This window comes from Chanodichthys erythropterus, chromosome 11 (genome assembly GCF_024489055.1).
Source record: "Chanodichthys erythropterus isolate Z2021 chromosome 11, ASM2448905v1, whole genome shotgun sequence".
Taxonomy (NCBI): domain Eukaryota; kingdom Metazoa; phylum Chordata; class Actinopteri; order Cypriniformes; family Xenocyprididae; genus Chanodichthys; species Chanodichthys erythropterus.
The window spans coordinates 26368738-26427865 of NC_090231.1; the positions used below are offsets into that span (position 1 = coordinate 26368738).

The 59128-nt window shown below is 36.0% G+C and overlaps 3 protein-coding genes across 3 annotated transcripts; 2 read left to right on the plus strand and 1 right to left on the minus strand.

The window, feature by feature from the left end:
* Positions 1–2069: 2069 nt before the first annotated feature.
* nom1 (nucleolar protein with MIF4G domain 1) lies at positions 2070–13250 on the plus strand. Its single transcript, XM_067400638.1, has 12 exons — positions 2070–3279; positions 3529–3641; positions 3786–3923; positions 4805–4862; positions 6236–6562; positions 6753–6863; positions 7250–7420; positions 7851–7972; positions 8479–8611; positions 9024–9155; positions 10707–10816; positions 11191–13250. The coding sequence occupies exons 1-12, from the start codon at positions 2317–2319 to the stop codon at positions 11366–11368; spliced, it is 2556 nt and encodes an 851-aa protein (XP_067256739.1). The 5' UTR covers positions 2070–2316; the 3' UTR covers positions 11369–13250.
* A 1354-nt stretch (positions 13251–14604) lies between these two features.
* On the minus strand, positions 14605–16968 carry mnx1 (motor neuron and pancreas homeobox 1). Its single transcript, XM_067401772.1, has 3 exons — positions 16473–16968; positions 15088–15248; positions 14605–14886 (listed from the first exon to the last, which is right to left on the minus strand). The coding sequence occupies exons 1-3, from the start codon at positions 16966–16968 to the stop codon at positions 14605–14607; spliced, it is 939 nt and encodes a 312-aa protein (XP_067257873.1).
* A 5589-nt stretch (positions 16969–22557) lies between these two features.
* Positions 22558–56689, plus strand: ube3c (ubiquitin protein ligase E3C). The gene is made up of 24 exons (XM_067402158.1): positions 22558–22687; positions 23680–23812; positions 24005–24058; positions 24359–24433; positions 24543–24689; positions 26358–26473; positions 26599–26756; positions 26866–27019; positions 28268–28488; positions 28666–28817; positions 28930–29117; positions 33582–33668; positions 33769–33926; positions 34141–34367; positions 37569–37673; positions 39143–39230; positions 43609–43706; positions 43966–44098; positions 44808–45055; positions 49055–49267; positions 50143–50331; positions 50529–50595; positions 51056–51186; positions 54661–56689. Exons 2-24 carry the CDS (start codon positions 23747–23749, stop codon positions 54829–54831), a joined length of 3246 nt encoding a protein of 1081 aa, XP_067258259.1. The 5' UTR covers positions 22558–22687; positions 23680–23746; the 3' UTR covers positions 54832–56689.
* The last annotated feature ends 2439 nt before the right edge of the window (positions 56690–59128 follow it).

The following is a 59128-nucleotide window of genomic DNA, read 5'->3' on the forward strand; positions in this document are numbered from 1 at the left end:
CTTGTAAACAATGTCACGCAATGTCATATTTACCTCAAAAAACATATTAACACATATATACAGTGCACATCATAAATGAGTACACCCCCTCTGAACAAATAAAAGATGTATTTTCTTTATGATCACTAATACAATTCATGGAAAGATGGCAAAACTAAAATGTATTAAACAGATACATAATAAAATTTTTAAATATATGTCATTAATAGCCATAAAATAAGTAAAGTAGCCAAGGATTGCAGAAATGAGTACACCCTAGATTTAATTCAACAAATGTATAATATTCTAGTACTTACTACTTAGCATTCCCTCCATAACTCTTCTTGGCACGGAGTTTAACTCCTGGATGATGAGCTCCTTAAATGCCTTGATCTTTAATGGGGAGTGTTGCTCAACTTGTTTCTACAGAATCCCCCACAGGCGCTCAAGAGTGTTAAGATTGAGTGCAATACAGAAGGGTTTTCACCTTGGGAGAATGCATATCCTCATTGTCATGTTGAAAAAATTCCCAACAATGCAGGGAATGAGGAAAGGGTAACATCTTCTGTTTCAAGTTTGTGTATTAAATTACACAGTGATGTGGGAATTCATGACAGCATTGATAAAGCACAACTCCCTCACACCTCCAGCACTCATACATCCCTACATAAGAGCTTTACTACCACTGAACTTTACTGTGGGAACCAGGCACTTTTCACTGTACTCCTCCTCTAGCAACACGATAACATTTTGGATCCTGTTAGATCCAAAATGATTGATTTGGTCTCATGAGATCAGAGTATTGATTCCCAGAATCTATATTTTGTAAAAATGGGCTTTGGAAATGGCTAACTGACTTTATTGTGCTTTGGCTACATTGGGTAGTTCCAGTGAGAACAACAACCATGCATGTCATTTCTGCAGGCTGCATCTTGCTCTGTGAGATAAACAGTCAATCTTTCATAGCTTTTGCTGGCTCTGAGACACTTGCTTGGTATTTCTCCTGCTCTTTGTCTAGCAAAAAAAAATCCCTCATCACTAAATGAAAGCTTAAAATGAAGGCCTGATTATTTCAGGGGCCTTGTCACAAGTCTGTTGTTTTTGAATTTTACTTTTGCTATATTTTCACACTTAAAACAATGATTTGGTAATCCTCTTGTACCACGGTCCTCTTTTGCACTAAGAAATAAGTCAGTTCTCTCCCAAGTGCTTCCATTGTTGTCAGCATTAAGTCTGAGAATGATTCAGTGGGCTATATAACACTTTTAATTGTCAAGAAACTACTTCACTTTAAATGTTTTGGTTCAACATACCTGTTGATCAAACTCTGCCTTAAACTTACACCAGAAAATGTTGATTTCATTTTATTTAGTAACTTTTAGGAGGGTGTGCTAATTTTTGCTATACAACATTTTATCACCTTGATAAGAAAATCTTATTTTCCTGAATAATTTTGACATGCTTCTTTGGTAATTGATTAAGCAGACTTGCTGGAACATGTCTAAAGAACCCTAACATGTCTTTTAAGTAACTGAGTAATGCTGACATTCAGAAGTTTCAGAGGTGGTGTAGCTACTCATTTTGTGCACTGTACATAAACAAAGTTACACAAATTAGCACTAAGTCTTGTTTCCTTTACAGTACTATTACTTCCACTACCAATAACTATCCATCAATGCATCCTTCTATCATTCATCTATTCTCTATTATACCTTTTCTCCAATGTAGGATCACAAGAGTGCAGCAGCATATCCCAGCATCTTAGACCGAAGGCAGAGAAACCATATGGGGAGACATCCTGGACAGGCTCCCAGTCTATCAAAGGGTCAATAATAGTAATAATAATAATAGGTAACACCAAATTTTACACTGTCCTTGATACATGTTACACATACTTACTATAGTAATAACAGTAAATTATGAATAATTACATGCAACTAACTAACCCTAAACTAAACACTAATCACAACCCTAATCCTATGTAACTCAGTACTATGACATCAATAATAATTCTTAATAATAATTTGTTTTTCAAAATTAGAGTAATGTAATCAAATATTAGTATGTCAGGCTCTGAATAAATGTCTTAAGATTAGGCAGCTCGTGCGCTCCAACTCAGTAGATGGCGATAAAGCCACTCAATTTTGTTTTCTCTACTGGCAAATCGTGGTTGTCTAACGAAGAAACAACATCAATGGCTGCCTCCAGCTTCTTCTGCATGTGTTATCATTCCGATAACTCTTTTATGTGATATTTAGCGATTTTCCGTTTGTAAACACGTAACTTTTGACAATAAATAAAGATTATATGCACCGTCAGATATAGTTCACTTAAAAAATGAAGCCAAAGGCGCAGAGGAAGCGCAAAGGGAAAGGTGGAAGGCAACTCCACAAGGAGAATATTAAGAAATTTATGGATTCAGTTAATAATTTTGTAAAGAGCAAAGGCGGCTTCGATGAAGATGAAAACAATCAAAGAGCAACCTTCGTTAAGAGGAAAAGTAGAAAAGAGCTGCGCAAAGAGAAACGTAAGTTAAAGAAAGCCAAGATGAAAAGTCACAACATGAGTAAGTCACATCCGAAGCCCAGCGAGGAACCTGCGCAAAATACTCCTACTGTGAATGAGGAATACACACACAAAGAACCAGATGTGAATCCGACAGGAAATCTTAAAAATGCCGCTCAGAGACAGCAGAAGACAAATAAAGACAACATTAATATTAAAGATGGTGTAGAAGAGACGACTGAAAAGAAAGTCCACTTCTCCGAACATCTGCCAAAGCCGAGACAGAAAACTAGTTTGAACGAGAGCAGAAAGCTGTCTCTATTAGAGGCGAATATCGAGGAGGACAAAGAAATAAAGAGATTGGAAAAACGCCTTGGACTGAACAAAAGGAAGAACAAAAAGAGTCTGCCCCAGTCATTCGCCAACGACGGACTCGATTATATTTTAGGAATTCTTGAGCCTGGAGCATCTGCGACAGGACTGTATGAGAGCGATGAAGAAATGGACACTGATAAAGCGAAGGATAACTTTGATGAGTTGGAAGAGGACAGCGACGAGCAAATGACAGATGATGGGAACAAAGATGACAGTGGGGATGAAGATGACGCTGATGAAGAAGATGGAGAGGATGACGCACACATGGAGGAAGAAGAGGAGGACGTAGAAGACGACACACAGATAGAAGATTATGTGGAAGAACATGAAGAAGAGGAAGATCACACAGATGCATCAGACGAAAATGATCAAGAGGAGGAAGTTGAATCGGAACAAAAAAGACCTGAAAGCCAGGAACCAGTATGTCATTGTAAATTTTTTATTATTGTTCTTTAGGTCTAAATTCAGTCTTATTCCCCCTATTGGTCAAGCCACATTGATTTATAATGGGGTAATACAATACAGATTATTTTAAAGCAGCTTCACAATAATTCACAAGCTCAACAGCAACTATAGCGGCTCTAGTGTACTGGTCGTTACTCTTTACTCCCAGTCTATTGCATGCTCATCAGAAGTATGTTTTGAGGCTTTTGTTTTTTCTTCTTATAGAATCCTGCCACACTGGGCAAGTATGTTCCACCTCACCTACGAGAAGCCGTGGACAGCAAACGTAAAGCCGAGCTGGAAAAACTGACACGCCATGTGAAAGGTCTGATAAACAGGTAAGGTGCCGTGGAAGGAAGATTATATAAAAGCACGATTTGAAGAGGCTTGGTTTTTAAGAATTTATACTGTCTTTGGTGAACCACTTGAAATTCAGCCAACGTGTTGTTGATCAGTGTAATAATCTGCCCTCTGCTTGGCAGATTGAGTCAGCCCAACATGGCGTCTATCAGCAGTCAGTTGGAGGAGCTGTACATGAGCAGCAGCAGGAAGGACATGAACGACACGCTCACCGACATTCTGCTGGCTGCCTGTGTCACACCTGCTCTCATGCCTGAAAGGTTACCATATACTTTTTTTTTTTTTTTTTTACCCAGTCTTTGATCATTTGTGTTGTTTAATTTAATTATGTTGACTTGAGAAAGCCTACATACTGATGTTCTATTTAAATATAATAATCTTCTTCTGAAACTAAAAACCCTAATGCTTTTAAGCTACATCCACCTGGGTCAGGGGTCAGATCTTCATACTGTTCTGATTTAAAGCTGGAATCTACTAAATGACTTTTTCCTTGATTTTTGCTCCAATTTGCAGTCTAGACACATCAGTGCTAGTTGCTAAAAGTCAGAGCCAGTCTGCAGATTTTGAGCAGTCCAAAATCATGGATTTGTAGACAAATGCGTAGTGGAAGATGGGCACAGACTTTTTTCTTTTAGCTTCATACTATGATTAAAATCCGTTCAGAGGATGTTTCTGTTTGAGGTTATTGTGTTCTGAATAATGTGAAAGTATCATAGTGTGTGATTCTCAGTTGATTAATGTATGATGCCTAGTCTTTCTCTATAATCATTTACAAAGTCGGCAAGTATATGATGCCTGTATGATTTTAAAAGTTGTGAAGTGTATTCCAGCATTTACTATACTATATCTTTTCTAACTGATGATTTTCCTAAAAAAAATCTGTCCCAGCAAACATACAGAATACCCTGGAAACCATCCAGCAACATCCTAGCAATCACTCAGAACACCCTACCAACCACATAGCAACTACCTGGCAATCACCCAAAACACCCTGGCAACACCCTTGCGATCACCCAAACACACTAACATCTCCCTTGCAACCACCCCCCAAAAAAATAAATTTAAACACTCAAATTAAATATGACCTTAAAACAACACACCTGTACATTATGATTATTAACACTAACACTCTCTCTTCCAGGCTTCTTATGGAGCACATCCTACTTGTCAGCGTCCTCCACCATAGTGTTGGCCTGGAGGTATTTTATACTCTTATACTCTATACTATATATTCAATACTTCATCTTACAGATTCATACACTTGTCATCATGGCAATTTAGTCCACACTTTAGTGATTTGGGGGCCCTAAGCAATTCTAGGAATGGGGCACTAACACACCAACAATGCGTCCTGTTTATTTTGTAGCCCCAATTTCTCTCTCTCTCTCTCTCTCTCTCTCTCTCTCTCTCTCTCTCTCTCTCTCTCTCTCTCTCTCTCTCTCTCTCTCTCTATCCAAGCACTGAACACTTTTTTTTTTTAAGAGTTTACCCCAAGTTTAAGTGAGTTGGAACTAACTAATACACACAGATACTCACTAAAAAAGCAAATAATAATATATGGATGGAACACATTTATGAAAAAACTGTAAATCTTAATGTAATGTAATTAGCATAGCTATCATATTAATGTATAAGAAATTTATTGATGCATAAAATAATCAACAATCATACAAAGCTTACATGGATAGACTACCCTAGAATATCATGCACCCAACTAAACAACTTTTCTTCACTGAATGGTAAAACATTATTCTCTTTCTCTGGTGTATTCACTGGTGATTGAAATCTCAGTGCATTATTCTTAAAAGCATTATTTATTTACTGCAATAACAGGCATTTTATAACATGCCTGTGAAATACAGTTATTGTACTCTCTACTGTTGCTATAGTAAAGAACACGCACAGCTGATTGACGGATAAACCGTGCGCTCTTATAGTGTTGTTATTCTTGTGGTTATTTCAGCAAACACTTTACTTCATACATTCACTTTAACAGCTTTAAGTTAGAGGACAAATTTTATGGTTCAATTGAATTGTGCACTTTTTGCTCCCCCATGCAAAAAATGCATGCCCTTGAATGAGCGGGTTTTTCTACTATATTTAATTCAACTACTCAGGTAATGTCAGTATGACACATTTCAGAAATGTGTCAGAATGACAATTTAAAATTAGTCAGAGCTACAGAAATGTATCTTAATATTTTCAAAAGCAAAGCTTGTGTTCACTGTAGCTCTAAACCTGTGCCGCATTAAGGGATTGGTCCACTCTTATCCATAATAGTGGGCCCTGCATTCGTGCAGATGTAATAATTTTAAAACTTTAATCGTGATATCCTGATCAAACAAAATATGATAGAACATTAATAGGTTATATATTATTTATAGGCTTCTGTTTTTTTTTTTTATGGGGCCCTCTGATTCCCTGGGGTTCTAAGCGTCCACTTAGTTATTGGTTAAGTCCGCCTCTGCTCACTGCCGTTTTCAGTGGAATACTGTTATAAGAATTTCTGTCATAGTTTGTAGATTTGCTTGACACCGGCTAATTTCTCACTTTCTCTTTCATTTTCTCTGAGGTCGGAGCTCATTTTCTGGAGACTGTAGTCCGTCAGTTTGATAAAACCTACAGTCAACTTGATGCTACAGACAAAGAATGTGACAACTTGGTGTCCATAATTGGCCACCTATACAACTTCCACGTGGTTCATGCTGTCCTAGTGTTTGACATTCTGAAGAAGCTGGTGACACGATTCAGCTCAAAGGATATAGAACTAGTTCTGCTGGTGCTGAAGAATGTTGGGTTTGCTCTGAGAAAGGATGATCCGCTAGCTCTTAAAGAGCTGATCTCTGAGGCTCAGCGGAAAGCCAACGCTGAAGGAGAGCGTTTTCAGGACCAAACAAGGGTAAGACTCAGTTGTCCTGTGAAGAAGCTGTCTTCTGATGCTTAGAAATTATCATGTTATATTTACATGTAATCATTAAATAAAATGACTTTTATTCAGAGCGACTGGATGAGGACAGTTGAGAGGTCTTGTGCTACAGTCGGTCTCAAGTTCTACAAATAGACATTTGTTATGTTGGTTTGCTTGTCAGATTCGGTTTATGCTGGAGACTATGCTGGCGCTGAAGAACAATGACATGAGGAAGATTCCGGGTTATGACCCTGAACCTCTGGAGAAATTAAGAAAACTGCAGAGGACTTTGGTGAGAAAATGACTGATGTTACTTTAATATCACATTATTTTTCTACTTTACTTTAATGTTACTTTACATTAATGTTGATAGTACTTACATTGGTACATGTATAAGGTGGACTTGCGAAGAAAAAATTGCTTAGAGTGGATTACTAGTTAATGTTCACATTATTATCAGCCCTAAATTTATTTGACCCTTAATAGTAAAATAAATGTTTGCAATTTTTTGGTACCAAATGAACTTCTCAGTATGTCCACTAGGGGTCAGACTAACTCCATATTTTGTTGTGGTCACACATTGATCTGAGTTTTGTACAGTATTTTCACGGAAATGTGGAATTGTAGCCAGTTACTTGGTTTCAGAGCGCTCTTGCACTAACACGACCCTCTTAATAGATTCACAGCAGTGCCAGTGGCAGTGATATGAAGTTGAGAGTCTCACTAGACAATCTTCTGGAAGCTGAGCGTGTTGGCCGTTGGTGGATTGTGGGATCTTCATGGAGTGGAGCACCCATGATTGATGACCATGGAAACAAGACAACCACCACATCCACCAAAGGGGAACAAGTAAGCGAATGTTCTTTTGTTGTTGTTGTATTTGTTTGTTTGTTTTTTGCTTATTTAGAAATGTTCGAAATGTATAAAAAATATAGAGCAACACTTTACAAGAAGGTCTCATTTGTTAGCATCAGTTAATGCATTAAATAACAAAAACTAACAATGAGCAATATGTTTTTAAAACATTAAGTTAATAAAAATGTTCATGTTGGTTCACAGTGCATTAATTAATGATAACAGATACAACTTTTTTTATACATGTAGTAGTAAATGTTGAGATTAACATGAACAAAGATTAACAAATGCTGTATGTGTTTCCAAATATAGTCATTTCTGTTTCTAGAATCTGGCACTTTTGAGTATATTTGGCTTTATGAGAGTCAAGGTTCATGCAAGAATTGTCATCTGAAATGGATTATTTCTTTTTATGAATTTGCAGTTCAGCGCAAAGATTTTGGAACTTGCACGCAAACAAAGAATGAACACTGATGTCAGAAGGAACATTTTCTGTGTGCTTATGTCAAGTGAAGACTATTTGGATGCCTTTGAGAAACTTTTAAGGTTTGTCAACATTGTTTCTGTTTCTTCACGTTGATTTTCAGTGACATAGGCCATGTTGCCCTTTTGGGACACTTAGCAATTGACAAATTTAATTGCAGGTCTCGTTTTGTTTACAGTGTCATGTAGTCCCAGAATCGATATGAAACACACTTTTTATTTTACAGGCCTACTTATGAAAAAATGGTATAAAATTATTTTAAAAGTATCTTTAAAGATTAACAGATGTGCTTTATTAGCAAGACAATGTTTTTTATGTTAGGTTAAAAAAAAGAACAAGAAGAATGTTACAGATCTTCTGAAATGATATCCTTGATATCCAGGAGACCCACCTGAGAGAGATAAATCTCCCACCTAGGAGATAAAACTTGCTAGGAGACCCACCTGTTTTCTTCCTGTGTATTTCAAACGTGATGTACTATATTTGTAATGTTTTTACATATTATATATGTAATATTTCATAAACCATAAATTACCCAATTCAAAGAGTGGACTGATTTTTCTCTCAGGTTAGGCTTGAAAAACCAGCAAGAGCGGGAAATTGTTCATGTTCTGATGGACTGCTGCCTGCAAGAGAAAATGTTCAACAGATTCTATGCGGTTCTGGCAGAGAAACTTTGCTCACATGACCGGCGGTTCCAGGTAGAGTGGAGAAGCAGTGATTCTTACTGTATATCTCTGTGTGTTAGGAGTGCACTTTTTTCACTAGGTGTCACTGGTTTCGCTGCATGTGTGTGTTTTGTATGTCTAATTTGTGAACACAAAACTGATGCTTAAGCAAAGAACATTCAGATTCGATTTTCACTACTTTGATGTAAGAGTTAAATTAGCTAAGATTGCTATTGATATTATATTGCAATAATACAAGTAATATTCCTATAAGATATAAGATCAGTTATAAGTTAATACAATATACAAATCTATATAATGTTGATAATATGAGTCAATCTACACCCATATCTGCTGCATGTTACCTGCATGTTTTCTATAGGTCAATTACAATTAAACATAACATCCATTTGTGAACCCTCTTTGCTTCTCTTCTGTTTTTTAGATGACCTTTCAGTTTAGTCTGTGGGATAAGTTCAAAGAACTGTCAAACCTTTCCAGTAGGTCTTTCAGTAACCTGGTCCAGATGGTCACTCATCTTTTACACAGGAAGAGTCTCTCTCTTTCCATTCTAAAGGTAATATTTGGTAAAGTTCACCCCTCTTCAATATATATATATATATATATATATATATATATATATATATATATATATATATATATATATATATATATATATAAAATATATACAGTAGTCAACATTTGAAGTGGATCAAAACCTTTCATCAAAGTTGTCCTAAAACCTTCTTCTTAGGTGTATATATGTACCTTCTTAGGTATATTTTTATATATATATATATATATATATATATATATATATATATATATATATATATATATATATATATATATATATATATATATTTATATAGACGTGACGATATTCTGTAATATATCACGATAATGAATATGCACGATATTGTACTTAAAATACTGTGAATAATTAGGCCTATTTATTACAAATAATTCAAAATTTTATATTACATTAACAGTACTTTCCCCATGAACCATATAAAATGTACAACACCACTGTATGCTGTCAATGGGACATGTGCAATCAGATGTAAACAAACCCAGAGTGCATGAGAAGCACATGGCGGAAGAGTGAAGGAGACATGCTGAATGAAAGTGCACATTCACTCTCTGACAGCAGTGGGCACTGATGGAACAGCAAAAATGCAGCGGTTACCCTGGAAACCCCGTAAAACAAAGCAGCTGCTTTCTTTTTTTTTGTATTTGTAATGTTGTATACAGCACCAAATACTTGAATTTAATACTTAAATTTTTTTTATATTTTAATATGGACATTATGCCCTATAATGATTTTTCTGATTATTTGTTATTGTTCAGTAAAACTTCGAGACATACGGCTTCATTAATTAACATGTTAATTCATTATTACCAAACTGACAATGAAAAATACTTTTATTATAGCATTTATTAGATTTTTAAATAGCATTTATTAATCTTAGTTAATGTTAATTTTTTAGTTAATGTTACTAAATGTTACTAAAATCAAAAGCTGTAACTACTATTTAATGGACCTGAGCTAAAACTATCAATGATCAGTTGTATTTTTTAACTAACATTAACAAAAAAAAAACCCTTCTGTAACGAATGTAGCTTTTGCTCATTCTTAATCTTAGTTAATGCATTAAATAACGTTAAATAATGAGACCTTATTAAAGTGCTAAAGTTCTTTATATGTAATTCTTTTGCAGTTTAATCTGTTTGATTTTACTTTTTGTGTGTGTATTGTGTTGTATTTAAATGTTCAGAGTTCTTTTGTTAAAAGAAAGAGTTCTTAAATCTATTATACTGTTTTTTTGCAACTCATTTCAATATCGTGATAATATTGTATACCGTGATAAAAGCTTCAGCAATTATCGCAACATGAAAATGTGATACCGTCACATGCCTATACACACACACACACACACACACACACATATATATATATATATATATATATATATATATATATATATATATATATATATATATATATATATATATTATATAGTGTGTGTAATGTCCTTCATCCTCTTTATGAATCACTTACATTAGTTAAAGAATGGCTTTATTTTAAAAAATGTCTCTTTTTTTTTCTCTTTTTTCTTTAAAAAAGGCTATTGAGTTTGGTGAGCTAGATAAGACCAGAGTCAAATTCCTGAAGCAGATTCTCTCGAAACTCCTTAATGAAACCGAGCCAGAAGATCTTGTGAATATATTTGGAAGGTGAGTGTTGTTTGTACTACAAAAAAAAAAAAGAATATTAGTCTTGTTGATAATGCTCAGTGCTTAGCGAGCTTCTGATTTATTAAAGGCATGAATCTATATTTTTTAATCATCAAAGGCAAAAGTGTGACATCGCTAATTAGACATTAGTGTTGTTTCAGAGGCATTGTTCATAATGGCATTGTAAATGGACTTTAAAAGAGAAATGAACTTAGATTGTTTATTTGTGAGTGCAAATTTTTAAACACTTTTTAATTTCAGTAAAATAAATAAAAAATAAAAACAAACAACAGATGTGCAGGACAGCCTGAGTTGATCTAAAATGGCTTTTGTGTGGCCTAGTGTGTCAATATCTTCCTACCATTGTGTCCCAGGATCTCTGGAATTCCAAAGCTAGGAATGCTGAGGGAAGGCTTGAAGCTTTTCATCAGTCACTTTCTGCTCCGGAACGTTCAGACACAAGAACCATCTGAGCAAGCCAAGGTACTCATGGACAGAGCTGAGGTTGCCACCAAAGCCATGGAGGCCCGGGACGCCAAAATCAAGCTATAGAGCACACAAATGTGTGCATAATGCATCAGACTCAAAAAGAGAACATTTCTACGCAGGGCAATATGCAAGCCTTTATGTACATGCATATCACTGACATGCTATTGCATTTTCTATTAATGACATTCTGTAGAAAAATAAATATATGTGAAATATATAAATACAAAATTTGTATTGTGTTTTAAAGACCTTAGTGGCCAGCTGATATAAGATGTTTATCACTAGGTTTTTTATTACATGCATGATTCTAATTTGAAAAAAACAGATCTCAAATTTGGCATATGCATATACATAATCAGCATATACATAAATGCATAGATGTTTGGTCTTATTAAAATGTCTCTTTTAATAGTAAATCAGGCTTTCTGTAATGTTTATTTAATTGAAAGGGAAAAGTGATCTTTGATTTGAAAAATATATCAGCAGAAAATTTAAATAATTAAAAAATAAAATAAAAAAAATACCAATTTTATGTAACAGAAATTTGAATGTGTTAAAGAATTAGTTGTTAAATCACAATGGCCTGTTTTATAATAATTTGCTGTTTTTAAGCCAGAGTCATGTCCCAAGCAGAAAAAGAGAATAACTTTTATTCCTCTAATGCTTATTAATTCCCTGTACGCAAAAACATTCAATATTAAATTATTGTTATATTAACAAATTCAGCCTGTGACTCTTAAGAGTTGAATAGCCTACCCCATGTAAACAATACTGTATTAACTTCCTTTAGAAAAGAGCACAAACATGCATTGTTTCCCTCATTTGAAATATGGGAGCAACTGCACATGCAGCAGTGCTCTGAACATGACCGACTAGCTTAACATAGCAGAGGGCTGCCGTTACATTTGATGCCCATGGTTAATTCATTAGCAACATTGGCATTACTGACATCAATCCACAGCATTGAGCGATCAGGGATGAGAAACTATCATCTGGGGTCAGGCAGAGGAAACATCACATTTGCATCTACAAATTATACAATTATACAATTATATTTGAATAATTAAACCTTATCAAATACCCTGGTGTCAGATCAAACAGACTGTCACATTAGTACCTGTAATGATGACACATCAGTCTGTCTCACAGATATAGAGCTGGAAAAGGGAGGGTTACCTACAGATGGCCCCCTTTGACAAAGACAACATTGTCACCATATGTGAGAAGAAGCGTATAATGGGGGTCCAGCCCACTAAGATACACACAGGTGACTGTAAATAGTGTGTGCTATTGTCTGTCTGTGTGAGACCATAGGAAGGTTGATACTGACCCTAGTTTGAACTGGTTATAGGAAGCGAAGTTGTCTTTGAACTGATAACACCACTTAGAATACTGTTTGCGAGAATGTTACATGTTCCTGTGCGAAAGACCATGGGAGATTCAAGCGTGTGCATCAGCCACGTGCATTGACAACTACTAACAAATTACACTGCGCATAATTTAACAATTTATATTATGTGGCTTATTTAATTTAATGCGTATTTATCCTGCATGTTTTGTCTCACCTTTAACTGTCTCATCCAGGTCTTCATGTAGGCCTAAGTGTCCCACCCTGCTCACTTGTATGTGGTTTTCTTTCCCAATGGTTAGAGGGTGGTAATGGCACTGATAAGGTTGAGTTCTTTGTTCTTATGCAGCTGGGTAAACGTACAAGTAGGGTAAATTAGGCATTGGTTAAATCACTAACTAATGTTTCAAATTGACTGCTACCTGTTCAGAGTTATTTGGTTAAATCATAGCTTATCATAACCATCATAATGTGTTATATCTCCATCTGTATCCCATGTCAACATTTGAACATTCTTTTTTTACTTTCCTGTTTCTGGTTTAAAATGTTGGCCTCTTGCTTCACTACTCTACTAGCCTTTTAGGACCCAAGGGTAAAGCAAAGTTATAAAGATTAGGCAGATTTTCGTTTCTGCTATGCACTGCAGTCACATTATAGAGCAGAATTTTTTGAGTAACAAGAGTCTGTTGCAGGGAAATTATTCATTAAAATACACAGCTTATTTTTCACTGAGAATGTGGCTTATTAAATGAAAAACAAGAAGCATTTCAGATCACATTCAGTGCCTGAGTATAGTTCTCATGGCCCTGGACTGATAGGAGTGGGTAGTGATTATATTTAAATGTCCTCTAATTGATTCGAAGAAGCTCCTTGGCAAAGACCAGATGGATCTCTGGGTTTATTACCCAATAAAGCATGTCGTTATTAATAAAGGAGGAAATGCACTTATGCGAAATAGACCTCAATTAGATTGCTAAAAAGACCATTAAAATAGTCTTGCTGTGGAGTAGGCTAATCCAGCATACTCTCTTTCTTTATCATTTTCTTTTCATGTCCTTCCTAAGTACAAGCGCTCTGTCTTTAGCTAATACTACAGGCTAATTTTCAACATTACTTTGTGAACATGACAGAAAAAGACTTCCGGATATATATAACATGAAGTGTCTAAAATCAGCGGAAAGGTCAGTCTAATTTCACTTCACTTAAAGTCTAACATAAATATAAAAGACACCTAAAATAGCCCCAGTGATGTGCTCTGATGATGGATGGACTTTGTCTCAAAGGTTCATTATTGGGTGCCCATTGCTACAGTGGTGAGAAATGTTTCGCCATATTCGAGTATGCTTACTCGCACATTTGCACGGATATGAGAGCTCTATAAACAGCGATTCCCATGACCCGACCGTGCCACTGACAACAGAGACCGCTTCACATCCAGCCTCGTCCAGGGTAATGGAATATACGAGTTCAACAGTTACAAATGAAAAAGGTCCTCCAAAATTACAAATTAATAATAATAATAATTTTATTCACAGAGCGTAACTGATAAGCAAACAATAATTTACATGCATTTTAAAAGCGATTTCGTTATAAATACATTGTAGAAAAATAAACAGATCACATATGGTTCTGGTTGTAGATGATATTCTTTATCCCACTTGAGTTCAGAAATTAATATGCAGTGGTTATCGATTAGGATCATATTAATGATACTAATTATTTCTGATAGTGATAGGCCTAGTCATCTATTTTGCTTGATGAAATGCGATTTTACCACATGCTCTGCAACCGTATCACCAGTCTACCTTCAGGAGTAGCTATCCAGTCAATGTTTGAAAGTAATACAAACAGCTCATGTGGACGTCCGCCTCAGCATTTCCATAATGACTGCAAGATGATAACATGCATATCACATACTTCGGTTTTATGGGTGTTTTTTGTAAAAGAAGTCTCATGGTTGTGGACTTATATCACTGGCGTTGGCTCGTTCATCGTCGGAGGAACAATCAGATGAATTCAGCATGTAATTATCTCCTTCTTCGTCGTCACTGTCTCTGAAGTCCCGTATTCTGTTACTTTTCACTGAATCTACCTTCTGGTAGTCCTTCTCTAGTCCGTCCATTTTGTCCTGGTTTCCTTTACCTTTCTGCTTCTCGGCCTCCTGGGCGGCTTGTTCTTTTGCCTTTTTACTGCGCTTCCATTTCATACGCCTGTTCTGAAACCAGATTTTCACCTGGAAATAAAAACATGACACATCTCATTCGTAAACGAATTTGGCATTATTCGACGTTAATGATGTTAAATTCTATTTTTTATTAGCTATTATTGATCAAAAAATGTATTACATTTCCACAAATTAATTTAGACTTTTTTCATTAGGCTGCAGAAGTAGCCTATTTATCCAGGCGATGGATTCAACAATCCGATGGTTTACCTGTGTCTCTGTAAGCATTAGTGATGTGGCCACTTCAAAGCGTTTTGGTCTAGATAGATATTTATTCAGCTTAAATTGATGCTCAAGTTCAAGGAGCTGCTGGCTTGTGAACGCGGTTCTGGGTCTTCTGCACTTCCCGAGCAAGTTTGACTGCGCCTGGCCTACAAAATGACAAAAATTACATTTTTAGCCTATAGGCATTTAATCATATATTTCATAAAACACAACATAAATAAATAAATTGTAATGTTTATATGTTGGAAATATTATTACAAAATTGAAAGATTCCAATTAGAACCAAAACGATTTAGATAGCCTATATTATAAAGAACCTTTTAAGTTCTGCAAAGATTTTTATAGCCTACTTTTTTTTTTTTTTTTTAAGAAAACCACCTACAAACTGATGCTGTTAAGAACCCAAAAACGAAAAGTGGTCTACAAAACTATAATGCATCTTCAAGACATCAACATCAATTTCCGTAATCTCCAAAGAAGCTATAAAAGCAGAAAAAACTTGTGTTATTTGATGCACATGCTTCTGCACTGAACCGTTGAATAATTTATTTTTGAGTGTGGCACGGACAGAGGACCTGTAGGCCCTGCTTTTCACAATAGTTTTATTTGAATCAGCAGTATTTGTGAACTATATACTCACGGTGGATTTTTAACACACGGCAAGAAATGTTAAAAGCTCAAATTCTCAAAAGCCCCCAGAGCAATTCCCAATCACACATAGCCTCTATGTGCCACGGCATTGTCAGTACATCTGGTAACATTTCCACCCTGTCTGATTTGTTTGGGAGAGGTTTGAGAAAATCTGCAGACGAGCAGCGGAACAGAGAGACAGTGTCTTCAGTGTACACAGTTGGCAGGCTGTGGTTTTCACACTCGTCCGCCACTTTCCCTCTGTCCATTATCTGTCCATTTTAGCCCCTCTTTGAAAGAGTGCTCGTTCAGTCTCAGTCAAAGAACAGCTTTACTGACCCTGCACGCGCTTGTTATATCAGGCTACTGTGATCCGTTGCTCTGGGAAGCGTTTCCCAAAAGCGTCGTAAGCTTAAGTTGATCGTAGCTCCATTGAAACCAGTGGAGAGCAACTTAGGCTTAAGATGCTTTTGGGAAACACTGCCCTGAACAAAGTCTCAAGGCAGTAGGCTATTTACGGGGGATGATTATTTTTATTTATTACAGCATGCAGTTGAAGACTTGTTGAAAATAAACAGCCTTTTTCTGTAAGCTCAAAATATAAAAGCTAAATAATGAATTACAGAATAAAATACGTAGCACAACATGGCCATAGACAATTTGAATAGCCTAAAATACAATTAATAATAACAGCCTAATACGTTATCTATTTAGCCACGTGCATTTCAAATGTGACTCACCATTGAAATCTGCCATTTTGGGCAGCATCATTCCCGCAGTTGACACCCTCAGCCAGTGATCGAGCTGAAAGGAGCTGGCGGTGAGTTTCAGGGGGTCATTGGGATGATGATGGTGCGACCCATGCGGATACGAGTACGACAGCGCCGGGTGCTGACCGAGCGCTGCTGCTGAATATGTGTACATTGGATGACCGTAGAGAGCCTGAGGAGGAATCCCGGTGCTGCTCTGAGGATGTAGTCCGACCATGCCCGAATGTGGAGAGTTTAAGAAACCCGGTTTGGGAATCAACCCGCAAGACGATATCCTGGGGGGAGATGGAGTCGCGGTCCGAAGTGCTTCGGAGTTCGTGGTCAACTCTGACGCCTGGACACTTTCGGAGGAAGATGATATGGAAGAGGTGGGCAGGGAGGTAACCAGCGCCAGCGGCGAGGTCTGCACTTTTGGTGGATCGACAGCCAGAAGCGCGTCGATCCGAAAGTTTTTAGATTTCTCCATCGGGCCCACCTCACAAACAGATTAACGCGTCGTTCGCAACTTTACAGGGCTGTCACGAGTGTCACCGTTCCTCTCCTTAAAGTTATGATCTTGGCCAAGGTGTGCAAGCCAGAAGTCCACTTGTCAACTGCTGCCCAAAAGGGTGTGGATTGGTCATCACGTCATCCTTGTGGATATCCGATTGGACAGTGATTTCACCGTGTTCACAGTGCGCTTAGTAGAAATCCAGTAGCTAGTCCTCGAAAGATATGAATTTCCTCGTATCGTTCGTGGAAAGTTAAGGGTGTGTGAGAAACGGGGAAAAAATATATGTGTGCTAGACTATAACACGCACATACTTTATATATTTTGCTTACATAATCAAGTCCAGAATTGAGGAAAAACGTAACTGTTTTAAGAAAGCGTCGAAACGCAATGATTAAAATCAAATCCTCGTCTTAAGGCAGAACAGAAACATTTTCATCGCATCTTTTAAAAAGAGTTTAATGGTGTTATGATCATTGTTTTCGATGCAAAAATATTAACCAAGATGTCTAATTAGATGGCTAAACTATCCTGTTCACTCGGATGTAGATAATTCATTTAAACTAAAATTGTAAAGATAACATTTATTTGTTTTAAAAAGAGAATGACAACTATCCACCATGTGTAGCCTACGCATGGAGGGCTATGGGCATTTGTTTGGTTTTTAATTTGATCATATGAATGAATTACAAAGTGCCATAGCTTACGCAAATGATATTAAATATATTTTGAATTCTGAATAATTAAGAGAACAAATTCGTGGAAGGACTGTCCTCACACCTTGTCACATTTTTTTTGTACTCCAGTGAATATTTCTGAACAGTCAATGATATATATATATATATATATATATATATATATATATATATATATATATATATATATATATATATAGCAAAGATTGAAACAGTACAACAATGATGAAACATAAAACAATTAGCCTAATAAAAAATGTAAAAGGTAACGCAATGGTCAAAGCAGTGTTTTGACCATTTAATATTTAATAAATTATACATTTAATAATTTAATAAATTAAATGTAGCCTAATAATATTTAGAACGCATATGACAACTTGCCCCCCACCTATATGAAAAATACCTTTGTCCTGAGAACACAGTTCAAACTTCTATTTGAAATCGACCTTGAATATTTTTGACCCCTGTCAGTTTGATCTTTATTGTGATCATTTTTGTTTACAAAACAGCTACGATCTACACAAATATACATTTATTAAAAGTTTACTCTGGAGGATAAAATTCACAAAATAATTTTAATTTAAGAGGATTTTTAACTAGCCAATGGAAACACATTTTGACTGAAAACCTTGTGACTGCTTTTTCCGCGTCACATGTAGCGCCCTTAAAACCATCTTAATTACGTGATTAACTGTTAAATTATAATGTTATAGTCTGCTCTCGATGTTGACATATTTTAGCATCTTTGCATCCGTCACAACAAGATAAAGTGTAAGTTATTTCAACGTTAGTTTATATTAAATAAAAATAGCCTATACAAAACAAATACTAAAACAGGAGATTATAATCAAACTATCACATCTCGCTAATGATAATATTGTAACATGTTGGTACATTAGATAGCCTATATTTTGTATTTATTCTGCATGGTCAAATCAGACCTTTGTTATTTTGAGAAAATTTAAAGGAAAGAAATATTAACATTAAGCATAGCTACTCATGAAAAAATGGGGTCTATGGCTACCTTATATGTTTTAATGTCTAGCCTACTGCAAACGGTGGATCTCGCACTCTTAAAATGTAAATTAGCTACATATTTCTTCATGCAGCTGGGCACGTGCATGGTGGGATAGGAATGTGGGAGATCTGCATTGTGGGGTCTGTTACTCTTATAAGCCTCTTTAAGCTAATGGAGAAAGAGGTCAGAGAGAGAATTATTGACACTCTGTTGCCCTTAACCTGTCTACCAATAAAGCGGATTAGTTTTCCTCGATTCATCAGCTAACCACACTCTCGAGACTGCTCGCATGCGTTTATTTGCTCAGGGGAAATCAACAAGTCACGGGCCGAAAGGATACGAATAACAGGGTGCCGTGATGATACAGTGACCGACCACTTCTGAAAATATAGAATCATAAGTATCACGTGTTATCGCTTACAATATGGGTAACAACTACAATGCACACTATAAAATATCCCAGTCATATTACGGCGATGCTGGACGGGGAAAATTATTTTAAGTGATTTAGAATTTATTTTTATTTTATTATTAATTTATGGACAGTCTGAAGTCTGCAGCATTCTTGCCAATCGAATGTTCTTGTGTTTTTAAGCGCTACACGTTTAAACGTTCTGTGTCTTACCGCTTTGTCTGCTTCCCAGGTTTAATTTCATTAAGGCATCGCATGAATATTTCTATTAAAGCAGCAGTGAAATATGAAGCCATGGACCTGCAGCGATCAGAGAGATTTATGGCTCTTTTTCATCACATCAGGGGAGAGTAAAATTATTATTGCACCCTGAGATAGAAGGGCCTGAAACCAGGGACTCTCCTCAAAGCTGTTCATTCGCTCGGTAATTACTTTCACAATTAAGTGGAACACATATCACAATGACAAATCGAAATAGTTTATATATTAATTATCCATGGTAAATGTGTTCATTATGAAAAGCCAATTTAACTGGACCTCCACTGTCTCTTTTATTGCAATAAATATTTTCGATTATAATGGCACAAATGGGCAGTGTGTTGAAACGTAGCCTAAATAGCACTGCTTTTAAACACATTTAGGACTCATAATCTTTTTTATCAATTTAATTTGTAGAGAACGGTTACTTACAACGAATGGTCCTAGACTCCCAGTATCAAAAATCATTAAAGGAAATCCGATTTCAGCGCTTAATAGCCTAGATGCATGATTTTTTTTTTTCTCCCAAGGACTGAACATGAGGATAATTCATTTTAAACTGCACACCAAATCCTTCTTGGCTATCGAAATAAGCGTTTTTCATCAGTTTGCTTTGATAAGCCTGAATAGCCTATATCTTAAGTGATTCACTGGACCAAACAAACCAGTGAACAAGCCCGAAAGCCAGGTGTCACTTAACCGAGCATCCTGGTAGACTACACTAATGTGATGAATACACACAATTCAGTCAGTGGTGTAATTTAAAATGTGCTTTAAACGAGATGACCCACGAGTCCCCTCTCTCCGTGACACGAGCCAGTGATTGACGATGTCACCAGATGTCAGGCTAATTCAAATGAATTCATTTTATACTTGTCATAAGCAAAGCAAAGACCTCGCTGTTTATTAAAACGAGTGCCCCACGAAAGACAAGCTGAGAACCTAGTAAATATTTTAAAAGCAATGTCTCTTTTCTAACTAATGTCGCTAATGTGGGCTATTAATTAAATCAATAACAATGCTTTAATATTTAGGCGACAAGAGGTGAGGTAACAGTTTTGTAAAAAACAAAAACAATGGCTATTTAAAGTCATGCCCCTCAACACAAACATGTTGCAAAGTAAAACTGTATTAGCCTATAATGCTTTGAATCTGCACATTTAGGCTAACATGATTTAAAAACAATATAGGCCTAGTAATAAAAGTTATTATAAAAAAAATAGCTAATTATATCTTCTAAACCTGACTTCAGCTGAACTCAGCTGCACCCCTTATTATTATTTTACAAATTTTTTTGGTAAATGTGACAGTGATGGCTGTATGCTGTATTTCAGTAAAGCACATTTGGCCACCTCAAATAAATTGGAGGTGTCAATTTTCCTTATTTCCTCTCTTTTTCATTATTTTTCAGAAAAAAAAGGGGGAGTGAGGTGCATTTAGCCCTAGAATGTTTCAATTTATCAACCAACATCATTAGAGCTAAACAGCTTTTAGTCAATGAAAACAGTTGCTTCTTAATGTTTCTCAAGCTTAGCTTTTACATTTCACTCACTGACTGATGAATGATCATAGATCAAAGACTCGTTTTTGTTAGAGGAGTTTTATCATTTAAACAATGACTGTAACCTGACTTCAAATAAAAAGCACAGCTCAGGACCTACCTACAGATTTAATGATTAAGTAAAAGTATGAATTTTGAATTGTTTTGTAAAATTTGACAAGTGTACTTTAGAGCAAGATATGAAATTTGCTCTGTGAATGTGCAGCGTTTGTATAACTGAATTATTTCTAACCCACATTTGTTTTTGATTCTTTAAAAGTGGTTTAAAAGTAGAATCTTGCATGTAACTTGAACTAAACATAATCACATAGTGTATATATATTTAAGACAAATGTAAAGGCTGCATGATTCTGTATTCATTATATATGAATTGTTAAATATTCAACAATTGTTGAATATTTAAAAATGCAGGCAATAAACTCTTAAAAATAAAGGCGCTTTATTGGCATCCACGGAACCTTTTCATTGTTCAGAAAAAAAAGTAGAAAAAAGTTATTTTGACAAAAAAACTGTTCTTTACACTACAGAACACACACACACACATATATATATATATATATATATATATATATATATATATATATATATATATATATATAGATAGATAGATAGATAGATAGATAGATAGATAGATAGATAGATATAGATATATAAAAGAATACAAGTCCTGAGAGGACTCTTGAACAATTTAGCAATTAACCAGCCTCAACAAAGAGTTATGGAGACATATAACTCATGGAGTTGACGTAAATGTGTGACCCTTTTTGACATCTTTCAAAATTAGAGACCTTTTGAGATGATGAGACCCCCATTTTGTATTCTGAAGCAGCTCCAGAAGACTTGCTGTAGTGGCTCGTTATATCCTTTTCAGGTCTAAAAGGCAGGATATGATCAATCAATAACTCATAAATCCCTCTATAACATATATGAGAAACTGAGTGGTTTCTGTCTACTGCTGTCCAACAAGAATCAGATGCCAAGCAATGAGTGTGTGAGACCTATTCTACAATATTTAGGAAGATGTGTGTGAAGTGCTGATGAGTATTTGTTTGAAAAGTAAGTTGGCTTCAAAGTTAAAGGGATACTTCTCCCCAAAATAAAAATGTTGTCTTCATTTACTCAGACTCATTTCAAATCTGTATGACTTTCTTTTTTCTGTGGAACATAAAATATATTTTGAAGAATGTTGAAAAAAAAAAAAAAACTTTGTTTCTTAAAACATCTTCTCTGTTCCGCAGATTGAAAATGAAAGTCATACAGGTTTGGAACGACTAGCGGATGAGTAAATAATGACATAATTATCAAGTTTGTGTGAACTAGGCTTTTAATGCTTCAAAACTTTATGTAGGTTCCTTTTTGTTTTGCTATGTGTTTGCCAATTCATTATTTACATCACTTACAAACAAACCCATATAGAAATGTATTTATAAAAGCCTATCTAAAGATGAAGATGATCCAGTTCAACGTCCCGGAGATTGGATCCCTTTCACCGCCCGCAACTGGTTTCCTTTCATTGCTGGGATTCATCCAGGAAGTAATTGTGACATTTTCACGTTATTGACCTCGTTTTTAACCAATCGTTTGGTAGCAAGTGTTGTGTTGTCCAATCACATTTCACCGTGTTACTGAGAGGGCGGGCTGTTCTCTGTGTTGTGTTTGTTTAGTAGAGCAAGAGCAACGATTTCGGTTTTGTTTTCTTTGATTTCCAGTCGCTGAACTGTAAGGTTCGGCTGATCATTCAGTAAAACCAGGTAAACAATTCGCATTTCATCTATTAATACGACTCATATGTAGAAAAAGCTGATAACCTCACTGAAATCACTATATGACTCTAGAAGCGAGAGCGACATATGACTGAAGTTTATGTCAAGCTGAACTAACATGTCAGAGCAGAGCACAGCATTCATGTTTCCAAATTACTGTCTTAATTCTCGTTAAGTGGTGACAGACCCCAAATAACATACAGTTATACGTGTAAATTACTTGGAAATTGGGAATTGTCGAAGTGAAAGACAATTGACCTGCTGCTGAGTCATTAGCTAGCTAGTCAAAGAACCTTTAGCCAAGAGGCTAACAGAAGTTCAGGGGATCTCACTGAAGAAAATACCAGAACTGTGTGTCTTTCACGGCGCATATGGCGATTTATACTTAGACCTTAAAAGAACACGTTCGTAAAATGATGATGAACTTCAGGTTTAGTGATTCTTTACTGGTGCTGTATGTTAGCAAGCTAACTAGCCTGGCTTGAGTCATAACAAATGTATTTGTCTCCTTATGAAACAGCCCTTTTCTAGAACGTTTCGCTCAGATGAGGGTGCATGGCTGGGCAGTTGTTGTACACACAGACATTTGTATGAATAAAACCTATATTTCCTGACTCGTTAATGTATACATAAAGTTGAAATAATTTGACATTTCTTGTTGAAGATACACTTGTGTTATTCAGTCTATTTAGTATCACCTGCTGAAGTGCCAGATTAGCTGCTGCTAGAATGACATTTTCCATTCACACCCACTGTAACCTTCTGCGCCTCTTCAGTTATCTATCACAAGGATAAAGTTGCTTTAAATATGTTCTTCATAACAGCCTGTTTTATTTCATAGTAGTATATATTTAAGCAGCATCTTTACCAGTGTTTATTGTTACAAACAAACATAAATTCTGTTATGAGAGAGTGTTTCCATTACGATTAGTTCATTGACTTGACTCCAATCTCATCATCCTTTCTTGTTTTCGCCACAGACAGCACTTTGTTGCACTGCACACAAAATACTTGTATTGATTGCTGCTCGATGGGAAAAGTGTAACCATGTTCAGTTTTGAGGGAGATTTCAGGAGAACACCCAAGGTGTCCCTTGGGGGTGCTAGCAGAAAAGTAAGTTTTCCATTTGATATGCATGATATGCATATCATGATACGCATTACTTGGAAACTGACCATATTGTATATTTGTTTGTTAATTCTAGACTAGTGCAAATGATTTCCACATATGGTCAACATGAATCTGGTTATTGTTGTACAATGTTGATATTGGATCTGTTTTATGTCTAACACATTTTTTGTTCAGGAGGAAAAAGCATCCCTTCTTCATCGAACACAAGAAGAAAGAAGGAAAAGAGAGGTGAGCATCAGCCATTAGGGTATTTTACAGATGTTTATAGTGTTTTATTGTGAAAATAGGACCAAAAGGTTATGTTAATTCTGAGAAAAACTTGTCTTTTGTTATCTAGTGAAATGACATTCATGCATTTTCATGTGTGTCTTGTGTCCAAATACGTTTTTGGTGAATGACAGAATTTCCATGATGTGTATCTGAATAGTTGTATCTATTTTCAGATTAGAGTCAGATGTAAGAATGTGAATCTTGCAGTTATGAACAAATAGAAGATGATGGTTTTACTCATCTTTTTATTTCTCACAGGATGAGAGGAAAAGACTAAAAAATGCAATCATCATTCAGTCTTACATAAGGGGCTACCAAGACCGGAAACAGCAAGTATGTGGAATTGCTTTAAACTCTACAAGTGTGAAAGGGTTTATTTTAACCCTTTTTTGTATTTTATAGACAGATTGTTAAATTCCTGAATTTTCTCTTTTTCATATAGTATGCCATCCAAAGGGGCTATTTTGACCACTGTGTGTGTCAGTGCCAGTCAGGCTCTGGCCCTCAACTTACAGACAGTGCCATACTCGGCCAACTTGTTCGCCAGCTTCTCTTTTTTTACAGACAAAGTGAAGACAGACACAGAATGGTAAGAACCACAAATATGACCTGCGTTGCCTGTTTTAAAAGCTTTTATTGTCATATAAGGGGCAATGTCTTTTTGTTTTTGTTAATTGCCTTTTTAATGTGAATTGATAAGAAAGAAGTTGGACAGCTTTGTACTATGGTGCCATTGTCTTTATGAATCCAAGAATGTCTATTGGATTTATGTTAGGGCTGTCGACGTTAACACGTAAACGTATGCATGTATTTCAGAATCTGAACACATTAAAATAAGTTAACGCAAATAGGGCTGCACGATTAATCGCATGCTATTCTCACGCGCATTTTGTCAGTAAAGCCGGTTCCCTGATTACCGCTAAATCGCCATCACCTGCTTTCAAATGGAGCGGCATTTAATAGACAGAGCCGTAGATCACTGATAAGCCACGCAATATCGCGTTCATATCGCAGATGAATCGCCTGCGATAATGAACGCGATATTGCGTGGCTTGTCTGTGAACTACGGCTCAGTCTATTAAAAGGCGCTCCGTTTAAAAACAGGTGATGGCGATTTAGCGGTAATCAGGGAACCGGCTTTACTGACGAAATGCGCGTGAGAATAGCATGCGATTAATCGTGCAGCCCTAAACGCAAATAAATTACTGAAGTATGTGAAACTGCATCATTAACATAACATCAACACAGTTAGATGATCTTGGGAATCGGGAGTTTATCACACTGAGCATCTATAATGGCGCAACCACCTGTAACCCTCGTAGGTGGAAATTTCTGTTTTAACCAATGAACCCGATTTCGCTTCTCTGTTTACGATAAGATAATTTTTAGCTGCTAAACTTCGGGAAACATTTTCAGTCCAATCATCAAGTAAGTGAATTCATTCAAACAATCAGTCAACGCTAATGTAAAGTGAGAGTGCAGGGAGAATGGACATTGCATTTTCAATGAATTATTCATTCCAGTGTGGGTTTTGCTTTAAAACACGAGCTCTGTCTTATTCTGTGATTGTTTCTGAAGAGTGCAAGGCCTCACACATTGCACTGTGTGAAATACAGATCGGAAATGAACGTCAAAACATCCAACGCTGTATAGCCAGATGATATGCAAACTACATTTCTCTGCTTGCTAAAGCAAACCAGCGTCTCGCTAGTAAAGTTTTGATGAATGAGTTGACTTAGAGTAATCATACAGTAAGTATACGTGAGTCTGTTATATTGATGGACAAACAAACCACGTATGCGCTCTCGACACACTAATTCTACATCGTATTCATGCACATATTTCACTACATTCATGTTGTTTCCACACATGTTCAGAATAATGTTTGATTTGTCCTGTATATGTTGCTGTGTTTAGTGATTCTGAATGGATCCATGTACTATAGCAGGCATATGCAGTCAGGTCAAGGCAGTTGCAAGCTCTTTGCTGTTGCACTGTACTCATATTAATACATATTAGAACATATAAAGTTTTTTCTGTATTTTTTTTATAGTGGGTGATTTGGTGTGTATAAATTTATGAAATATATAGACTCCTTATATCTATTGGTAATTTTCTGTTCTTTTGGAGTCTCCAAGTGTACTATTTTGGAAAGACCTTGAAAAAGAATCACCCTTCAGTCTCATGTATTTTTTTAAATCTATTGACAGCCCTAATTATTGTGCATTTAAGGATGTTAATGTCTTAACTGATGTAGATCTGGATGTGTCAGAGTTTGGTAAAGCATCATACCCAGTTTGTCAAGCTGCTGACGGGGCCAGAAAGACAGAGCTGCCTGTTTCAGATCAAGAGGATACTGGGACACTGTTGCAGGTACAAAATTAGATGTTCCCCAGATACTGTTTTCATCCCTAAAATCAATATGTCTGTCATAGTAACATGTAAGTCTTTATGTCTGCTTGCTGCTGCTTGCTAAGCATTTTCTCTGTGTGTTTAAGGTTATTGCAAGCATTTGAAGATAACAGTCTGAATGTGACCGTCCCAATGCGAATGCTGGAGGTGTTTTCATCTGAAAGAACCTACTTGCCCTTTCTTCAGGATGAAAACTATGTCACTGCACTTATTGAGCAAATTTTGCACTATATGGTACAGAAAGGTACAGAGTTTTGCCCTATGTTTGATTTGTCTTCATCATACTTTGAGGCAATAGAGGAGTTTTACTTAAAAAAAAATTTTTTTCTTCTTCATTTCTTTCTGTCTTTTAGGATACTACAGATCTCTGTATGTTTTAGTGAATCACAAGTTGCCATCGAGTCTAGAGTACAGTGACGCCCCTTCCATTCCGCTGGCACAAACGCTGCTGGAACACACACTCAAGCCTCTGCACTTTACATACAGTTCCTGCACCCCAGATACCAGGTACACACTCACATAGGTTCATACTGGAAAGGAACCGAACTACTTAAAATTATTCACAGCGTTTTACACTGTATATGCTTTGTAGAGCATTCGATGTAAGCTGTTAGAGGAATGTCTTTGTGTTGGTGTTTGTGTGGTGCACAGGTCCCACCCAGTAGAAGGGTGCCCACTGACCCCTTATTGCAGACCGTTAGCTTTATTCATCCAGAGGACCAATGAACAGTAATTCCCTCACTGCTGTGTTTACAGAGAGTAGTAAAATCCAGACAGACTCATTGACTCAACATGTAATGTTTACACAACATTTACCCTCCATTCTAACACTCTGAGTGACGAACAGCACTGTTTTCTTTTCTTTTCTATCTGAAGAACGACAAGAGCGCGAGAGTATAAGCTTGTGCATACAGTCCTGTGTTTGTCCTCTCTCTCTCTCACACACACACGCGCGCACACACACACACCTTTTACATTTTTTAGGGTAATAATGTTCACTACCATTCAAAATTATGGGGTCAGTAAGTTCTTTTGAACTTTCTATTTATCAACAACAATAAAAAATGTTTTTTGAGTGCCAAATCAGCATATTAGAATTATTTCTGAAGGATCATGTGAGACTGAAGACTTGAGTAATGATGCTGAAAATTCACAGGAATAAATCACATTTTAAAATATATGAAAAAAAAGTTATAACAATATTTTATAATGACTGTTTTTACCATATTTTTGATCATATAAATGCAGCCTTGGTTAGTATAAGAGATTTCTTTCAAAAACATTAAAAAAACCATAAACCTCTGAACAGTAGTGTACATTGTCACCTTATATTTCATTCCAGTTTGGGTAGAATAATTGTGGAGGTGCCACTTCTACTTAAACAACTTTGTGTCTGTAGAGCAAAGGCAAAATACATTCTTTAGAATTGCTTAATTTCTATACTGTTAATTTGAAAAAATATGTATTATATGTAAATATGGCAACAAACAAAGTTCTGCTAGTAAAAGGTCTCCTGTTGAGAGAGGATTGAGGGTTTTGTTGTCTCGTAGATACACAAATGGCCAAAAGTGTGTGTGTGTGTAAATGTATATTAGTATTGAAGTGCATCTATATTGTGATATTTAGAAAAAATGAATATGAAAGTTAAATTCCTTACTGAAGGCTAAAACATTTTATACAACTGTACTACAGTTACACTTCGTGTTAGTCAATAGAGTATTAAATTCACAACCTTTTCTCTCTTCTCATTCACAGGCAGTTTGTTTTTTCAGCCTTCACTGAGGAGTTCATCTCAGCGCCTTTTACTAAACAAATCTATCATTTCTTCGTGCCAGCTTTGGCAGACCCAAAACTAGCTTTCCCATTTCAGAACTTCCTTTGGTCACTCCAGGCCACTGTCGCCTCCTCTGCCCAGGCCAGAGCTCAGGCTCCTTGGCTCTTTTACTTTGTGCTATCAGTTGGAGAATCAGGACTGGGTAAGTAGTGTGTGTAAGAAAGATAAAACTGCACTGTATGACTAGTATAACCTGTTTACAGGGTGACCCTTTTAAGAATAAATTTGCAATTCTTTTTTAGATATTTATTTTTAGATATTCTTTTTTAGAGTATATTTAGGGAATCAGGTTTGAGTATTTTGTCTTTTTTTTGTATAGGTTCACTGTCAGAGGAAGGGTTGCTGTTGTACTTAAATGCTCTACAGACTCTGTTGCCATTGTTGCCAGTGACGGAGTGCAACAGGAGAGCTGACATCAACAGTGATTCAGAAGATGAGGAACAAATGACCGTACAGCATCCTGCTGCGCAGGTACACACACATGATCTCTTATCCATATCTTTGCATAAAAGAAAATATTCAAAGAGCAGCATACAATTTTGAGCTAAACCAGGTGGATCTAATCCTGTTTATTTTACTAAAGGATGGCAGTTGGATTTCTGTGCATTACATAACAGAGGAATGTGTACAGAAGTTGGACACCAAGCAGCAGACTAATGCTCTGCTAACATTAGTGTGGAGAGACTCTGCAAGTGAAGACATCTTCACCATGATGGCCTCTATCTGTCACACGTTGATGGTGCAACACCGTATGATGGTGCCCAGAGTCAGGTCAGATCACACACACTCACACACACATGCAAACAAAACATCCAGAAAATGAATCACTTAGCATTTTATGCAACACAACATAAAGGATTTACTGCACAGTGTATACTTGTGCCCTATCACTCACTCATTGCAAGATAATTTAATCATGCTGTACTGCTCTAATTAATAAAAAGAGATAGTTAAGAAAGTGCTATAGATCGCAATCAGTTGGGATTGGGATGCACTTTTATACGAGTAACATCAAACTGTCCTCAAGTCTGTGAGTGTTGTTTTTCTTTTTTATCTATGTTGTTTTGTTTTTCTGCTTGTTTTTAAAAGCTGAAAGCAGTAAAATTTCTAATGAAGTGTTACGACCCGGCTCAAAGTCACAACATAAAGAGGACACTTGACAAAATAAGTTTCAATAAAGAAAATATAAATTTATTTCGGGTTAATCAAATAATGTCTAGGGTCAAAAGGTTAAAGAGTAATAAAAGAAACAACAAATCAAATAACTGTTGGAAATGGGGTTTGTGGAGAAACAAATGGGAAGACCAAAATATCATCCCACTCTTCAAACAAAAACAAAAATGAGAGAGATTGAGCTCAAATCCATGAGCCTCAGAGTGCCACAGGTGCAGCCCATGATCAGCACTTGATCCCGCCCATCAAGGAGGAGCCTCTGTCCCTGCAATCTCACTACAAAAAATTTAAGGAAAAAGGGGCAGGCCTGTAACATGAAGAAGTCACATGGTCAAGTTTCATCTTGCTGTTTTTTTTCTATTACCAGGGAAGTTTTAGTTCTTGTCACTCCCCAATTAGTGTAATGAGCTCTCCTCTCAATTACCTTTGCTTTATCTTCTTCTGGTTGTGCTATGTTGACAAAATGAGAACAGGATTTCAGCAGAAGGCACTTGAGAAAGAAAGAAAGTGATGGAGAGAGGTTGTATAAAAGACAGGGAAGAGAAGAACGTCTGGTTTAATGATGGAGAGGGACATATCTGATTGATTAAGTCAGTGTCAATCAGCTAGTCAGAAATTCCACACATGGCGTGTGTTTAATCTTGCTAAATCTGTTTTCAGTTAAGAATATTGTATAATGTATTAATATCTTGTCAGAAAACATTCTTCACAATTGAGGCAGCAGCGTTCACAAACCTTTCAAATCTTAGAAAAAATGTAAATGATACATTTTGCATATGCTGAAAAAACACATTTTCATTTTTTACTTTTTTTTTTTGTTAATGTTTGCAATGTTTAAATTAACCAATTATTTTAACTTCTGGTTAAATAGTAAATAGATTATTTCATGTTAGGCTGTTTAATGCACATTTTGCACATTATTGTCTAAATAAAATGGTGTTTTCATATGCTAAAATTATATGCCATTTTGGTAAAAGTAAAATTAACTTTTTTTTAAATTCTATTTAATGTTATTAATTGTTCTATGGAGATATAAAGTAATCTGAAATATATATGAAACAATATCTAACATGCATCCTACAAAGCACTCTCTTGACGCAACACTCAACAAGTTTCTGTATGACACTTTAGACTTCCTCTATAATCTTGCTTCTCTGATGCCTTTTGCCTGTTCTGATTTTTCATACATGACATGAACTGCTTATTTCCATTAGGTTTTCTTTCATATCCTTTACTCATTCCCCCCCCCTCAATATTCTTATTTGGTGGTATTTTTATATTTTACAGCTCAGTCCAGAAGAGAAGGCTTTTATCGTAAATCCTGCCTTCACTACTTTATCATTATTGGATATCTGTACAAAATAATTAGCTGGCCTAGGAAGATTAATTCCTGCAGGAGTGGATGGGATAGTTTTACAAGAGGTATAACAGCTGGCCCTGATTTACAACCTTTAAGGAAGCGGCCAGTGAGCGTGCAAACTTGGTTGCCTTTTAAACATTATCATATTTTAAAGAGAAGAGCATGGCTGTATTTTACTCTAAACAAGGTCATTATAGAATCAAAACTGTGTTAGTGTAAATAGCGCGCTTGGTTCCTGTTCATGGAAAGGTTTTATTAGTGTTAAGCCTGCAGTATTTGTTTTGACTATTTAAAGACACTATGAAGATGATTTAAAATTATGATTGGACACAAAGTACAGAAAGATGAAATAAAGAAAATAAAACAATCACATTACTCATGTTAATAATAGATACAAGATTTCCGAGTGCAACTTCATTATCCTTGCATATCTTATTTATAAAAAAATGAGTAGCTGGTGGTTTTTAAACACCCTAAAGTCAGTGAAATTGACTTTAGGGTGATTTTGTGTGATGTCCAGAAAGGCCATTGTTCACATTTCAGTTGAACACACTATGTAAAAAAAAAAAACACAATAAAACTGGCAGCTGTTGTTGCCAGAATAATTCTGTAAAAAAATACAGTAAAATGTAAACACATTTACAGTGGACTTTCATCCACAGACGCCTTGTTTTGTGCACAGGAATTGGCCTGTTTACTGCTTGATAAATATAAGCAGCACGGCACAATGGTTCATGTGCTCGTTGTCTCCTAATTAGGAGAAGATAAAAAAAAAGATAAATATCAAGTCTGCTCTTTAAAACAAAGAAAAGAAGCAATTTAGGACAATATTATGTGTAAACAACAGGAACCTATGTATATTTATCCAGTGTCTGCATGTCAAAAATCAAAAAGCATATAACACCCATTTAGCATATAAATACGTTCATGTAAACACTACGTTCAGATTTATCAACTGGAATGAACTGAAACAAAAGTTGTCCATGTAAACTGTTTTTATCGCAAGTGGCTTTTCCACAAGCTGAGCTAAATACTAATATATAGAAGCTGCACCTAGTCATGCACACAAACTCAAAACACCATCATGATAACACACAACACTAAAATATGCAAAGAACATTTAGTAAACAACATAAGATGTAACATAAAACCCTGATGTAACTGATGAGAAAAAATGTAAAGTGTCACAGAATTCTGGGAATGTTAGTTTACAGATTTTCACTGTAAATTATAAGATGATTTTTTTTTTTTACTTCTAAAAAAATGGTACATTTCACAGAATTTTAATGTAAAATTACACAAAATAGATCTGTTAGATCTATTGCAGCTTTTCCCCATATATAGTACAGGAACTTACTATTAACTTAACAGGTTAAACTGACAGGTTCTACAGTCTTTTACAGCTAAAATTAGTCATTTACTTTTTACAGTGCATGCTCTCTGAAACCTGTAAGCACTAAACTTTTCTAAACATTTAATTTATTGTCCCCACCTAATTTCCCTAGAACCTGTGATGCTGAGATAACTGCATAATCTGTAAACTCACTTTACTGTATTTGGTTTCTTACTTGGATTTCTTAAATTTTTCATAAACTGATGTTTATTTATTATTATTATTTATTTTTAGAAAGGCCGGATAGCATTTTTCTGTCAGTTTAACTTAGAATATAATATATAATGTAATATATTATAAATTATATATATATATATATATATATATATATATATATATATATATATATATATATATATATATATATATATATATATATATATATATATATATATATATATTTATTAAATTTTATATATTTATATTTATATTTGAGCTACTTATTTCCCAGTATTGATGGACTTTAATTTCATTTTTTGACCATTTACTCTCTGTCACAAGGCTGTCAGCTTGTCTAGGGGTTACATCCATTTCTCAGTTAGAGAATTGTTTTATTTTATTGTAGAAGTGCCAACTGACATAAATCATACTGGTGACTAGTGCTTTGTGTGTGTTAGAAAGGTGGATGTACACATTCTTACCTAACCTTGCCACAACTTTAATCTTATTTTGTCCCTTAATTACTTTCAATTATGCTTTATTTATTCTTTCGCCCCTTGACACAAAACAAGCATGCAGTAACCACCAGAGCGATTTCTCACACCCTGGTGTGACGGCTGTTAGGTTTAATGATTTGGGTGGCCTGAACACAGTATCTAATTTGTGATGGCAGCACTGTTTCTATGGTCAGGCAATTGTGGCCATGCTACATTGTCTCTCTGGCCATCATTAACTTAAATGGAGCCCCCACAGGAACCACTGGTCTGTTTACGACCCTGAAGCAGACTGTTAGTTTACTAATGGAAGGTGCCTCACCTAAATAAAGCTTAATGGCTCATTTAATCTTTCCTGTGGTCACATACAAAGACTAGAAATTCCAGCTCACTGGGTTGTTTATATTTTTTTCTTCTTTATGAGTCCTGCTGGAAATTTGGGAAGTTCAAGTTTTATGGGCAGGAGATGTGGTTATTTGAACATTTAGAGATGAGTATAGTTCCTGTAGCACCTTTGACTAAAAAGTGTCGGTGAATTGTTTAGTAATGGTATTGTGTGTGTGTGTATATAGTCTATGTTTAGTGGTTTCTTAGCTGTTGTGCATTGACTAAAAATCTTTATTCTGTCTTTTTGTCTTTTTTTTCCTTTTTTTTAGGCTTTTGTACAGTTTAGCCTTCAATGCTCGCTTTCTTAGACACCTCTGGTATTTAATCACATCTATGAAGACTAAAATGATTACAGGGTGAGTTTTCCACATTGTTGTTTTCTAATGTATATTTCTTGAATATAAATATTAACAAATCCATTTTCTTTTCTCTTTATTCTCTGTCTATTTTGTGTAGCTCTATGGTTCCCTTGTTGCAGGTGATGTCCCGTGGTTCTCCAATGTCTCCGGAGGACTCCAACAGGATCATCCCTCTCTTCTATCTCTTCAGTTCACTCTTCAGTCATTCACTCATCTCTGTGCATGACAGCGAGTTTTTTGGCAGCTCAGCAGATGGTATTAACATCTTTTCTGCAGAAATGTACTAATAACTGTATAGAAATATATTGTATAAGTATTTAATAAAACATATTTAAATGCATCAGGACATATAGTTCTTTCTGCCTTCTTTTTATTGTGGCACTCCTAGAATTTTAGTCTCTCATTGTTATCCTTTTTTTTTTTTTTAAATTGAATGTTACAAAATAAATGTTTTTCATTGCTCGGGCAGGTCAGAGCCAGTCGTCGATGATGCCCTTCTCTCTGGCAGAGTTGGTGACATTGTCTCGGTGTTTGCGGGACGCATGTCTGGGAATCATTAAGCTGGCCTATCCTGAGACTAAGACGGAGCACAAAGAGGAGTATGTAGCGGCGTTCCGTAGTGTCGGGGTGAAAACCAACAGCCAAGTACAGCAGCGCATTCAAGCTCAGCAGAAACGATGGGTCCAGCTCTTTAAGGTGATTTCCTCTATATTTTCCTCTATATCCTCTATATATACTTTCCTCTATATCTCAAACTCTTTTATTTCTTATTTGATATTTCCACTTCCATAAGGTGTTGTAGTTAAAAGGAATTAAACTAAACCAGTACTGAGAAGATTCTCACTAGTACTTATTCCACATTCATTAGCACTGATAATATCTCCACTGGAAGATGGCTGTTACTTTTAACCGGGCGTTGTATTAGCAGTCCTAACAACGTCTTTGATGACCTAATTAGATGAGTTGACAATTAATGAGGCGAATAGTCTCAGCATCTGTTATGGCCATCAGTGCTGATCAGCCAGGCAGGAAGACCACTCACTCGGGAAATTAATAGGTTGTTTGCCAAGACTAAGTGAGCTGAATAACGGCATTAGGATATTAGTCAGCTGTCTTCACTCTCTGTCTTCATCCATCGTCCTCTTCCTCGTCTTCCTCCATCATGTTCTTACTTTCATCCCCATGTCAAGTTTCAGCTTTTTCTTCATTACTTATGTTTGTGGTTTAACCAGATCTCTTGCTTGCTGTTGACAGCTCATTGACCTACTAAATGACTTTTCAATAGATTTGTAGAGCTTTTCAACAATGACATTTAAAAATTAAAGGCCAAATGTATGTTTTAGTGATGGCCACATTATAAAATTAACGTGAAGCCATTTATATGATTATACAGTTCATCTCAGTCATATGCATCTCCAGGAACTTGTTGTTAATGTTTAAATTTTAAAAAGATGTTCACCTTGACTGAATGACATCATTATGATTTTTTTTCTTCTTCTGATATTTTACTCTTCTCCAAACTGTGATTATTGCTCTCTAATCCAGTTCACACAACTGTCAGTAAAGACTCTTTATTTAGCAAATCAGTTCAAAACAACATCTAGAATAATAGATTTGTCCACTATTGATTACATCATGTATTCAGCTATATACGCACACAAGTATACAGACTAAGCAATACATTTTAAAAAATTTGCTCAGATTCAGTAGGCTCATAATTGTTGAGATCATTGATCTTAATTTGGAGAAAAGTTTAAAATAAACAGAGATAAAAAAAAAAAAAGTTGCCATTTGCTCATAGCCTTAAATCTATTTTTAAAACCTTCGAAATTCAGTTTTCACTTAAGGCATTTTCACACTTGGCTCATATGAGCATTTGTTTCAAAACCTGGGGCCAGTTGCAAAAATATGACCGTTATGTTAAGACTGTGTCTTAAGAACTACTAGGAACAACTACAAGGTAGTTAGCGGTAATCAGTCTTACTTTTCAGTATCAAATTAGACCAATCTACATTTTTATGTAACTAACTTTATAGAAAGTTATGTGTAGTCTTAAAGAAAAAAATTGGATGACTAACTTGTAAGACTAGTCTTAGCAGTTTATGCAACCGGCTCCTGGTGTATTTTCTCCCTCAGTTCGATTTTCTTTGGCATAAATAAACAGAGTAATCACGCTCAGATCTGCACTAAAACAGTCATTCTGAGAAAGCCTTGGCCAAATTGAAAACAAATTCTGGAGCAGTTTGTGTATCGTGAGAAAGCAATCTGAACTAGTGGACCAATGAACAAAGCAGTATTATAATTACTAATGGAAAATGCTTTAAAAAAAAAAAAAGCAGCAGTGTCAAATTCTGTGGGTGGACACATTACTTATCGCAGTTGAAAACCAGTGCAATTGTAGACCACCTCTAATAAATTATATGTAATTTATCATTTGGAGCAGCAATCTAGACTAATATACATTTATGTGTATGTGTAACAGAAGCTAGTCTGTGGAGGCTTATTGTCAATCCATCTTGACAGATGACCATTATGAGCAAAATCCCATAACACAAACAGGTGCGCTCTGACCGATGAAATTAAAAAATGTTGCCTTGGGTAATTAAACTGAACCAAGGAGAAAACACAATTGTAAAAAGCCCCTGTTTCGGAACAATGATGCGCAGGTTTTCAATGACTTTACAGAGAAAAGTGCCAAATAGCATTTCACTTGTGTAATATTTCTGTATTTATTTAGTTTGTACTATTCCAGCAAGCCTCTTGTTCTTAGAAAAGCACTTTAAGAGACAGCTTATTGTTTGTGTTCCACTGGTCGAGTCAGTACAGCACACAAAAGGCTCTGAAATATTTCAACAAAAGACGGTGGAAAACGCCTCCTGTCAGCTAAAACGACCCATTAAAGAAGTACAAGCAGGGGAAACGCATTTCCTAAATTGAATGTGCAATTTACAGTCAGCTCTAACGCTGTTGACCCCTCACACACTAATGTTTGCCTCCAGCCATGGGCCTTCCCTCCGGATGTTTTATCACTCCTATTGTCGAGCTATCTATTTAATTGAAAGAAGTTAATTGAATGAAAATGATCAACTAAGCTTGTATTAATATTGCTAATGGAACTTTCTTCTTGGCCCTGTTTGGAGAGAGATGTCACCGCAGGAGTTTTGGAGAGACCCATTAAGGCCTGCACTTAACCCGATGGGCTAATTAACCAATGCTTATTCATTCCACTTAGACAGGAAGAGCCTTCGGACCCCCTGCCCCACAAGCCCACCAGCAACAGAGTTTTGCACTTGCCGTTATTACAGACTCTCTGGCGTTAACATTGCTTGGTCAGAGATTGATAGGCATTCTCTAGAAATGTCCTGCCAGATGTTTGTTTGACACTGTAATTGGAGAAAATGAGTATTAAACAGAAGTGTAGATAAGTGAATTCAGATGAAGTCATTGCCCAGTGTTTAGAGAGAATGAAAACTTAGAAAAGACATATTTGGTGAATTATAGCGCGTGTGTTTTTTGCTGTTGTTTTGCTTTTCCCTGTGAGTATGTGTTTGTGTCCTGATGTCAACAAAATACATACTGATTAGTTGTGCCTCCTGCTCCACTTTTGGTTGCACTATTACATAAGCTATGTTATACTAATTATACTTAATAGGACAACACATGAGGCAGGTCGTGTTTTTTTTTTTTCTTTTTTTTTCTCTGGTTGCTGAACTGTTAATAACTGAATCGTATTTTTTTTGATTGTTTTTAGAAGCTTAATATTTTAAAATGCTTTCAGAATTTAAATTTGTTTATTTGTTTTTCATATATCAGCCATTTTTGATAAATTTTTAAAAACTTCCACTGTTCTGATTGTGAATGAACATTGTGCTGAACATTATTTTTGTAAATTGTTAGGTGATTACCAACCTTGTGAAAATGCTGAAAGCCCGAGATATCCGAAGACCATTCTGTCCATCGGGTCATTGGCTGTCTGATGAGGTCAACATCAGGGCAGACAAGGTAAAATTCATTTAAGAAATTTAATCATATGATTAAAACCTAATAAAAAATTACTAGTTTTGCTGTCTGATAAATTTTGCTAATGAATGGCAAGCATTTGCATTTTAAAGAATACATACAATTTGTTTATTTGTATCTGTAGCAATGGCAAAATTATTTGTATCTGTATTTGGATAAAGCCAAATGTGGGTGGGACATAAACCGGGGGTTTGTTTAAATTATACTATAAAGTCTGTTTTAATGTAACTCTTGTATAATTCATAAAATAGTTTGGTCCCACTTTATATTAAGTGGCCTTAACTACTATGCACTTACATTTAAATTAATCATTTGATACAATGCACTTATTGTGTACATACATGTTTTTACATTGTACTTATATTTTAAAAACACCTGCATGTAATTACATCTGTAATTAATTTCTGTTATTACATTTATAATTACACTGTTGACCCATTTCTTACACCATACCCTACCCTAAACCTACCCATACCACCAAAGCTTTCCCTAACCTTACCTGTATCCCACCTCAATAGCAGCAAAAGTGTTTTGCAATTCAGTATGAACCACTTAAGTACATTGTATTTACATCAAAAAATAAGTACATAGTAGTTAAGGCCACCTAATTTAAAGTGGGACCAATAGTTTTTTTGTTGTTGTTGTTTTTTTTGTTTGTTTTACAAAATTTCAAAATCTTTTAATAATTAAATACAACAATAATTAAAATATATTTCAATAAATAAAACAATAATACTAAATGTTAATTGAAAGGTAAAAGTTCTTTGGGACAGTGTTTACTAGAGGAACTGTGGATTGCTCTCCCTAATCAACCGTATTGCATTATGAAATATTGGTCAAACTACAAAAACCAATAGAACCCATTATAAACAGTGATGCTATCTACACTACATGTGGCGCAGCATGATGAGTCACAGACACAAACGTTCTAGTGCAGATAGCCTCGTGGTTGCGACACGTCCGATGTAGACATGGTGTTACATCACACGTCTGCTTGTCGGCCTCAGTAAGACTGAAAAGCATCAGATTATATTTTTCTTTTGTAATTTAATTAATTTTAATATATAATTAAATAGTCTTATGAAATAGTTGAAAATGTGTATGATGCAGTATCTTAGTTGCTCTTGACAAGCTCTGGTTTCTGAGAGACACAATATACAGAAAATGCAATGCGGCTGATAGTTTACACTTATTCACTGTACACACTCAGTATTGCACTGTATGTTATTCTAAAATATTAGGCTATTACCTCACTCTGTTATCTAGCAAGCACAATGAGTGACTGCTAACAAATATTTTAGTTATTTTTCATGCCTTTCAGAATAAAGTATATGGCTTCTAAACCAAAATATCTAAATAAATAAGTTAAAATATGCATATGTGTAGACTCACTAATAGCTTGTAAATGGCTTGCTTTGTATATTATTTTTAATTTTTAAGTTTGTGTGTAGGTGACTCAGCTCTATGTGCCCTCTGCAAGACATGTGTGGAGAACCAGGAGAATGGGACGTATTGGACCACTTCAGTCCACGTTAGATGGTAAGAATTATACACGTGGAGAACAGCCACATTTAAATTTAAAGTGTTGTGACTATTCAATTAACGATACTGCTGTTGCTAGTTGACTTGGAAATACTATTCTTTTTTTGCACATTTAATGTTTTGCTTTATATTTTTACAAAGACTACTTTTAAATTACCATCATGTTAATGTAACATTTTAAAGTATATTATTTTGAAAAGCATATATCTGGAGCGGAAAACCATATCATTTAATTTTACCTCATGCATTCGTTTTCAATCACAGCGGGTTCTGTGAAATGTCCACATTTGGAAGATGAGAAAGGTGCATAGCTAGACAACTTTTCCGTAATGTCAAAATAGCATATAACAATTAAGCTTGCTTATAGGCTTGTTATACTACCGCTTATGAGGGACAGTATGGTATGAAATTTTATATCGACAAGCTTTTCCTGTGACTTTGCTGCCTGTCATGTGTACAGATACTTTTATAAATGTGCTGACTTATGTGGACTAACTTTTATTTGAGGAAATCTGTTTATAATAGGCTATTAGGTTTGAACTTATTGGTCTTGCGCTGCCTATTGATTAATTTGTTTTGAATAAATATATCTATAATGGCTAACGCTACTTAAGTGAACGATTAAGTTTAATATACAATGATCATAATGCAAGGCAAACACATTGCATGTATCTGACCTATTTTTAGCTGCATTCAGTATCGGATTTGACTGTTCAAAAAGTACTCTAATTCAAATGGATCGCATAGGCTATACAGACTGTTTCCTGGGGTGTTTGACTAGCCGGTTGCAAAATGTCCATTTAAACATTTAGGAAATTAGTCGTTGCGCACATCCCTAGTTGTGGAAGACTAACAAAAGTGGTAATAATGACATGGATTCTGTCAAGCAATTTCATTCCAAAGCAAGAACACTCAAGAGGGTCTCAACGCTAACTAGTACCAGAGTTTTCCATGCCACCCTGGAGCATATGTGCTTAAAAATTCAATTAACCTAAGGCTGGACACATCTGGCTGCCTGTTTGTCTGGACCTTTTTCATTTCCCTAAATGGACTTGCGAGGTAGTGACGAATGGCTCCTGTATTGACCATGCTGCGCCATATTTCTCTACCAAGATGGCCCCTTGATGGCTGGTTTGGAGAGAGAGAGAGAAGACTGACTAATTGAGTAGAATTGTTCCACCATGCAAGCAACGTATTAGATGAATGACACTTCTCATCTGCTGCTATGGCAGTTTTTTTCCCGTGGTCGAAACGTTTGTATAATACAAAACAAACGTCCCTGTAATGGAGGGAGAGGACAGGTGGATGGGCAAATCGCTGCTGAGTTAATTAAAAGTGTGTGGCAGGAAAGACAGAGGGGGATTGAGTGATCTTTAATGGGATGCTCTGTAAATATCGCATTCAGCAAGGCTGGTAGTGGACCTCACTCAAGGTTGTGCAAGTGTACAGATAGAAACGAAGTAGGTCTTTTGCAAAAGACATCATGGTCTTGTGCAGGTTAATTATCACAAGTGGATATACACTACCTTTCAAAGTAGTGCCAGTAAGAATTTTTGGTAGTATATTTTTTCGGATGATAGAGAGCATTAGTGATTGGCTAATGAGTTAATGAATTCTGTGCTTATAGAGTAAATTGCTTGTCAGTGTTGTATCTTTTGTTGTCCATGTAAATTTAAAAGCAGATTAATAAATGATTGGATCTATTCCTAAAGGTGAAAAACACAGTATTGTTTTTTTTTTTTTTTTTCATAATTTCACTAGATTTGTAGATGTTTATTTTATTTTTGCCCATTTTTATTACTTGCACAAGTATAGAGATAGGACAAGAAGTGGCAAGGATACAAGGGGAAACAGGATTGGGAAATGAGATATTCAGAGATCACACAAGGGGGGGTATCACACACAGTGTCTGCATGTTAATCTTGAGCACCTAGAGAGTAATAGTGCATCCTTCATACCTCTGAAAAGTCTTTAGTTTTATCATATTTATAAAAGATACATGAGCTCTACAGAGTCTTTCCAAAAACAGCCGAGCGCCTGGAAGCGTGCTGTGGGCGGGGCTAAAGAGTGACGAGCATGTGCAGCTTTTGCATAGCGATCGTCTGCAAGCTATCAATGGTCAGCTAAATAAATGTATCTAAACACACACAATACACCATCACATTATCCATGGATCACTTTTGAATCACTATAATGAATATAGTGTATAGTGAATGATAAATAATGATTTTTTGAATTCACTATGTTCGTGTTGTTTACATTATATGCACTTATAGGCGCCTATTGCCAACAAAACAAGACATTTGATGCAGTTTTACTCACCACCTGTGCTTGAGCGTGTCAATGTAATGTGTGAGCACAAATCTCTCAGCTCCACTTAATGCTGGGTTCTTAAGGTTCTCTTTCCTTCACAACCAAAAAAACACTTCTTTTGGTGACATTGTTGATTTCATGGTCTAAAAACAAAGTGACACATCTTTCTCGAGCAAGTCCTGTGCAGCGCTGCCGACGACTTCCGTAAAGCGGAACGAAGCATGTTGATGTACGTGCTCTTGCTCTCTCGCGCTGGTCTGTGTCTGTGCGCACGCTCTTCCGGGAGAAGCGCCTGTACAAGGAATTCTGACTTTTATGACGTTACAAAGGCCCATACTCGAAAAAAAGATTGCGAAGTTTATGAGGATTTGGAAGAGTATTTTTGGCACAGAAATACTCCATCATACGTTCAACTCGTGTATTGAAACTTTGGCCATGTTTAGCATAGGGATGCTCATTTCGGTTAAATTTCTCGACCGACAACCGACGCTCGTTATCCGATTATTAACCGTTAACTGATAAGATTATAATATTGTGTAGCCTATATGATGATAATATGACATATATAGGCTATGACATTAAATAAAAAATACAATTGACGAGTGTCTGTGTGTTCCACGGGTTTATTTTAACATGCAAACAGCAGCATAGAACAGATAAACAACAGAACCTGGATTCACATTATCAAATTGTCACGCACCTGCAGTGTTTCTGACAACAGAAAAAAATAATTTAAATAAAAGGCATAAAATAAATAGGCCTACACTAAAATTATTTTTCACTTAAATGTTTAACAAATTAAGATGACAAACAACCGGTATTTTAGACATTTTTTCCATCAAATATAAATAGCAGGCCTACTGTACCTCAAGCATTGTTATTGTTATGACCACGGACGGTGCAAGTGTGCATACCGAACGCATCTTTCCGCACTCATGGGCAATGGATTTTCTTTGAAAGGCTCGCACACGAGACTAAGCGGAATGCGGGAAATGAAGTATACCATGGCCCTAAATTGTAATGGACTGGAGCTCACGGTTCACATCGAGAGAAATGGGAACGCGGGGGCACCGCGATGCGACCGCAAAAGGCACTTTCACTTTCGTTATCAAAGTGCATGCCACTGATAAGCTTTGTAAATGCAGTATTACAGTATACACATACCAATTAAACGCGCAGGTCTCCTCTCGTGCGTCCTCCCCACTGTGTCGCCGGTCGAAGCAATAATTTTCATTTCGCTTTTAGATATCTCTTTTATACATGCCATCAATGCTTTTAACTCAAAACAGTCCATAAACTACAAATCCTCACGAAAACTTCTGTCAAGCCAGCTCGCGCGTCAATCTGAGAGATCAGCCTCTTACCTTAAAGTGTCAAATTTCTCGGTTTCTGAATGGACGGTTTTGCTTGATTGACAAAAGCTAACGTTCGGGCACGATTTATATACCATCGACCTGTCCTAAAACATTAGCACGCTGTGATCGATTGCTTGGAGATCGCGTGTTTCTCTGTTCGAGAGCGCATTTCCTCTTCTTCACATCTGCAACAAAACAGTTGATTATTTAAGAACGAAAGCTCACAGAAACGTGAAAATGGTCTCATTTGAAAGAAAATATCCTAAGCTAAAAGATGATATATTGTGACTGATTGAAGCAGCCCTTATCAAAAGTGCGGGGGTCGATTTCTGTCTTCAAAACTGTCCCCCGTGCCAACGGCGCGACCCTTTCTATCGAAATGGTCAGTACTTATTTTCGCTCGCTTCATTTTGCTTGTTGCTTAGCGAAATATGTCTGGCACGTGTGAAACGCCCTGCGAGTTAACAAATAAGCATATATGTATATATAGCATATTTTTCTTTAACCATGCATCAAAAAAAAAAACAAAATCGGTTAAAATTCTTACTTTCGGTTAACGGTTAAACGGTCAATGTGAGCATCCCTAGTTTAGCATGAGAATCCAACTCTTTAACAGTGTAAATAAGTCAGAATAAATAAAATGGCTTTATACCCCCTTTAATAAAAGTTTAATTTTTTTTTTTTTTTTATTGTCTTCCCCCTCACAGTTGGACTGGAGCCTCCACCATTGTCAGTATCAGAGGAGAGACATTTGGCTATCCTCACTGAACTACCGTTTGTTGTGCCCTTTGAGGAGAGAGTGAAGGTAAGACAGCCATCACTGGTAGGATATGGAATCCGTTTCATGCTCAGCACTGGTCTAAAAATTCCAATGATCTGTGAATTAAAGAGAAGGTTGAAAGTTGTAATTATTTGATGGCATCATTTGTTACAAACCCTTTCATGTGTTTTTGTGCTTTAGATTTGAAAAGGTGAGAAAGTGATAATCTAAATTAACACATGCTAAAAAAAATGGATCCATTACATGACTTTAATCAGCTAAACTTCTTTCATCCTGTTTTTAGATTTTCCAGAAGTTGATCTACGCTGATAAGCGGGAGGTGCAAGGAGAGGGCCCTTTTTTGGATGGCGTTAACATCACTATTCGGCGGAACTACATCTATGAAGATGCATATGATAAATTATCCCCTGAGAATGGTAAACAAACCTATCTCTTCAAATATGCTGAAAGCTCTTTTAATAAAAAGCGATTAGCACACAGAATGTGATGTTCATAGACACTGGGAAGAGACACGAAAGGAGCTAGATACAGTATATTTACAGCAACATTTATAGCAACTGTCAACAACAGTTTTGACGATTTAGGGCGAGGCATCTTGAGTGTAAAAACTCACCTGAGAAAAGTTGTCTTTTTAGTTGTGTATCACCAGACATTTATAGATGACATAGAAATGTTTGTCAAATTTTAGCATTTGTTTTATTTTAAAATCTTTTTTTGGCAAATGTGTTTCCAACTGTACATCAAAGTGGAACCGATTATTGAAAAAGAACATGTAGTGCAGGGATTTGGTGTTTTATTCACTGCTTGTTGATTGAATGGCAGGACTCAATGAGAACTTGATTGTCTAATTTTGTCCCATAAATTCATAAATGTGTTTTCTCATAATATAATCCCTGTACTTCTTATAGTTCACCCTGCACAGATGCAATTACTAAAAGTCTGTAAAATAGGGCACAATGTATTGTTAATATAAATTAATTTTCCATATTGATTTTTCATAGGTGTTTTACTCATATTTTGAATTATGCATTGCATTATGTTTTGTTTTAGAGTTAAAGGAAATGTCTGTAAACTTAACAGATAAACATGAACATGCTAAATACATTTGTTTTATCTCAATTTCAGAACCTGATCTCAAGAAGAGGATCAGAGTTCATCTGCTCAATGCTCATGGGCTAGATGAAGCTGGCATTGATGGAGGAGGAATATTTAGAGAGTTCTTAAATGAACTATTGAAGTCGGGCTTTAATCCTAACCAAGGCTTCTTCAAGACAACTAATGAAGGTCTTCTCTATCCAAGCCCTACTGCAGAGATGCTTGTGGGAGAATTCTTCACCCGTCATTACTACTTCCTTGGCAGGATACTGGGAAAGGTAAGACAGATATCACAAGGATCACGTGATGTATTGCATTACTCTATAACATTCTTTATCTCTTCAATGGCACAGATAACAGAGAGCCTTACGAAATCAGTTTAATCACCTGCTACACCTGTTCATTATTTAGTTAACATATTTCACTGCAAGTTAATAATTTAATAACACTTGCAGTGGCTTGTCTTTTTACTTTTTTTTTTTTCTTCTTAGTTGTCTCATTTGCCTTTCACTCACATACACTCTCAAACACAAATGGGGTCATTTGGATCAATGCTGAAGGTCAAAGGTCAGGTTCAATCAGTGATCTCAGGCTGAGTAGCTTTGTTACTATTATAGATCCTATGCATTTGATTTACGAGGTCACTGGAGTTTAAAGTCAAGTTTATTTGTGGCCTTTTGATCCAAATAATTTTTCCTTTGGCTGGGTTTATTTTTAAGATCCCATAAGATCATTTTGTAAATTACATTTCTAGCATTTTGTTAGAGGTTTATTAAATGTATGTTTGCATGCAAATTAAATAGTTTGCTCCTAATTATATCACTTTATCTAATTGTACGAGGCCTCAAAGTAGTTTAGGAGCTTTAATATAGAAATTACAGAAATTACAGTTTACTGTTTCCAAGAATTGCAAGAATATGTATATATACAGTAGCAGAACATAGGTTTTGTTTATAATAAGTGGAAAATGTTAAAACCATATTGATAACTCTTTGATTATCCTAATTTTGCCCAGTGTTTTCCTATAATGGCTACACCTTGAGCCACAATTTATTGACGCTATTGTTTTGGCCATCTCTTTTGTATGCCCGCTAGCTGGTATTTATTAGCCGCTAATGTTTTTAAAGTTTCATTAATGCTTATGCCCTGGATTGTTTATCACAAAGCACATTGACTGGGGGAAGGGTAGATGAATTACCTCATGCCAAGAAGCTCGCTGCTCAATTAGGCTACTCCATTAGTCCATGATTTCCCGTCTCTGTTTGTGTAGCCATCGCATTTGGCCATGGACGCTAAATCAGCTAGCACCATAAATAACCGGATCCGTGCCGCTGGTAATAGAGTTTTGATCTGTTTTACAGTCACAGGCATCAACACCACTTGTGAAGAGGCAATTCAGGCCACTTATTAGAGAGCTATAATGAACACACACACACACACCTTGTACGATGGAAGGGACATAACTGAGCTCCTATCCTGAGGAATGGCTGGCCCCACCCTCCTACTTTCTTGATCGTATTCCATTCAATTGCCCCCACTCCTTAGTAATGGGCAAAGCAATTAAGGTGACAAGATTAATTTGAATTTGACTTTCAATTAACCCTCCTTCTCTCTCCATAAATATGTGAAGTAGTGGCAGACTGAGTGGGATATTGATATTTGTTTAGTGCTGTTATAAAGACAATCTGTATAGATTATAATTGCGTCACTGTAACTGTGGCAGGGTCAACCGAAGACACACACAAAAACTAAGAAAAACTGATGATTTCACTTTCTGTGATGCATTGCAATTATTTTCCCCTTTTTTTTCCAAATTCTGCCAATTTGTCACTTTAGCTGGCTTTGGTCAAAATATAAAACCTTAAAAAAAAACATACACACAATAAACATCACTCTCCATCATTAGAACTTGCAGTCTGTCAGAGTTGAGCAAATGTGATTTTAACATGGCTTTAAACACAGGTAAAGCTTTAAAAGCTTTGTCCAAACTTGTCAGTAGTTGTTTAACTTTTTTTATTTTATGTATACATGAAATCTAAGCTGACTGGACCAGCTGGAAAAAATACTGTTGAGCCCTACACTGTTAGTTTTGCAGCCCATATTTGTGTCATCAGGTTTAATAGAGTTTAGACATCATTGCAAATGCAGATTTTGTGTGAACCTGCTAATCAGCGATTTACACAGAATTGGAGTCCTAGTCATTTAGAAGGGACGAAACATCACTTCGCTTATTCATTAAATATTTTGATTAAGCTTTTGATTAATTTGATTATACTTTCAGCTACCATATAAGAAGTCTAGTACTCCCAGATCCTTTCAACATACAATTCTATTTTTTCATTGTTTTTTTGTTTATTTATTTATTTTTTTAGTCTAAGAAGCTGACCAGGTTTACATTTCACTGCAAGTTGTATTCTGCATATGACTGTGTATGTGATGAGTAAAATCTTCATTCTTAATTTGTAGAATTGCTATTACATGTCAATATCAGATAGACATAATGGGCTAGGTGAATTATAGATCATGATATAGAAGAAAATGGTTGTTTATTTATTGAAAGTGGATACTTTCAATACTTTCAATATTCAGAATGCTTTCTATTTAAAGGGTTAGTTCACCCAAAAATGAAAATTCTGTCATTAATTACTCACCCTCATGCCGTTCCACACCTGTAAGACCTTCGTTTATCTTCAGTACACAAATTAAGATACTTTTATGAAATCATGACTTGTGCATAGACAGCATTATAATTAACACTTTCAAGGTCCAGAAAGGTACTAAAGAAGACACTGTTGAAACGTGACTGCAGTGGTTCAACCTTAATTTTATGAAGTGTATGAGACTTATGAGAACGTATGAGAATGACACAGAAGAGAAGATATTGATTATTTGTCATTATAAGTCATTATTTTTGTTTTGTTTTTCGTTGCTTCATAAAATTAAGGTTGAACCACTGCAGTCACGTGGACGATTTTAACAATGTCTTTAGTACCTTTCTGGACCTTGAAAGTTTTGATTATATTGCTGTCTATGGACGAGTCTTATACCTCTCAGATTTCATCAAAAATATCTTAATTTGTGTTCTGAAGATGAATAAAGGAGTTACAGGTTTGGAACAACATGAGTGTGAGTAATTAATGACACAATTTTCATTTTTGAGTGAACTAACCCTTTAAATATTGAGGCAAGCTACAGCCATTTACCCCAAACCGTTGTTTAGAATTACCCTGTTGAATTATTTTACACAAATATTTCCACACTCTACACATGCCTTCAAAATACGAACTCTCACACGCAAATATCACGTGTTCTGCAGTTCAACAAGCAGTGCTTAACTGTCCCTATTCAAAGGGCAACAGAAAGGAAAGAGAAGGTCAGAACTCCTGATTGATGGCAAGTGTGTTAAATTTTTTATTGATTCTTAATGCTGTAAATTTACAAATTTATTTGGCAGAAACAGAAGGCAGCTGCTAAGTTGTTAGCGTTTACTCTCCTGATGGTGCCACAATTTGCATTAATTGCGTTGCCACTGCACTCACTTATATTAAAAGGCCCGGCCATTCATTAATCCTTTTTATCCCAAGTCATTTTGGCACAATTTCTGGCAATAAACACCCATAAATAACTTGAAGGTTTGAAAAATAGTCTGCGTTGTACCTCCATATCCTTATTGCGGCTTCTTCTCGGGAGCGACGTTATTGATAGGTTTCATGAGGGCGCAGCACATATGTTCCCACAACAGGACTCGTGGGAAGAATGTTGCTAAGTGGATTATTTTGCATAAAAAATGTCCCATGTTTGAAGTTTCACGATTAACCCGTGTTTAGAAAATGCTCTGATTTACAGCCTGCGTGTGTGTTTTAGATGCATTCATTATGGAGATTTGGGAAATTTATAATCCATTTAGCTTATGTGGTCGAAGGGATTTTAGTGCAATCATTTATTCAAGGCCTGTATAGTTTAATGCCCTCAGATATGGTCTTTTTAGGACTGTTGCAGTACTTTAGCTTTTATGACTCGCCATCCTAGTGCTTCCTAATGGAACAACAGGTTAAGGATACAGTTGATGTTTTTAAAGTTTGAGCTTCCTCAATATAAAGTGTCCGTATTTGGGACAGATTAGCACACAGGATGAAGATATTGTCATGATTTTGCCACTTACTTGGCTCATATTAGCTGGCTGCACATTACAAAGTGTTGAGCAGTCCTGGAGGTCATATTTAGTTAATAATAATAATAATAATAATGATAATATATTTCTCTCTTCTGTTTCTCAGGCGCTGTATGAAAACATGCTAGTGGAATTGCCTTTTGCCAGTTTCTTCCTGTCCAAGATTTTAGGCACCAGTGCAGAGGTGGACATCCACCATCTGGCCTCTCTTGACCCAGAGATGTACAGAAACCTGCTTTTCCTCAAGAGCTATGAAGGTGACGTGGAAGACCTTGGCCTTAACTTCACTGTGGTCAACAATGATCTTGGGGAGGCACAGGTGAACAACGTGTCTTTTTAAAAAAAAATTTTTTTTTTATTTTTTTTTTTATACCTATTGTGCTCTTTTGTTCGTCTTTTGTGTCTCCTCTCTCCATCTCTTGTTCTCTAGCATTGTTAATGATTGATCTAACTGTTATTAGTCTTGGCTGATGGAGATAAAGCACGTCTCTGTCTAGATCTCTCCAAAAGAACTTCTTTGTTGACCAGCTCAAACATACCTGTTGGAAGAAAACTGTGTAGCATAGTATAAGATATAATCATCCAGCATGATATCTAGTAGTGCCACTCCTCACTTCCAACATGTGAAAACCAGCTCAGCCTGAGGTGTATGGAAGGAAATTGTGTGTGCTCTCCACATTTGTTTTAAGTTTAAGTTTTTTTTCTCTTTTAACAATGGTTAATGAAAAGAGGTATTGGATGTTCAGAAAATGTTGCTTTTCAGGTCAAACATTAGTAACAATTATTAAATAATTTAATTAAGTAGACAAACTGTTTACATAATATAAAAAATCTAAATAAAATACAATTATGAAAGGATGGGTAACGGTGGTAGATTTAGCCTAAATAGTAACTCAACTACTCAAATAGTAGCGACTAGCTAGGTTAGGACCAGATGATAATTGTTACTGATAAACTTTTATTTTGCATGAATCAAAACTAGATAGTTTGATCACTTTTTCTTATAACTAAGGTATCACTTTCCCATTCATTAGGTAAATGGTGTCCATGTGCACTCATTTCCATTATGTTCCTCAATTGCCTTCAACATTTTCCTCTGCAGATGTACTGTTTCACTTTCAACATGGAATTAAATAATCAATGAACCCAGGGAGACAGTACCTGTCACACTTCCACCTATTTGTCTTTTTCCAGGTGGTTGAGCTCAAACCAGGGGGAAAGGACATCCCGGTAACCACAGCCAACAGGATAGCCTACATCCATTTAGTGGCCGATTACCGTCTGAACAAACAGATCCGAGCACACTGCCTGGCCTTTCGACAGGGCCTGGCCAACGTGGTCAACCTGGAGTGGCTGCGAATGTTTGATCAGCAGGAAATTCAGGTAGCAGCTTACCTAGGAGGCACACACACATACTTAGATTTATGCTAAAAATGTGGGAAAGGGCACATGTGTCTAGACACAAATCAATCAGTTGTGTATCAGAAAGGATTAATAATAATAATCAACAGATATTATGGTCATATAATATAAAAAACTTTTTTTTTTTTCTTCACTCCAAACTTTAAACTTATTTTCAGGTACTGATTTCTGGTGCACATGTGCCCATCTGTCTGGAAGACCTGAAGAAATTTACTAACTACTCAGGTACTACAAGCACACCCATCAGATGTTTTATCACTCACTTCATTTTTTTAAATTTTAGATTTAGTTTGATTTACGAGCCTTTCTTACTTTCCTTCCAGAGATGTCAGGTTGCTGTTACATTTTTTTTTTGCATTTATTAGTAATGGACAGCCAAAACACACACAGGTCAAGTGTGAATTTGTAGTTTATTAATTAGTAATTTAAAATCTGTTCAGATAAGTAGTGTAGTGTATTCCAGCTTTAAGTGTTAACTCAGATGCTGCAACTTTTCCTCTACTTTAACAGGATGTAGTAAAAAAAGGTTTAATTTTTTTTTTTTTAAACCATGTTTTGCACTAAATCTCATAGCAGTATTATCTGATAATTCAGAAGGGCTTATCTATGCAAGGATTTAGACTTTTAGTTTATGCATTATATTCTTAACCTTTTTTTTTTTTTTTTTTTTTTTTGCACTACTCAGGTGGTTATTCAGCAAATCATCCAGTGATCATAATTTTCTGGGATGTGGTGGAGAGCTTCAGCGATGAGGAGAAACGCAAGCTGCTCAAGTTTGTTACAAGCTGCTCACGACCTCCGCTCTTAGGCTTCAAGGTCAGTGACATTGACCAAAACCCTCTGAAAATATGATTTTAATTAACTTTGGATTGTGTCTGAACTCTTTAAAGACGAGTTAATGTTTATTTAAGATTGTAACTGGCCTTAGATGGGTTCACTAGAAAAGTGAAATGTACAGACATAACCCAACCCCTTTGTCTGAGCTGCGTCGATATGACTCGCACCTGTGTTATCACATATGGAGTTCAGCTGAAGTTCATGCCAACTCACACCTGCTGATGATTTAGCCCCAATTTCTATATTTTCATTCAATAAAGTTATCAGGATCCCCACCACAAAGACGTCTACTCCCTGCAAGGTGTGCTGCCTTAACGGAGAAATAATGAAGTGAAAAAAATATGTTTTGTCACAGTATATCGTCATTAATTTACACAAGGGTGTACGAGCAAACAGGCTCATTGTAACAAATCATTTTCACATTATAACAGCTATCAGGATAGGCCTTATCTTGGCCTCTATTTGTGCTAGAGAGGTTGTGACCCATAGCATTGTAATGTTATTTGAGACTTTTCCAAGTGCCACTGGGTGTGTGAAATCCATCTGACTGATAAAATGCCCTGTTGAACTTTAAATGGCTCTTGCTTGATGTTGACTGTATCTAGCGTTTAGTCAAAGGCCAGAAAATGAGGATGAGAGAATAGCGTCTGACAGTAAACACAGTAAATAAAATACAGAACTTTCAAATTATTCTGGCGACTTCATCTACCAACTATTTTTTCTTGTTTAGGATTAGTATTGTCTCAGTCTCCAGGAATCTAACCTTAAGTCTTTTTCTTGGATACCAAAGTGTGTTGTGCTTGCTTATTACACTCAGCAGAATCTGGAGAACAGAAAAAAATCATTAAATGTGTTTTTATGCCTTACGTAGACTAACCAAGGACAGTAATTGTCATTTCATTGACTTTATTACATATTTTAATATCTGTCATCAGTTTAAAGTAGATTACTTTAGCCTGTATGAATTTGGGTGGGGGAAAATCATGGCTTCTGAGCAATTCCACAGATACATGCTACTGCCAAAATTAAAGTGGAGCTGTTTAATGAATTTGACTTTGGTGCAGACGCTCTGAGGAACGGATGGAAAGGAGGAGTAAGAGGAAAAAGACGAAGAGAGACAGATCAAGGGGAGATGGCCTCCCACCTCGTCTGCCTCTTCAGCCAGCTCAGCCTTAATTAGGTGCCGTTAAACACCCCAGAATTCATTAGGGGAGAAATAGCCCTGTCATGGCAGGCTATTTAAAAAACATGATGGATACCCTTTTTTCAAAATGATGGCTCCCATCGTGACACTTTCTCGATAAGCAACGATACTTTAATACCTTAATTGTTAGAAAAATTGGCCCGTTAAAGTAGGTTTAATCAGGTTCATTTTGGGGTTGAGCCTTGCAGCCATGTGGAGAATATTTTCATTAGGCCTATCTTGTTGTTCTTTCAGTAACCTTTTAAAGATCTGAAAAGTTCCATGTTTAGCTGTTGCTGTGTTGTTTGTTGCATTTATCTGCACAGATGCTGCCTGTTTAAAATGTTTCATTAATTTTTGTTTAATGATCACAACCCGAAAACGGTACAGTTCAAAATAGTAAAAAAAAAACGCATCGCAAAGTTGTGTGGTTGGAATAACAGCTCTCAAGCTGTGGTTAGAAGCATAGTTTCTTGTTTTTATGACATGTGAACTTGATAAATCGTTATCTTAAACAAAATAAGCAAGCTGACAATGTATATTTTTATTTTGAATATATACAATGTCATTACATATTTTAGTTTGTCAAGAGATTTTAAGCACCTTTTTTTAAGAGTGCGCATGTGCGTACATGCTCTAGTATGTAAAAATTAGCCTATGATTGATTCTGGAAATAAAGCAAAATAACTGAGAAAAATGAGAATTAGTCCTGAGATGCCATGTCTGTAATTTATAGCAAAAAATCTAGCTTTAACTCAATCTCAAATGGATTCATCTATAGAAGTTAAAGGTGCCGTAGAATGGAAAATTTAATTTACCTTGGCATAGTTAAATAACAAGAGTTCAGTACATGGAAATGACATACAGTGAGTCTCAAACTCTATTGTTTCCTCCTCCTTATGTAAATCTAATTTGTTTAAAAGACCTTAGAAGAACAGGTGAATCTCAACATAACAACAACTGTTACGTAACAGTCGGGATCATTAATATGTACGCCCCCAATATTTGCATATGCCAGCTCATGTTCAAGGCTTTAGACAAGCCAGTATTAACGTCTGGATCTGTGCACAGCTGAATCATCAGACTAGGTAAGCAAGCAAGAACAATAGCGAAAAATGACAGATGGAGCAATAATAACTGACATGATCCATGATATCATGATATTTTTAGTGATATTTGTAAATTGTCTTTCTAAATGTTTCGTTAGCATGTTGCTAATGTACTGTTTAATGTGGTTAAAGTTACCATCGTTTCTTACTGTATTCACGGAGACAAGAGCCGTCGCTATTTTCATTATTAAACACTTGCAGTCTGTATAATTCATAAACACAACTTCATTCTTTATAAATCTCTCCAACAGTGTAGCATTAGCCACTAGCCACGGAGCACAGCCTCAAACTCATTCAGAATCAAATGTAAACATCCAAATAAATACTCACATGATCCGATGCATGCATGCAGTATGCATGACGAACATTGTGTAAAATCCATTTGAGGGTTATATTAGCTGTGTAAACTTTGTTTATGCACTGTATTATAGTCGAGAGCTCGGGGGCGGGGAGCGTGAGATTTAAAGGGGCCGCAGTCTGAATCTGTGCATTTCTAATGATGCCCCAAAATAGGCAGTTAAAAAAAATGAATAAAAAAAAAATCTATGGGGTATTTTGAGCTGAAACTTCACAGACACATTCAGGGGACACCTTAGACTTATATTACATCTTGTGAAAGAATGTTCTAGGGCACCTTTAATACTCCACCACCTGCGTGACGTTAACCAACATAGCTAAACGACAGGTTTGCGACAGTACGGTTTCAGGAAACCGTTGTGACTACCTAGTTGATTTGTTCAGCAATGCATCGTATTATGATAGTGAAGCAGCGAGTTACATCGTTGTACGAGAAACGCACCACTGACTGATTCAAGGAGTTAATTCAGTGTAGGATTTGTCGAGACTGATTCAACCCAGTGATGTCTGAGTCTTTTTGAATAATTCATTAAAAGAACTGGCCCATTAAACTTGTGAATTTTGCTGTTTTGTTTTGCATGCAGTTCACAAAACTTGGTAGAAAGACATGTTTTTGTGCCTTCAAATTTATTTTGACAGTCTTGACTAAAATAGGATTTTGTTTTTTACTGAAAAACAAAATGTTTTTAGGTCTCCTATTCTTCTCTCCTCCAGATACTTTTTTTTTTTTTTAAGTGTTTGTTGAGTGTTGCTTCTGGATTTCCTAGATGTTCATGAGATTTTCTGCTTTCTCTTTGTCTCTAGGAGCTGTACCCAGCCTTTTGCATCCATAACGGAGGTGCTGACCTGGAGCGTCTCCCTACCGCTAGCACTTGCATGAACCTTCTCAAGCTGCCAGAGTTCTGTGACTCTCAGCAAATGAGGAACAAGTTACTCTATGCTATTGAATCCTCTGCTGGCTTTGAGCTTAGCTGAGGAATACGTCAACCTCTCGATGGCCTTGAAACCCAGACAAGAACCTGCGCCTTTTGTTATGGTGACCAGATAGAAAATGATCAGAATGAACAGACAGTGTGTCTGCTGTGGATGTACAGTGATTAGCAGGTGTTTGGACATAAAAAACAAACAAATGCAGAAGGACAGTGGCACGGACAAATATATGCTCCGTTTTATTTTTACTTCAAAAAGAGTAAACTTGTATATAAAGCATTTATAATTTCAGTGCAGCATCAGGGAGGGCATCCATTGATCAAAAGCATTAACAGTGAACAGGAATATCTGAATGTTGGAGATACTGAGGGAATAAAATGGCAACACAAAATTTACTTGTAGATTTTCCTTGGTTTTGCATTGCTGACATCAAAGTGGATGTTTTAAGACGATGCCATTTTACAGTTTTAACTGCTCTTGAGTATTGAGTGTCTACCAATAAAGATGCATGCTTTAGCCTCGCTGACTCACGAACAAGCTAAAACATACGCTTCTCCAATGTAACAGCATGCCTAAAACTTCTTAGTACAGTAGGGATACTAAAGATTTGGTTTGGTTTAAGGTCACAATACTTCAGCTATACAAATGTGCATGCCTTGATACAGGGCGTGCTAATAGTGTAGCATTCGCTGAAAACTCTTGAACTATTAATTTTTCCAAGCTAAAAATGATTTTTTGGCTAATGTGCCACTAACAAATGAATTTAATAGATTAGAGTCAGGCAGTATGGCAGGGTGTGTGAGGTTAACAGGGGTGGCAGAACAGTAGCACAGGTGTGTAGGTATCTTGTTTTAATCATGTAGTAATGATGACTTCAAATTGGCTGATTCAGGTTTACCTTTACTTGGAAAAAAATATTCAGTTTGGGTAGTTGCATTTCAGGCCTCAAGATTTACTATATGCGTCCATTGCTTTTAATAAACACCAATTGTGTAATTATGTATTCCACACATTGGGCCTTGGTATCATAGCAATAGATAATGATGCTGACATAAAATTAAAACAAATTTTGAGGACATGCACGTTTTAGATTAGTGGTTCAAGGGGAGTTTTTTAACTCAGACAAATTGATGAATGAAGGAAAACTATGACCTGCCTAAGCCTGTGTACTGGACACTACTTCAACTTCTGCTGTAGCAAAGAACAATTGAAGCCCTGAAGAGGATTGAAGTATGTGCTGTCAGCATCCTCTGATTGCTTTTTTGCTGCTAGTTACTGGGTTCAGCATGGCTGTGTGTTGGTTTGTGGAGAGCTGATGATGGATATGTGAATATGTATATGTCTACATCTTTTAATGTTCATGCAGCATTTGTACAAGACTTTTAAATTCTCTCTTCACCTTGTCAGTAATAAGTTGTTCCCCAGCACCTATAAATGAGTAATATCTGATCGTTTACAAACACTGTTGTGTAGAGATTGATTTGATGTTGATGATGAGCAAGGACAAGCAAAGTTGTTTGTAAAGATATATGTTTACCGACTTTAAGTGTATGTGCCCTGAATGATTTTTTGAATGACAAAGACAGGTGTTCAATCTATGTATCAGAGAGTGTGGCAATGATTAAATATGTTTTGAGTTTTTATTTGCACTGGAGATGTTAGCATCTTTTGTTAAAACATAATATTTAGGAAAAACTGGGATGTAGAATTTCATTTTGAGTTTTATGGCCTTTGACATATAATTAAAGAAACATCCAGTGATGGGACAAGAAAGAAGGCTAGTCGAGACCACGGATGCATTATCCGCATGACATAAATTAAGGGTGTGTGCGTTTGACATAAATCTAATAGGGCCCTGCTATGAGAGCAAGTGATGGCCGGAGAGCAGGGGGAACTTTTTATTCCTCCTTGGATCATATCCATATATTCTCCCAGCCTCAGTCTCACCCTCCTCATTGGAATAAGGCTCTAGACTCCTCCTTTTCTGACCAAATCTCCAGCATTTTAGCAGCAATCTCAGACGGGGGTAATTGGGTCTTAAAAAACCAACTTGTCCTATAGCTATGAAGGATTGGCCTTAATTATGGGGAGATTTATTTGGGCCTATTACCTTATAATGGATTATAGCTCGCAAACTTAATGCCTCTGGCCATCAATCACATCCACGTGCAAAGATATACCAAAGGTATTTTATATAGCTTTTAGACATGTTATTATTGCACTTAGGGTCAAGTCATTTCACACCAGAATGTGAAAGCTTAAAGATTTCATTTCAGAGAATTCATTAAGAACAATAATGTTTAAAGGTTTTTGTTTTTTCTTCTTCCCTCCAGGAAAAGATTCTAATGTAGATTGTCATCCATCGTGTTAAAGAAACGATTAAAGTCGTAAAAACTTTTTTAAAATGTATAAAGTAATTCCATATAAAGATGAGTAATTCACTTTGTCATTGCACAGCATGTAAATGCAGAACTTGCCTTGAAAAAATAAATCTGACACTACATAAGATTATTTGCCGAAAATCTGAAATATGCATTAATTATATAAATATAAATAATATATAACCTAGATTGATTAAATATTAACCTGTTGTCCGTTTTACAGTTTGCCCAAAAAATGAAAATACGGCTAGCCACAGTAAATTTGAAGGAATTGACAGTAACACGATTAACCTAATTCCGAATTGCTTTTTTAGGAATATTGCCATGCAAGATCTCGGTCTATACTATCTTTAACTTATTATTAAATGCTGGAAATATTTGATCTATATTTAATATTTGACTATATTTAATATTTAATTTAATATTTGACTATAATGTATCCAAAACAAGTAACAACCGCATATAAAGATGAACGGTCATTAGAAGACCAAGGGTGCCTCCCTGTGGAGGTTTTTTCAAACAACTAGAAACAAGTTCTGTAGTATCAGTTTTGATACAAGCAGCATTTATAAACCATGACCTCTGTTATTACAAGATTAAAAGTCTAATTAAATCATTGGTATTGGGAAATGGCACATATTGGTATTTTCTCACTGTGCATAGTTTAATAGTGCACTATGTGATAGCGTTATTAAATGCAAACTGAATGAAAAATTGCACCCTCTGCTGGCCAATACTAAGACATACAGCACATGCGTCTTAGATAATCGCATGCAATAGAGCTTAAACTCTATAGCAAGAACACGTTTTACATAACACTGTCACTAGTTCTCAGAGAAAATGTGTTCCACTAAATTCCATCACAGCCCATTATGAATACTTTATACTGTCCTGCAGTCTGTAACACGCCACCACACACACACTTAATACCAGTTTAATAAGTCAAACTTTTGAATAAATAAAACATAGTTATCTCCCAGTATTAAAAAAAATAAAAAATTAAAAGAAACAAATGGAGCAGACTTACAAGATATTTTAGTCTTCCACATTCTTCTGACTATTTACTGCTTTTGACTTCTGGATGAAACAGCATCATGCTCTCTTAAAGGGGTAGTCCACCCCAAAAAATAAAAAAAGAAAATTCTGTCATCTTTTACTTCCCTCATGTTGTTCCAAACCTGTATGACTTTCTTTCTTCTGTTTAAGGTGAAACAAGTAATGTTGAAGAATGCTGATTACCAAATAGTTTTGGTTCCGAGTCTGACTTCCAATGTATAGACTAAAAATAATAATAAAGTCAATGGGAACCGAAACTGTTTGGTTTCGCACATACTTCAAAATATCTTCTGTTGTTGTTCTACAGAAAAAAAGAAAGAAGGCCAGAACAGACTTTCAGATTTTTTTTTTTTTTTTTTTTTTTTGGGTGGGCTATTCCTTTAACCAGTTCTAACATGTGTAATCTCAACATGGGGTTTAACACGGATACGGACAAGAGCAATTCTCCTCCATCTCATATGTGCTCCTTGCCAAAATATTTGGATCAACAAGTTTAAGATTCCAGTCTTTTTGGCACATTCTTTCCCTAAAAAAAATATGAAATATGGAGAATTATGCAATAAATGTGTTTACTTAAAAGGGTCTGGCTATCGTTATCGGAGTGGAAAACATTAAAAGTCCTTCCACATGATTCCCATGGTAGTCACCATCTCATGAATAATCTTTAACCTCCAGCCAAGAAGCCTGTACCTTCACAGGCAGCAGGAGGGGGAAAGGCAACATCTGAATCCAAAGATGTAATCATTTGGTTGAATGCTAAAGGAAAAAAATAAACATATGTGCCTGCTTTTGTCAGTGCCTATAAATTGCATCTGAATGAGGGCTTATGCATTGTAGTAACTAAATAATTTGCATGTTCATTACTAAAGCTCATTTGGATCTGTTCTAGAAACTATAGATCATTA

Coding starts and splice junctions, on each gene's coding strand:
- nom1 (XM_067400638.1), top strand. CDS start 2,317: ATGAAGCCAAAGGCGCAGAGGAAGCGCAAAGGGAAAGGTGGAAGGCAA. Junction 3,642..3,785: donor GTGAAAGGTCTGATAAACAG/GTAAGGTGCCGT, acceptor TCTGCTTGGCAG/ATTGAGTCAGCCCAACATGG. Junction 3,924..4,804: donor CCTGCTCTCATGCCTGAAAG/GTTACCATATAC, acceptor TCTCTCTTCCAG/GCTTCTTATGGAGCACATCC.
- mnx1 (XM_067401772.1), bottom strand. CDS start 16,968: ATGGAGAAATCTAAAAACTTTCGGATCGACGCGCTTCTGGCTGTCGAT. Junction 15,249..16,472: donor CAAAATGGCAGATTTCAATG/GTGAGTCACATT, acceptor GTCATTTTGTAG/GCCAGGCGCAGTCAAACTTG. Junction 14,887..15,087: donor TAATGCTTACAGAGACACAG/GTAAACCATCGG, acceptor TTTTATTTCCAG/GTGAAAATCTGGTTTCAGAA.
- ube3c (XM_067402158.1), top strand. CDS start 23,747: ATGTTCAGTTTTGAGGGAGATTTCAGGAGAACACCCAAGGTGTCCCTT. Junction 24,690..26,357: donor GTGAAGACAGACACAGAATG/GTAAGAACCACA, acceptor TAACTGATGTAG/ATCTGGATGTGTCAGAGTTT. Junction 49,268..50,142: donor ATGATCTTGGGGAGGCACAG/GTGAACAACGTG, acceptor GTCTTTTTCCAG/GTGGTTGAGCTCAAACCAGG.